Source organism: Rhipicephalus sanguineus, chromosome 11 (assembly GCF_013339695.2).
Source record: "Rhipicephalus sanguineus isolate Rsan-2018 chromosome 11, BIME_Rsan_1.4, whole genome shotgun sequence".
NCBI classification, from domain to species: Eukaryota; Metazoa; Arthropoda; class Arachnida; order Ixodida; family Ixodidae; genus Rhipicephalus; species Rhipicephalus sanguineus.
The window spans coordinates 89,531,687-89,603,775 of NC_051186.1; the positions used below are offsets into that span (position 1 = coordinate 89,531,687).

Here is a 72,089-nt window from a genome sequence, read left to right on the forward strand (position 1 = left end):
CTTGCGATTGACCGGCCTTCGTCAACGATTGTAACCGGAACTCCCTTCCTTAGTGTGTTCTTTTTTTCATCCTGAGTGTGTCTATGTGCGTTTTTGTTGCTCTCCTTTTCTTTACACGAACGCGTTTTATGCTGGGGTCCACCAAGACTTTCATGACGCATTTTCGTCACGGATATACGTCAGCTAAATGAACGCCATCATATGGCAAAGAACAAAAGAAGTATAGGAAGAAGTTTCGTATAAGAAAAACCCATGACCTCTCGGTCCGCGACGATGGCAGGCGGATGATTAGCCCTCTGAGCTGCCACCGATCACCGAACGTGATCGCGCGTTTTATCCTTCACACTTTCCTCTCAAGTTGCTCTTGGATGGTTGGATGGATGCTATAAGCGTCACCTTATAACAGGGCGGTGACATGTGTCCAACCAGACTCGAAAATAAAGAAAAGGTAAGCTTATAGTCTTTGTTATCGTCGTATTTTTCGACATTTGGCAATTCCATCCCATATCCACAAGAATGATTGCGGGTGCTTGTTTGACAAAAATCCGGTATGTCGCACGCACTGTGGGAATCGATGTAATGCACATCATTCAGCAAAGAGCTGCATACATTGCCTTGTTTGTCTTTGAGGCAAATGAAGTCATTCATGTCATTGCATCTAGTCCACTATTGGGGGCGTGGAGTTACGGAGTCGCCCTCTATCGGACGCGCCTCGACTGCATGCTAGGTAGGATAGGTTTTACTGTCGGCGCTCTACAAAAACACCTCGCGGAAACCCCCCGGGACATTTCTGTAAGTACTTTCGAGACAAATTGTGTTGTTTACTGTCAAAGTAACAATTTTCAACGAACCGAAAGCACAAGATTACAGACGGCGTCTCTTTGTAGAACACCAGTCACCCGCTTCTCGCGGTCACCGCCTTGGGGATCCCTGAACTGGCTTGCGTGATAGTCAGTCGCTGAGTACAAAATATGTGAAATATCTCGTTAAAGTAGAGTGCCTGTATAACAAAACGGAGCATAACAAAAACAAGCCTGAAGCCAGCGATTGCACGGGTCTGCGGCGACTGACGGTGCTTCTGCATGTATGAGCGTCTGTATGTATGCTTGTGCTCATGGTTTCGCTTTTGGTACGAGCGCGTCTTGGCACCGTGCTGTGAACTTTGGGCCCCAATGTGTGAGCATTTGTGAGTACACAAACAACTACTGTTGCGCGGACGCAATCAGAGCACTTGAAAAACAGTTTCCTTACAACTACGACGTTGTGCGCCCATGGCAACTTTGTGATGTGCCGTCGCGACGATTCAATGTTTTGAATGCGAAGCATTTCTTAGCGAACCTTCGCACTTTGAGCGTATCTATCTATCTATCTATCTATCTATCTATCTATCTATCTATCTATCTATCTATCTATCTATCTATCTATCTATCTATCTATCTATCTATCTATCTATCTATCTATCTATCTATCTATCTATCTATCTATCTATATCCGCCTACGTCTGAGTGCTCTCACGATCGCTTCCTTATATTGGTGTAGACCGAAATTGGCATGGGAGGGTAAGAAGATTTGACGAATATGACTGTCGGGTCATGACATGAATAACGCGAAAATCCTGTAGCGTACGTCGTCAAACTCTTTCTCTAGACACGTTTGGCACATACCCGTTTACCATGGGCCGCAGTGTATGGGTATGCACCACAGGTGATTGACAGTTTATATCAACCCATATATAATAACAATAATAATAATATCTGGGGTTTAGCGTCCCAAAACCACGATATGAGTATGAGAGACGCCGTAGTGGAGGACTCCGGAAATTTCGACCACCCAGGAACCCAGGAACGGCGAGAACAGACATTGGTAACTTAAACGGGGGAGTGTTAAAAAAACCGACATGGGCAGCGTTGACCAGACGATTGGAAAGAATGAAAATTAGGATCCCAGCATTAATCGAACCCAAGCATTCTGCGTGGCAATCAGGTATTTACCACAGAGCCACGCCAGGTATATAAACTGTTTCGGAAAAACAGCCTATGGAGGCGTAATGTAGGTCCAACGTCAATTGTGGTTATGGTGCTGGCTATCTAATTTTGCAAGAAAGCAATAAACGCTACATGATTCTCCTACGATACAGGCGTCATATCAGATTAGCGTCTGTTGTCCTGGTGTTGGCTTCGCTTTTATAGCAGTCTAATAAACATTACATTTGTATTCCTATGATTCAGCAAGCTATATCGAAGCATTGCTCGACCCCGGAGGAATACGTTAGGGGGAAGTTACGTATGACATTCACATCATCGAACCGTAAAGTGCACTTAGTCCGCCAGAACGGCACAGTGTCCTCTTCATTTCTTACGAGGCTGGGCGATGGCCTCATGCTGACCGAGGATGATCCCGTATTGACTGACAGTCGCTTTTTAGACTAGGCTACGTAGGCCACATACGACCAGGTAGTCAACGAATACGACAAGCGTCATCCACTGATGTTGAACTACGTAGCACTATCCAGGCCTACCAGCCTCAACGGCCTATATCTCACCATCGCGAAGGGTGACTTCAGGTTCCGACATGTCGCCAACTCTATCGACAGATCATTTGTCGACGAAATGACCGAGGCATCCTCGATTTCCAACAGCTGCACTATACCTCATACTTCACTACAATTGGACCCCTCGTCACCGCGATCACGACCTGATCCAACAAGTCATGACCAGCTGCTGGTGCTCACTGACGACGGTGATCATGACCTTGTTCAAGAAATCTCAGCAATCTCTTCCAAACATGCACACGGGTTCGTGAAACGTGCGTACGTTCTCCATCATAAGGACAAGCACTACATAACAGGTTACTGCTTCTGCTGTTGGTAATAGCCACATTGCTGTTGGCAGCGTTACCCAACTGTAAACAACGGGTTATGTAACACACATGCGGCTCTTCAATGTATATGTGTGCGTGTAAAATTTATATTAATTTTAGCGTCACTTCGTAAAGTTTCGCTCAGTAAAAAATTTACCCCACAGTCACCTTCCCGCCGCATGCTTCGCATAAGATCGACTCTCACGGTACGTGGGATCTGCCGAATTTTTTTTCGGTCGGAAATCGTGCATGTTTGAATGTCATTTCACAAGTTGTCTCGCAATGCATATTGATCGGTCTTCTCAGCGGCCAAATACCGATGCTGTGTTTCTTTATTCAGTGCATTCGTTTCGTTTGGTGCTAACACAAAGCGCGAGGAAATGCGACGCCTTTTTAAATATGCTCTTTATTTATCGTTCACTTTACATTCCACTGAACTTGCCGCTTTGAGCCATCACCATATTCATAGACCACAGCTTCACTGCTTCGAGATTACTGGTGAATGGAGAAGCGGTCTACGAGGCCAAGCATGCAGTAGCATGCAATGCCAAGGAAAATAAAAAAGAATGTCGTAACGTTCGCCGGACTTGTTCTGAAAACGTTGGCTGTAAACTAGGACCCACATGAACTTCAAATAACGGTGAAAGGAAGAGAAGTTACAGCAGCAAGCAGCAGCCGCAAAACAGGGTAACAACAACGCGTAAAGAGTAAAATGCTAAAGTTATTGCGCAGAATTATTTTGCGAATACACCAGCAATTTTGGCAGCAGTGTCGTGTCTAACGCAAACAGCGCGTCAGCACATCAGCCGCAGCATTTGACTCGCTTGTTATGTAAATCCACCAGCAAATGTCGAGTAGCTTATTAATGCGAAACCTTAGATGGCTCATCAATCGGGAAGACTGACCGTCGGCGTCCCGCGCCGGCGGTGTCAGGACGAGTTATGGAAAAAATAATCGACACGTGTTGACGTCATCATGACGTCACAGATCACCAACATTTGTAACGTATTTATGACGTCACAAGCGTGGCGTCTGTCCTGACGAACCATATCCTGACCTATCACAGGACATGGTCGCTTTAAATAGCCTCCGTACATAAACCATGACTTATGTATATGCAGCCGATATTGTGGACGCTGGGCACGGGGCCGCCGATCAAGAATTGGCACGGGAATGTACTGAGATTGGTATCGCACCTGATAAAAGTTAGCGCCTTTTTCATCCTGTGGCAGATAAGCATCATAAGCCGGCGGCAAGCGCGCGCTAGCCATCGTCTGCCTGCTACTCACCGAACATCGGAGGCCCGGAGCAGTAGCGAAAGTCTTCGTCGCGGAAATGCTTGTTGAATACACGAATCGTAGCTGATGGCTGCTTGCCGGTTCTCAGCTTCACAGCCTAAGCTGTGTCCCGCGGGTACCGATGCAGGCTGACCCTGGGCTCCGTTGCGTAAGCCCAGCACTGTGGCACCGAGCGATAAAACACCATGTTCGTCGCCCTCAGAGGGACCCACTGTACTACAATGGCTTTAAATGAGTAGAAAATGCTAGAGAACTTCCGTATTTTAGGAGACCGTAGCATAGGCGGAACGTTCACGTTTTTAAAGGCCGCAGCAGCGCTCCACAAGCAGTCGACGCTGCCGCTGAGACCACACGATCCTGCCGAGCTCGTCACGCCGACGGTGGCGCCGTCGTTTCCAGTGTTGGGCCTCGGGCCCAATATATTGGATGTCGGGCATTTGCAATATGGTATATGCCATGGTAATGAAACGTATATTCTGGTACATACAATGCATAACCTGTCATTTATATTCGTCACGCATAGATATCATGCCACACCAATTTTAGTATGTATCCAGTTAAAAAAAAACAGCCGGAAGCGCACCAAGACACTGTCATGTAAATCGTGGATTACTTGACATGCATGTCATTTTTTTATGTCGCCACCAGTCATTTATATTCATCATACAGTCACGTCACGCAATACCAGCTTTGGTGTATATCAAGCTAATCAACCAGCCGTGAAGGCACAATGAGTGTGGCATGTAAATCATGCCCTACATAACATGCATGCCATGATTTTCATGTTACCACCTGTCATTTATGCTCGTCATACAGTCGCGTTACGCTATACCAGTTTTGGTGGATGTCAATCTAGCAAACCAGCCGCAAGCGCACCATGAGTGTGGCATGCAAATCGTGCCCTAGATGATATGCATATCGTGATCGTCACATAACCACCTGTCGTTTATGTTCGTCATACAGTCACGTTACGCTACACCAGATGTCAAGCTAGCGAACCGGCCGGGAGTACACCATGACTGTGGCAGGTTTTTCATGCCGAACATGGCATGCATGCCATGATTTTCATGTCACCACTCCTACTGTACGTTCGTCGTACAAAAATCTTTTGTCATACCAGTTTTCGTATATAGCCATTTCATTAAACAGCGGCGAACTCGCCGAGACGACGTGATGTAAATCATGCTCTCCATGGCGTACATATCATAATTTTCATGTTCTGACCAGTCATTTATGTCCGTCATACAGTGACGTTGTGACGTACCAATTTTGGTATACATTCCATTAACGAAACGGCCACAAGAGCACGAAGTCGTAGCCGGCTAGATAGATAGATAGATAGATAGATAGATAGATAGATAGATAGATAGATAGATAGATAGATAGATAGATAGATAGATAGATAGATAGATAGATAGATACGCTCAAAGTCGCGGAAGTTTGCCAAGAAATGCTTTGCATTTTTGATGAAGAAGAAGTGCACCCTGAAGAGCTAGCTACACAGTCGTATCGTCAGCGCTACACAGGAGCGGCTTGTGCTGAACGTTGTTACTGTTTGCGCTGGCTAGGCTTACGGTTTATACTCTGTCATATTACAGTTTCTCTTGCCCACGCCGTGTCTCAGCTCTTTATTATAATTGGTGGATGTTGCTAGGTCTTCTGACAATCCTCGTGTTGCGCAACCGGACTCTACCTACCGCCATGACCACCGAAACTCACACAAGCCCGCCGCTACCTGCTCCGCAGGCCACCGCATGCTCCGACACGGTCCGTCAGCGGGATCCTCCAATATTCAGCGGCACTGATGACCACGACGTCGACGACTGGCTCTCTACCTATGAACTCGTGAGTGTCCTCAACAAATAGGACGACGCCATGAAACTGGCCACTGTCGGTATTTACCTCGTCGGCATTGCTCACTTGTAGCTTCGGAACCATCAATCCCACGTTCCCACCTGGACCGCGTTCAAGGCTATGTTCAGCGAAGTCTTCGGCCGTCCTGCTGTCCGCAAGCTTTATTGAGGACGTCATCGACCTGTGCAAACGCGTCGATGCGACCATGGCCGAGGCGGACAGAATCAAGCACATCTTGAAGGGCATACACGAGGACGCATTCCAGATGCTGATTTCGAAGGGCCCGGGTGCTGTCGCCCAAGTCAATGAACTGTGCCAAAGCTATGACGAGCTCCGCCGGCAACGCCTCGTCACCCGCCGCCCTGTCCAACATCAGGAATCGTTCTCCGGCTTAACTCCCTCGCAAGGTCCCGTACTTCTCTCGCAGATTTAAGCTTTTGTGCGCGAAGAAGTTGCTCGCCAGCTCTCACTAATCCCCAACCTGCCGGAGCGAAGTACGCCGCTCAATCTCGCACTACAACGCCTCATACAAGACCAAGTGTCTCAGGTTCTTCCACCAGAGCTGCCGCCATCAGTCACCGCACCGTAGCCGAAGCAGCAGCACGACCACGACCACAGACGTTCCGCGTGCCGCCTCCGTTGTCTACTCGTGCTTATGCCACGATGCCGCCACGACCTCCGGTTCATCGGGTCGCCAATCCTTGGCGCACAGCCGACAACCGGCCAATCTGCTTTTCATGCGGTCTACCCGGACACGTTGCACGCCTGTGCCGCCGCCGACCACTACATTCACGTGACGATCCCCGCGCACCTGATTACAGCCACACGTTCTCCTACGCTTCAGACCGCGAGTTGCCCCTTCCACGACCAAGCCTTCGACCAGCTTCTGACCGTCGTTCTCCTTCTCCTCGTCGTCGCTCGCTCTCCCCGATGCGTCGACGTCCATCTGCAACCGACACGGAAAACTAAATGGCGCAGTTCCCGAGGCAAGAACTGCGTCATCGTCGCAAAGTACAAGCCCTCTTCTTTCGCCGCCGAATGTTATCAATGCCGTTCTCGAAGGTGTATCTGTTCTTGCTCTCATCGATACGGGTGCCGCAATATCTGTCATCGCCGAAAAATTGTGCCGCTCAATCCGAAAAGTGACGACCCTCTTCTACGGTGCGTCTCTTTGCACTGCCACAGCATAGCCCGTACAGCCTGTTGCGGCGTGTACTGCCAGACTCATCATTGAAGGAGTACCCTACACAGTCGAGTTTGTCGTACTTCCGCACTGTTCTCACGATATTATTTTAGGTTGGGATTTTGTGTCCCGTCACCAAGCCGTGATCGATTGCGCCCGTGCAGAAGTCGCCTTCTCATCTCTTGCCGATGCTCTACCTGCCGGCGGTCACCTTTCCTGCGCGAAGTTGGTCATCACCGACGACCCTCAGATCCCTCCGCACGCTACTGCCTTGGCACCTGTGTCATGTTCCGCTGCCTCCGAAGCTATCGCGCTCTTCACGCCTTCCGCTGCTTTCTTTCATCGCCACCTCTCACCGCTCGCTACCGCTCTGCTTACGCTTCAAGGTGGTGCGACCGACGTACCTGTGGGCAATCCATTCCCATTCTCGATTACATTGCTTCGAGGTGAATGTATCGACACAATCGAGCCTTGCGAAACCATCACGTACGTTCCTGATGGTTCATCAGAGGTCAACGCCCTCTTATGTAGACCCTTGACTGGCGCATCGGCCGGCGACGTTTTCAACCATGTCATCAACGACGATCTAAACCCGCAACAACGTCGTGACCTTCTATGCCTCCTTGACAAATTTCGCCCAGCTTTCGACAGCCACAGCACTTGTCTAGGCCGAACATCAACTGTATGCCACCGGATCGACACAGGTTCTCACCCACCACTACGGCAGCGACCGTACTGTGTGTCGTCGACTGAACGCCGCGTCATTGATGAACAAGTAGGTGACATGCTTAAGCGCGGCGTCGTTCAACCGTCAGGCAGTCCGTGGGCATCACCAGCTGTTTTAGTGAAAAAGAAAGATGGCACGATACGCTTTTGCGTGGATTATCGTCATCTAAACATGATAACACGAAAGGATGTTTATCCTTTGCCCCGGATAGACGACGCCCTAGACTGTTTACAAGGTGCAGAGTTCTTTTCCTCCCTCGATCTTCGCTCTGGTTATTGGCAAGTACCTATGGATACAGATGATCGGCCAAAAACCGCATTTATCAAACAGGATGGCTTATACGAATTTAATGTGACACCATTCGGCCTTTGCAATGCGGCTGCGGCATTTGAGCGCATGATGGACACTATTCTACGAGGCCTCAAATGGAACACATGCTTGTGCTACTTGGATGATGTGGTGGTATTTGCGCCTGACTTCCCCACGCACCTTCGTCGCTTGCAGCAGGTTTTACGATGTCTCGCTGAAGCTAGCATCCAACTCCGATGCCGACGCTCTTTCGCGTTCGCCTGTTTCCACTGATATTGCGAGTGTCTCCATTCTGGACAACTTGTGTTCGCCATTAGAATCCATCGACATGGCTTTGGAGCAACGCAAAGATTCGTGGATTGCGTCTTTGGTGGATTACCTATCTGAAGCGCTCGCACGCCGACCATCTCGAGCACTACGCCGACAAGCCTCTCAGTTCGCCATCCGTGATGGCATCCTTTATCGCCGCAACTACCAATCTGACGGCCGTAAATGCCTACGTGTCATACCCAGGCAACTCCGCGCCACCATATGTGCTGCTTTTCATGCTGATCCACAGTGCTCACACGCTGGTCTGTTAAAACCTATGCCAGACTACGTCTTTGGTTTTACTGGCGCGGTATGTGCACATTCGTACAAAAGTACATTCGATCTTGCACAGAGTGTACACGCCGCAAGCCCGATCCTTGCCGCTCTTCTGGACCAATGCAACCGTTGCCGTGCCCAATGCGACCATTTGACCGGGTTGGAATAGACCTTTACGGTCCTCTACCATACACATCCGCCGGAAATCGCTGGGTTATTGTGGCGATAGACCACCTCACGAGATATGCAGAAACAGCCGCTCTGCCAGCCGCAACGGCACGTGACGTTGCCATTTCCTGCTTCAAAGCTTTGTTCTACGTTATGACGCTCCTCGTGAACTCCTGATTGACCGAGGCCGCGTCTTTCTGGCGGATGTTATTCAAGAACTTCTCGCTGAATGCCATGTGATTAACCGCTGTACTACCGCATATCACCCGCAAACAAACGGCTTGACCGAGCGTTTCAACCGAACTCTTGGAGACATGCTTTCTGTGTATGTCGCCTCTAACCACACGAACTGGGACCTTATTCTTCCCTACGTAACGTACGCCTACAATACGGCACCCGAGGCGACGACCGGCTTTTCTCCCTTCTTTTTACTCTATGGCGGAGAACCATCGTCTCCGATCGACACCATTCTTCCCTACCGACCCGACTGATCAGAGGGCACACCAGTTTCCGAAGCTGCTCGATATGCAGAAGAATGTCGGCAACTAGCCCGCTCCCTTACAACTCAAGAACAGGGACTACAGAAATTTAGATACGACGACGGACGGCCCCACAATCAGTTTTCGCCCAACTTCCTTGTTTGGCTCTGGGTGCCTCCCACTCCTGCACCAGGTAACTCTTCGAAGTTTGCCAGCCAGTACCATGGACCCTACCGCCTGCTACAGCAAACTTCTCCCGTTAACTACATCATCGAACCCCTCACGCCCACTACGGACCGGCGTCGACGAGGCCGTGAAACTGTTCACGTGGATCGCCTCAAGCCATATCACGAACCCCTTGTTCTTACGGCACCTTAGAACGCCTACTGGGCTTCGTCTTCAGCGAGGGGGAAAATTTGATGAAGAAGAAGGGCACCCTGAGGAGCTATCTACACAGTCGTATCGTCAGCTTGTGTTCCATTGCTGCGGGGATCGTAATATTTAATCTTTGCATTCTTCGGGTCAACGCTGCCGATGATGGTTTTTCTTAACGCTCTCGAATTTCATTACCAATGTCTGTTTTCGCCGTTCCTAGGTAGATATAAACTGTGAATTACCTGTGGCGCATACCCTTACACAGCGGCCCGTGGTAAACGGTTTTGTGCCACACGTGTCTGGAGGAAATTGTTTGATGACGTACTCAACAGGATTTCCACGTTATTCATGTCATCAGCAGACAGCCATATTTTTCGAGTCCTCTTACACTCCCATGTCAATTTTGGACTACACTAAGTTAAGGAGGTGATCACAAGAGCACTTAGACGGAGGCGGCTAGCAACTAGCTAGCTAGCTAGCTTGCTAGATAGATAGATAGATAGATAGATAGATAGATAGATAGATAGATAGATAGATAGATAGATAGATAGATAGATAGATAGATAGATAGATAGATAGATAGATAGATAGATAGAAACGCTCACAGCGCCAAACGTTCACTAAGAAATGCTTTATATTTAAGAAACTTCGTTGTTTCCGTAATTAGGCCATGCAATGCGCCGTTGTTTCGATCGTCCCATTCGGCGCGTTTCCAAGAGAAGTGTAATTTCAGCAACGCTTTAACACACCTCCAGGTAGCGGCTTTATCCAACGCCTCGCTCATAGCATGAATCCATATCGAAAAATAGCTCTCCAACGCTCGCCTGGCTGTCGCACCACGTTGCCCGCTCGGCCTGTGAGAGCGGCTAGGCTAGAGAGAAGGCACGACGTTCTTCGCATTTCACGTCGCTTTTCACGACGCTCTCCTGGCTGTCGCGACGCGTTCTCCGCTAGCCCTGTGAGAATAAACGGCTGGCTAGAGGGAAGACACGACGTTCGTCGCGTTTCTTTTCGCGTTTCACGACATATTGAAGGAGTGCATATCGAGTATCGGAGGTCAATATGTGCTTGTCGATTCCATCTTTTCGCGGTATTCACCATATGCGGGCGAATACCCTCTGCGCGTCTACCCACACTCAAAGGTGCTCACTCAGTTATCATATCCACTCATCTTTACCAGCCTTAAAATTCATGCAAAATTTTGAAATCATATCCATTCCATACACACGCCTGCATACGTTCTTCTTCATGTGCATGTATGCCCTGTTACGCAGATACTCATACACGTGAACAATTAAAATAACTCGCACACCCAGGCACCTGCTCAACTGCACACGTCAACTCACGCTCTGTGAACACGTATGCTCGAAATCACTGGCCCTTGCTCGTTTACTACGAGTGCGATAGACATAATTCCACTCACGCTCATAAGGAGACACATTATTATTTCCATTGGCAAGCCTAGGCTATTTCGTTCAAATATTTCATAGGTACTCACGTTGGCACAATACTACTCACAATCACTGACCTTCACTAAAGCTAATACTCACTTCTACCCACACTTATACGTTTACTTCTGACCGCAGAAATTAGCCTTTACTCACTTTCCCAATTGTGCCTACTGGCATCCATAGGCACTAAATTAATATGCATACGTCTGCTCACACCCACAGTTCGTTCCCATACTCATACCTATACACAGGTGTTTGTACTTTTGCACTTTTAGCACCCGTCCTCTCTCTTTCGTTCTGGTGAATTGTCTTGCTCTAGCGCACAAAATTTCCCATCAGCTTCGCAGTATTTTTATTTGCGCATTTGTCCTGTGCTCCTTCCCGCAGAAGTGTCCCTGCCGCTGAGCTTCATTTATCGTAATAGGGCCGGGAAGTTGTCGAAGCTGCCGATGAATATATATCAACCCTCTGACGTCAGGTGCGCGGTAATGTACGTCATCAATGTTATCGAATATACCTAACTCCGTTGTGAATTCCGGTTTATGCAGGTCATAAGCAAGCTTTCTTTAGATGGTTGCACAAAGTAATCTTATTTGTGCTATATTTCACGATTGTGTCAACATCTATTGTATCAAGCCGTGACGGGGTAGGCTTTAGGAATTGCGCACACACAAAAAAAACACCCTGTATTTTGAATTCCTTAGTCATGTTTCCTAGAGAATCAGAATGCAATCTTACAAAATAAAATTAAGTGCGAGCGTGCTAGCAACACTTCTGTATTCTATTTTCTCATTCGTTCACGCTCTTCAGGAAAGCGTGTTGTTTTGGAACTTCGTAATAACGGTTCTTCAATGTCGATATACAGCACATCAATATAAAAAGCTGCGAGCCACACTTATTTCTCGACGGAGCTTACCTGGAATTTTGAAGCAGTTTGGAGGTTGCTACTATGTTTGCCTAGGTCTTCTTACTCGTAACGAGCACTCTCCACCTTCGCTCGTTTGGCGCTTCTTTTGCCGGCAATTTCAGGGATCTTCCGGCCAGTTCTTGGTTTCCTTGTTCGGCACAAGTCAGGAAAAAAAAATTCGGCAGATCCCACGTACCGTGGGAATCGATGGTATGCGAAGCATTCGCGGGATGGTGACTGTGGCGTAATTTTTCACATTGAGTGAAATGTTACGGAATGAGACTAGAAAAATGTGGAAGTTGTATATGCACACTCATACGTTGAATATTCGCATATGTATTATGTAACCAGTTGTTTACAGTTGCGTAACGATGCCAACTGCAACATGGGTGTTACGAACACCAGACGCTCTAATCTGACATGTAGTGCCACGGGTAGTGCTTATATTGAATACTGGATAGCGAGAATCCGAGCAGGACATAGAATTAACGCGGATGCACAGGACAGGCGTTACTCGCAACTAAGCTTCATTCAGGAAAGTTTCCCTAGATATATACACAGCCGAGTGGCACGCGCAGGTGCACTCCACGTAGGTTACAGTCACTATACTCGACAAGGGTGTCAATGCAGGCTAGTCGGTATTTCATTGCAGGTTTTGGGTGTAGCGCCGCGTACGAATTGGTAAGAAAGAAGATGACAAGAAATAGGCGCGCTCTCAACTGAACTTTATTTTGCGTCGATTGCAAATATAAAGCTATGAAAAGCACCACGTGTTACCAATAACACTGCCACATAGTAAAACCAGATAAAACCAGATAAGATTGCTCACTCCACTAATCTCCGAGATAGTCTATTTCACATGAAAATAGGTCAAGGGACGTCTTACTGATGCATGTGCTCCCCAACTTAGTCATTACATACGCTTCAAATAACTCACGCTCTCGTTTTCTTCTGTATCTTTTAAGTACACGCGTCCTCTCCAGGTCAGATGCGCAGTGGGCTGACTCGCACTGTTTTATGCAATGAAGTTCCAAGGTGCTTCCCGTGCCAATCTTTAACGTGCCCTTATGTTCCCTTAGATGTTCGTCAACTTGACACCGCACAGCAAGGTGCGCAGTGATATCGGAGACAGATTCAGCCGGCTGCCACCTCGCACGGACAGTCTACACAGGCGCACGTATACGGACACATCCCCTGGCCATAAACATGGCGAATTCTATCCCAGAATTTTTTGCATAATTGAAACCGACGAAAAGTCCACCGCCAAGTGGCGTATTTATGAAATGGGTCTATTCACCTGTAAAGAACCACACACATCATAATAAGTATCTTCAATTTAAATTACATGAAACTCCCGATAGGCATGCAGCAAATTTATATATTTGGCATTGTAAATTGGCTAACTGTACAGAATCCAAATGCTATTACAGAGCTCTGTAATCTTTTTCAGTAAGCTTCGGTGATTTTAAATTACTCATGACACTGTTTAATCTTTGATGATACATGGATACTCCGACGTGGTGGGTAATACAGTGCTTCTGCTCCCACGTCTCCGCCCCTCTCCTCCGAAGCATGCGGTGTCGAAGCAGGACCACGTTTTTCTTATAATCACCGCTGTCTCCAACTGATGTGATTATACATGTTTCTATTTGTCACTGCAGAGTTCATTATCTTGACTGATCATTTTTATTTGTTTGGTCAGTGCTGAAGAGAAATAATGTTTGCTCACATGATTAATAATACTGTGCTCCTGCTAATCGTTCTTCAGCTTTTGTACGAGTTGAAACGAAGCAATACGCAAAGCAATACGGGGCATACAATTTTGACGGATATTAGCATAGGTGTAGATGTTGTCTAGTTCATATCTCATTATTACAGAAAGCAATCTGTCCAGGTATTTGTCCTTGAATAGGCCGTTGATTTTTAGATTGTCCTTGTAGATACATATTCTGGCACATCTCTTTGTAAATAATGTGCACTCGAATCTTTTGCTTTGCTAATACTGGAAGACAGGCTCTTGCAGCCATGGGTACATTGGAGCTGTTCCAGACTCGCACTTCGTAATGGTTCATATGACCTAGTAGAGAAAGAAAGAAATAATAATAAACACAGCTTCACACGCTGATGACTTCCGCAGCTGTGAGCAAGCGAAATAAATTTAACGGACTGGGCGTGTGGATATTTGCTTGTGTGACGTGTCCTGTATAATGACCACGAGCTGTAGTTTTCGAAGAAGCATTGAGTCAAGGTGTATCACCAAGATCGTGCTCATGCATCACGTCACACGTCCGCACACCGTCGGTGTCGACGAATTTTATCAATAATTGAATAACAAACATTTTGTTAAAGCCACTTAATATCTTCTATATTTGTTGATCAATAAAGTACTAGTTAATGCTTTTAAGAAGGTGAATATTACTACAAGCCATATTTCATATAGAAAAATGAGCACTTTACCACGACAAAGATTTTTTCAAGTATTTTTCGCATTCCTTATACGACCGTATGAGGCAAGCGCTTGTCGGAGCATTTGTTGTCCTGAGGCAATAACGCAATAAGTTCGCAAAGTACCGTGAGTCACTTCATTTAACGCAGTTCGGTGACTCCATGTTGGCTGACAACCAAATCAAGGATATTCGCCTGCTGCAATATAGTGCATGTATAGGATTACTCACTTAGAGCATGCAATGAAATGCAGCCGTCTGCTCTGCTTCTGAAATGTGCTTTGCCCATTCGTATCAAGCGTAGAAGGATGGAAGTTTTAACGCATCCGTAATGCTTGCGGCTGTGTAGGATACGATAATATTGTCATTTTCTAACACGAAAGTGTTTTATGTCGGGGTCCACCGCAGCTCCACTGGCGTATTTCCGTCACAGATATGACGTTGTAAAATACACACTAACAGATGGCAAAGAAAAAAACTACAAGAAAAAGTGCCGTAGCCGGGAGTCGAACCTACGACCCCTGGCTCTGCAGCACGCGACGCGAAATAACTCGGCCACAGAGCGTACGGTTTCACCTCACTAACGCCAAAGTATTTATATACACCATTTACCGCTCGCGGTACTCAGAGCTCGGTAGTTTCAGCGTGTTATTGTTGTAACTAGCGATATGGCGCGAAGAGCGCGATTTAAAGGTCGTCAACCCGCGCGTCGCGATGCGAGCGCGCTTCTACAGGGGGTGCTTCACGTGCGCGCGTTTATCTCGTGATGGAGGCGGTTTCTACGTCTTGTTCTTTCACCGCAAGTTTCCGTTGACGTTACAGAGAGCACAAAGGTCACATCGCTAGCTGCAGCGGCCGCATTTCCGAAAGGGGCGCACTACTCAAACGCAAAGAAGTAACAATTGTGAAAGTCACGCTCGTCCAGCGTATGCGCTTTTCGTGCGTCCTGTCTGCTTTAGAGCACGCGTCAAGTTTCGAGCTGCTTGGCGTTCTCCGCGTGACATTACAGTTTGCTGCTATAGCATTCAATACTTCGCCCCTGTGGCAAAACGATGCACAATAACGCTCAACTACCCCTGTGAAGACATTTTTCACTTTCGCGTTATACCGATTCCTATAAAAGGGGGATCAGCCATGTTTTTTTGCACACAAATGTCCCATATGAAGTGATTTATTGCCCGTGAAGCAGCTTTTGTGCCTATGTAAATGTGCATAAGTAATAAGAAACTGCCGTGATGTACTTCAACATTATAAGCGCGTTTAAAAATTTCCAGCGTTGCTTGCATCAAAGACTCTGAAAGTTGAATACACAGAAAAAAATGAAAATAATAAATGAGACAAACGAATGTTAGCTGATAACCTGCCTAGCTGACTGTTATAATGAGGTAATATAGAATGGTGTCATATTCACTTACTACTCATGGTTCGGTGCGATTAAAAGGTGCGTATTTATTTTTTTGGTTGAGGCAGTTCCAGATAGTTCAGGAAAATATTAATCATATGAGCGGAATGCTTAAGTACGTTTTCTGCGCTTTACACTGCGATGTATATCCAAATCACCGTCAAGAAAAATTATGAGCGTGTTATGCGTTTATCGGTAATTACTATATATTTCATATTGATTCACAATTGGAAGAAAACACAATATTATTGAAGTGCAAAACCATCATAGCTTTTGTCAGCACAATGGGGAGCGAGCGAACGCGAGAAAAGCAATAAGGCGCGGCCGATGTCACCCTACGCGTGACCATATAGCCTGCTGTGCACTTGCTCTGAAGGTTCTAAATAAAGCGACTTAGACCTCACGATACCGGTGGCATAAGAACGCAACCCACCGAACTACCTGTCCATCGAAGACGATGCCTAAAGGCAAGGTACCAGAATTAGTACTCGGCACAGAGTGGTCATAATACCTAGATCATCTCCAATTACATTACGACGTCAACGTCATCGTTCGATCTCCCAGCAAGCGAAAATTTCTGCTTTTGCTGTGCAATGAGCAAAAATAAAGCTAGCCTATGAAAGAAACTTACGACCTCGTTTTGCTTCCTCAGTCAGCAGGGAGCCAATAGAGACACATTGAAAGCGGTCAGCGACAGCAGAAAGACTTCGAGGTCCCTCGTCGGAATCTTCGCGCGCGTCATACAACGAAGCTACCTCTCTGCTTAAACTTCTTACCATAATATAAACCTGACAAGCATTTCTTCAAAAATTGAAATTGACAGTTTCTTCAAGAAATGAAATTGACAGTTCAACAACTGTCAATTTTCATTTCTTGCACATGCAAATGTACGATAAACAAAGCCTAGCCCCATATCGGAAAAGAGCTCGTCGCTACTTCATATCAATTGTCGCAAATGTTTTTAACTGAAAATGTCTCTTGGGTTTGCTGTGACTCGGTGTAAGCGATCATCTGCCTACTTTTTGATTGATGTCATTACCTCGTATGTAAATAATGAATCACGGCACAAAACATTATCGCAAAATAAAGAATAGGCCGCTTTTGCGCTGAAGTGGGTCGACAAACCGGTATACAGTGTGCTCAGGGAGCAATGAAAACCGACCCCATAATATTTTGTAGCGTTAGGTGCACTTGCCTAGCCGGAGCCTATTTCACGTGGATCCTCATGAGCCGTGCTACACATGCGCGAGGATCAGTGATGTCACACAGATGGCTCACCGGAGCCGGCATCTCACGCGCTCTCCGCCACCGCCGCGTGCAGCTTGCCGCTGCTGGTTTGCGCGTTCGGGAGGAGTGGCGGCGTAGCCGCGCCAGACACGCTGGCGCCGGTGCGCTCACAAACTCCGCCACCACCGTGCGCGACTCGCCGCTGCTGGTCTGAGCATTCGAGAGGAGTGACGTCGTAGCTATTGCAGACATACTGGCGCCGACGCGCGCGCAGCTATTCACCCTGGCTGTGCAGTCGTCGTCTGACATTGCGCTGGAGCCGCTTGATAACGCCTCTGACTGGCGTTTGCAGGTGTGCACCGCCATAGAGAAGGAGAGCGCAAATGCTTCTCAACGGCGCAGAAGAGCCGAGAAGCTTATTTCATCGGATCCCGAAGTAGCTGCCTGACAATTAGCGGTTCAGCGTACGAAGAATGAACAGAGCGTCTCTCATAATCATATCGTGGTTTTGGGACGTTAAACACCAGATATTATTAAGAATGAACAGAAGAACGCTAATAATCTTAGACAATCTGGAAAGCTAAGAATATTCACCTGAATCTTTGCTAACGCTAGGTATATCCTGGAATAGCCGAGCTAAACCACTGCAAATTTTTTTCTTCAAATGCTCAAGATCATTTATGACGGCGCCTTTCACTTAACATACAAGTCTTCAGGACAGATAAAATACAGAAGCCATAGATGAACGACGTATTGCGTGGCAGAATACAAGAAAAAAATATGCCACGCCTTCAGTATTCGCGGGTAATATCACCATTTGCGGAATACAAAAGGTACCGCAACACGCTGAGCACTGACAACAAGGAATAGAATATTTCGTATTACCAGCACCCATGTCAAAGAATTCGCAATAACCCAAAGAAAGAAGGGAATGAGACGAATAATTTAATTGCACATAATAGGAAATGTCACATGGAGATTGCTGCTTTTGCAGACGATCAGACAGACGTAGGCGCTGGTGACCACATAGAGAAAAGCAGTGGTGGTACCCATCCGCCCGTTGCAGATAGAAAGTGTCTACCATACTCACTATCTTTCGCCTCTAGAACCCCTCATGAATTTAAAAGCTAATTGGTAAGATATGTGATGATCTTTCGGCAGGCACTGGTGCAATAAAAGCCATCCCTCTAAAATATGCAGTGCCCCTAATCTCGCATGCTGTTTCTTATATACTGATGCTTGAAATCGCATGAACTCTCTGTTAGAATGTGGTATCGTTCCTTGGGATCTCAATGTAGCCCCTGTGTCATGATCTTATGTATCATCACGTCATGAGTGGCTCAACCCTCTGGCAGCATTATGATGTGACAGATCGTTAAGCTCTGTGACATCAGCATGACGTGACATGATTAGTTATGGCATGATATTTCCCCTCGGTCAAAGGCGGGTCGATTCCGATGGTAGTGCAAAACCATGTTAGATACACAGAAACCTTTCAGGGGGGTGAGAGATCTGTGCAGTCACTGAGGAAAGCATGGTGACCTTCGCCTTCCAGCTGACTTTCACGAATGCGTAAGGGACCGTGCAATATTTAAGGCAGTTATTTCTTACGTGCTTGAGCCATCACATTGGTAGAAAAAGACAGCAATGAAAATAGGAATGAAAGTCGCGTTCTGCGCCCGCGGCAATCTTCGAACGTTTGCAGCAGAGTGAACGAATTAGGCTTGCACAGTCGTGTAGATTAAAAGAAACATGTGCGACGCTTTGAGAAGTGTGTGGGTGATGTAGTCGATACGGTACCCTATTTAAGTGGGCGTTTGTACATTGGGAACTAGACCGTTCTGTTAAGTTATGCCTGTGCTAAATCACTGCTATTGGATTAAATACAATGTGGTTAGGTAACATCGCATTACTAATATACGAATATTAAACGATCCCGTGAGCAAGAAGCAAAGACTGTTAAGTTTCTAAAACACACAAGCCAGGTCAATGATGTGTCAGTGCGCACAGTGTAATTATACATCACAGGAAAGTACGTCCTGCGGAGCTCAGAATTTTGTTTTATAAGGGTGCATAACTAGGCTAACTAACCTATAATAAAGACTTGGTTGACAGGGTATCCAATCTAATCGAGAGCAAGCCTTGAGTATGCAAATTAGGCCAATTACGGTAATATCCTCATTAAGCTAATAAACGGAATTAAGGTACTTGGTGCTGTGATTGCCTAGCTCTTCCTAATAGATCCCGATCGTTAGCTAGCCAATACTCGTGATTCACAATGTGATCACGTGAACACTTCGTGCATCAGCGTTTGAACGCCCTTGTGCCTAGTCAAGCAAAGACCAGCTGGGAGCCGACCAGCTCTGCTCTGCCCCAGCCTTGCACGACTCAGTGCAAACTGCGCAAATTTGTTGTCCGCGAAAATAAAACACATTTTGCATGCCACGAGAAAGTGCATCTACAAAATTGGGACATAAGATTGACACATAATCTTAAGAAATGTTTCAAATAAAAACAAATTTAAAGTGTACTAACCTTGAAATGACGACATTGATAAGATCTTTATAACACCGCACCCAAATGCTTTATCACTATATAGTAGTTCCTCCTTTATTTTGTATCTAGTACCTGCAATAAGGGGGAAAAATGTGGCAAATTGTTGTAACTCCGTTCGTACTTGGCGATTTCAAAAAAAAACGCAGCAATCGAATGGTGAGGCAGTAATCTCCGATACTACGGTCAAATGATAATTATTTGGCAAAGTTTGTCAGGGTCCATTTGAAAGAGCGGCGGCAATGCTGGGTCGTGTCGTGCAGTGTTGCAGTAGGACGGAATAAATGCCTTTTAAATATCAGCGTCGCCCTTCTTATACATTGTGCAAAAACACCAAACGTCCGTTGCATTCGACTTTGCTTGTCAATCACATGTTTCTTCTTTATTTTACTGAAGGAGGCGGCTGCCTCTCAGCCACTGAGCCGTTTGATGGTTAACCATGCTTCCCATGATCATGTCGCTATGGTTGGTCTCCATGTTAGCTCTACTTGACAGTCCCATCCTTTGGTGTGGTCGGCCATTCACATCTGTGTATCAGGTGGGCACCTCATTTTAGAGTCTTTCTCCAGTCTCTCCCCATGGCCAATTTCAAAGCTCTTATGCGAATCTTGTTATATGTGGCATCCCCAAGTGCAGTTGCTTATGGTATTTTGCCGAATTATCCATGCCATTATCCACTGCGCGTATCTCTTTAATCTAAAAAGATGCGCACAACAACGCATATTTTCAGAATAAAAAATTAAACTCACGTTTAATTTGGGTTCTCTTTACGATTGGATAAGGGCTGAACACGTTTAAACGAATGCTCATAACTTCGGGCTCTTTTCGTGTTATTCGAATAATATTGATGGCTAATTTCTAAGCATAAATATTCTGCAATAACGCTGGCGTTTAATTGCAAATACACTTTGTGAACGCGGAGTTTTCATACCTCGGTATGTCGCTTTCGTAGAAAGTGCGCATTCAGTGAGCTTTTCTGTGTATGTGTAAGTTTGTAAGAGCACCCCTCAAGATCCTACACTTTTCACAGAAAGGCGTCTGACTACCAGGTTCACCCTGATGAAGGCCTGTCCAGCGGAGCCAACCTTATTGGTTTGCTTCCTGCGTTTTTCGTCTGAGTTTTCAACTGCATTTTCCACCGGATCCATTGAGCTTCATCCTTGCATATACAGGGTTCTTCAAGAAATGTGGCCGAATACCGGCCACGGTGCTCTTTTGGTTATGGTGCTCGACTGCTTCCCGCAGGTCGCGGGATTGAATCCCGGCCGCGGCTGCCGCATTTTCGATAGAGGCGAAAATGCTTGAGGCCCTTGGACTGAGATTGAGGTGCACGTTAAAGAACCCCAGGTAGTCCAAATTTTCACCGCCCTTCATTACGGCGTCTCCCATAATCATATCGCGGTTTTGGGATGTTAAAACCCAGCAGTTATTATTATAATAGCTCCTGCCTCGTCCAATGCGTTTTCAGCAGCCCCGACAGACCTTTCAGTGAACGTGTTGACCGTAAGACCGTGCAGACTGCTGCCTAGCATAACATCTCTAGAGCTGAATGAAAGAAGTGGAATGTTAAGTGCTTGCTTTTCTTCGTATGCACGAGCGATGCTGATTAACACTCCGAGGCTTAAATGCACAGATATACCCGATAAATTGGGCGGGAAGATGACCGCCGCCGTAGTTCAATCGCCAGAGCATGGGGCGCGTTATTCGAAGGTTGCAGGTTCGGTCATTGCTGGCAGCAAGATATATTTTTCTTCCACTTCAATCTCTTCACATTGATGTCAAAATTACTACAAAATAACATCCCCTGTATATTCCGTGGCTTCATTGTCTGTAAGTTCATATTTATGTTGGATCTCGAAAACTAGGAGCTTTCTTGTCTAAGCCAATACTGCTTGGATGCCTATTTCAGAGACAATACACCTCAGAGAAGGGAGATGGAATAAGAATGCGTTCGTCGCGACACACTGTTATGACAGTCGTGTGAGCCCAGGTGCTATAGTATATTGCCAGCATTTCTTCAACGAAATTCCCGTAGGTGCTCAGCGGTGGCATAGATGGCAAGCCACCATATTTGATGTTGAATAAATGAACGGTGTCACGTGTTTGCATTCTACCGAATACTGAAAACCGGCAGCTGCGGTATCCATCCTTTTCTACCATTTTCTTCTGCATCTGTCGCTCTAAAGACCATAAACAAACTACCAGCCATATTCATTGCGACTGTAAAATACCTTCTAAGTTCGACACTGATGCATATGCTTTTTTGAAGAAGCAATTTACCAAGCTTCAAGAAACACTATATATACATTTGTGCCCCTCGTACAGGCGAACGTTTAAAATTTTCAACAAACTTTCTTTGACGAAAACACTATCACTGCTCCAGATAAGTAGTGACGTGATAGTGAACTAATATACTCTAAAGATTGAGGAGGCTTACGTTACCGTAAGGGTGAACATATATTGTATCCTTCTTGTCGAACATTCCCACCATTACGATGTAGTGCCTGTAAATAAAAAATAGATTTTAACACACGGCCTTAGCTTTTTGTTTACCTGGGAATACCTGTGAAACCTTTTGTCCAGATAGTAATGCTTGTACTCAATTATTCTTTCTTCTTCCTGTTTCATTTTATCTAGTTGACACAAACAATGACCATTTCCTGACGTTGCGTATGTCCATATAGGTGTTTTCGTCCACAAAAACTGTAAGGCAATTGAAGGCATGTTTATAAGTTGTGCATTTCTTTACTGAATTGTTTTAAAAGCTACACATACATGTGACTGTATTGCGCGCAGGGTTTAAATTTTAAGGCGTACCAGACATTATCAAAAACGGTGTTGTTACTGCTTGTTATATAGTTACAGCTAATATGTTCACTTGAAGGTCCGTTCAGAATCAGACCGCAAGTTTCGGTACAAGCAATTATTTTTGCAGTGCAAATATATCCGCAATAAAAACTTGGAGGACGTTTTAGCCTCACCTTCAAGAGTGGACAGCAATAGCGTAATCGGGCCCTGTTCGAAACGCCTTCTGAATCACTAGGCTGGCTTGGCTCTTCGGTCGGCACCTCAACCGTGACGTAAGGATAGGAACGTCTGTGCCCGTTACAGTGATCGTTTGAAAGTATCCTAGAATTGCTACTACAAGTAGAATTCCGATGTGCCCACTACGCCCTAATTATTCCTTTCGCGAATTGCCGAAGTAACCACTACGTGTCCGTAAGGCTACACGCGCGTCTGTGCAGCTGCACACTTAATTGTTGCTGTTGCTGCAGCTGCTGATGATGATATGTGAAAGCTTTGTAATGGGTGGCCCTTTAAACCACCCACTCATTGGGTATTTGACTTTGTGCGGCCCCTGCTGCGATTCTGCCCTTCTGCCTCGTACTAAATGCCATCAGTATATGCCTTTTAGGGGCGAAGCTCCTCAGGGTGTGGGCCTGTCCCTCCTTTGTAGTATGTAGTATGTAGCCACGCATAGTGGGATGTATCCACTCCATGTGATAAAGATGATGACCACTGATGACCATGAAAAATAAGCCAGTCTCCTTAAGGCAAACAAACAAACAAGAATAAGCGCGTTCCAGTGTAGTGAAATGTACCCACTACACGTGATAACGATGACGATGACGCTGATGACCATGAAGTATAAGCGCGTTCCATGACGATGACGACTGATGACCATGAAGAATAAGCGCGTTCCAGTATAGTGGAATGTACCCACTACACCTGATAACGATGACGCTGATGACCATGAAGTATAAGCGTGTTGCAGACCACACATTCTCTTTCTGTCATGGATAAAAACAATCGTGAAGACGCTCTCGCCCTCGAAAGGCAAAACGGCTACGTCGACAATAAACGTTCCCCTGAGCTTAACGTCATATATGAGGACCCCCGCGTTTGTGTGTCAGGTCATTGTATGATGATCGAGTGGGCAAAATTTACGGGGATTGGCGCTTTAACAGATTACCTCCGGAGCTTCGCCCACTCATCATCACTCACTTCGTGGATATGACGTGATTTTTTTGTTATTGTTTTTTTTTACTGAAAGCTATTGATACAATGGCGTGGCTCTATGGTAGAGCACATGCTAGTCACGCACAAGGCCTTGCTTCTGTTTCGTCTCGGACACACGATTTTATTACTTGCATCGATCTCGATTTCACGTTCAGGAACAGGACCGATATTTCGCTCACAACCAGCGACGCCGACAACAGAATTTCTGCGTCTAGGGCTGTCTAACGCTGTCACGTTAAAAGCAGCTTTGATCTGCCAGGCCTGACATACAGAATGAAGTTCGCCCGGTATCTCTCTTCTGTGAGATTTATTTCACTACACCAGAAATGTTAAAAAAACAATTACCTTCAGGCAATACCTTCAGGCAATCGCCGTGAATAAACCACAAATTGAAAGTGAAAGTACCATGTTGCTAGAGAAAGCTTCTCTGCTATTCGCGCTGCCCAAGAGAACTTCTGAATGAAACCACATACCCGCCTCCATCGCCAGCAATTCTGACTCTTCAACTTTTCAAGCAGCCTTATATAAAATTGTGAAATGCATGTGTCAAATACTGCTGTCTGTAACACCATTAGGCATTCAGCGTACTTGAAATAAATAAATAAATTATTATTTATTTGAATATGCGGTTAAACCACATCTCACATCTGTGGGTCATTAGGGGGAGGGAATACATGAAATAACACTTGATATGTAAAGAATACTCCAGCAACACCACATGCCAACAAAAACATGCAAAAAGATCACAAATCATTAACAAGTGGCGTTACAAGAAATGTAGAGCAATAAAAACCATCGAATGAATTTTGAGGAACAAAGGTATCAAGAAAATTATGCAACGCTTTTACATGAGTGCCCTCAGAAGTATGTACTAGTGCTCAGGAAAAGACGAATAGCGAAAGACGTTCCTGCGGGAGCTTGATTGCTGCGCTAGGAGTCTGATTTATCCTATTTAGTCTACCAGGTGTTCGTATGTATGCACTTTTATCAATCTTTAAACCTTGACAATTTCAACAATAATTTTACTCTGTTCCTCTGTCACCTGATCTCAAGGAATATCGCATTCTAAATTATTTGTAATTCCAAATAAATAAATAAATAAATATGAGTCAGTGTTGGTATGTTTTTCGTATGCCATGTGAATATTGAAGCAGCTTCATTGGCAGTCGCGAAGACTAGTTAAACAACGAAGTCGGTGGCGTCATATTGCTATTTCATTAGTCGACTTTGCTCTATATTGGTTTTGTCACCATCTGCCTTACTATCGGTCTCAAACACGCGGCCCGCGGACGTCTCGCTAGCGGCCCGGCTCACACAAGATTATATTCCTCCCACATTTTTTCTTGTATTTACAGAGTAAGTATGTTCATGAGTAACACAAACGCGACTGGTCTCAACATTCTTTTCGTGAGGCACACAATGCGTTCACCATGTGTTCAAACATAACCGTGGAACAAAAACTCTATATTCGGCCTCCAGATTTGAGTCACTCGTGAGATCAGTGTTCATATGTCTCTCGAATCCTGACGTCCATTATCCTTCAGAAATGGCCCATATAACGGCCTTCTGTGAAATGGCAATGTTAGATGACTTTTTCTTCGCATGTAACGTACAGCTGCTCAATATTGTGAATTAGGCGCCCGAAATTTAAGAAGAGGCCATTGCACATATTGCGCAAGTGACATTTTGGGAAAGACTTGGAATACCTTGAATGAAACAGCGCGCGTTTACACTTCCATCTATCCATCCATCTATTCATCCATTCATCCGTCCGTCCTTCCATCCATCCATCCATCCATCCATCCATCCATCCATCCATCCATCCATCCATCTAGCTAGCTAGCTATCTGCCGGGGAGCGCAGGACTTTAGCCGTCGCCGAACGTTCTAGTCAAAGAGAATTTCTTCATTTTGGGGGGACCAGCGATGAGTAGTGGCGATTGCCTAATTTCTGCAGCAGATACGCGCTAGTATTTCCTAAAGACAACAACGACAACAAGGCAGGTTTAACCTTGGTCTTAAACAGCTCCGCTGGTAAAATATTGTTCCAGAAGCGTATGGTAATTCTTCGGTGTGGTTTCTGGCGATTTCGTACAGCGAAGTTCTTCTTGAGGACCCTGCACTGGTGTTGTCGGGCGTTCGATAAAACAGAATAAAGAAATAAGTAATACAAAAAAGTTGGGTGACGCTTGAGCTTCGCTTTCAAGTGTGAAGCGCGGTAACGTATTCCGGCCCCGTTTGCATCGCCTGCTCATTCGCTAGCCATGCTTGGCTTCTCGGTAGATACCAGAAAAGGAACTTTTAGCCGTTTTGAACTATCCTGAATTGATTACTGCAAGTACAGTTCCGATATGCCCACTGCACTATATTTGGTCGAAATGTATATTAGTGAAGTGCCTACTATGTCTCCCAATGGCATAGCCTGCACTGACCCATCTGCACACTTTGTTTAGGCTGTTGCTGGTGATTAGTTATGCCTGACCGCTTTTTAATGGGTGGGCCTTTAAACCACTAATTCGTTGTACAATTCGTATGGTGCGATGCCCGGAGCAATGTTAGGCTTCTGCCATGCCATTTGATATGTGCTAATGCGACTCTTCGCACTACAAGACATCTAGGACTTTTTTTTCTGTCTTTCGAAGCAGTTTCACGCGCTGCCCTCTCTGGGTGCCACAAAGCATCACTGACACAGAAGCACGTCACTGCTTAAAACTGTTGCTGGCTAAAGCTAGCCCGACGAACCTGTTTCGCCGTGTGTCAAAGTTTCTCGCATTATTTACTAGGTCAGCTCGTAAAGCGCTTATTGTATCTTCATGATGTTCAGCACTCTTTCTTGTGCATGGTTTGTCAAGCGCGCTTGGTCATTGCTTGGACCGAGTTTACCGTGTCTTCTGTCAGATTGGAAGGTCGAACACATGGCTACTTTAAAGAGACCACCGAGTCATTTCGCTTTCTGAAGGCTCGATTCTCCATTGAATATTTAGGTACTGTTTCTTGCAAAACGTCTTATTAGTATTTATGTGACGTTCTCCCGAATCCACTCTACTGCTCTCACTACTGCGGTGGCACATGACGCAAAGTGCGCAACCGCGTAAAAAGCATGCCTGTGCGTCCAGGGGGAGGGGGAGGAGGAGGGAGGGACATCCTTCTTTAATTAACTGCACGTTGGTTTCTTGCCAGTTAAGGTGTGGTTTCCGGAAAACGTGTTGTTTGTTCCGTAGGGTGAACACTTCTTTTTATGCCGGAATGTGGAAACTATTGGCATGTTTTTCTGGGACTCGGGGAAGGGCGTTATTCCGGGACGTCCTGCAACGGACATTAAAGAAATAGTTCCCGTTAGACGCACAGGGAATAAGTTATGTCATGATGGAAAATGAAAATGGATTTCGGTATGATATTACCATGCTATTGTCGCTGCACAGTATCTGTTGGCCCCGAATGGTTGTGCGTCATGCTGATGTTGATGGTCGACTATCTATCGAGTACTTTCGCGAGTCACGGACGGGCGGCTGCGGCGCCGGACAACTACGCCAGCGAAATTGGCTCTATTCTTCACTCACATCCAATCACGCTATCGCTGAAGCTTACGCCGACGCTGGAGTTTCTGTGAAACTAGCAATTGAAGGCTCTCGCGTTAAAGAAAATTGTCATGAGGAGGCAGGCTTTCAACCAGCTTAAGCTGATACCCCGACTCTCACGGTCCAAAGGGAAGTGCCATAATCCTCATCTACGCAACCACGCTTGCAAACGATGAATTTATGAGAAGCATATGAACGCGTTGTACCGACGATTGCAGCACAATGGAAAAGCAGAATACTTCCTACGGACGCTTCACTTACATATCATCTCAGAATTAAAGGAATTATACAGAAAGGTATTGGCACCTTCGCTACAAAATACCGGTAAAGCAACTCACACTTTGTTTAGACTGATATAAATCGTAATAAACCAAGGCAAGGCTCTCGGGCGACTCAAGGCTCATGTAGAAAACAAGGATCACGCACTTGGCCGGGTTCCGGCTACATCAGCGGGAAATTGCGTGACGCGAAGCGTTTGATAAAAAGTCATTGCCCGAGCCGGCAGCGCATGTGGTCTCGCTTTGACCAATGAGTTGTAGGCGCATGCATTTCAGCTCTAGCGGCGGATATAGGACGCCAAGTGATTTCTGTAGCAAATCATGTGCACTCGTGGCCCTAGAGCTTCGCTGCTGGACGGCTCTCAAACGTGGAGCTGGCTGAATCCTTTTTATCAAATGCCTGCGGTCATTATCTAAATTACATCCGGTTATTGTAATGCAGCGTACCCTGATTGTAATGTAATGAGTTCACGGATTTGTAATAGCAAAAAAAAATATTCGCGGAAGCTCCAGTGGTGATGTAAATGAATGTATTAGCATAGGGCTGTTGATTATGAGGGCTTTGATTATGTTTACAGCACCACATACGATCTTCATCATATTATATAATGCTCGTGCTCTTTGTGGCCGTCACTGTCTTTGTTTTGCTTGTTAAAATGAAGTAATTTTGCAGAGATGAGGAAATAATTACGCAATGATGAGGTGTAATGGCTGCGCATACTCATCTGTGCCTGAGTGTGCCGTTTATACCTTAATTGGTTGTGCCGCTACCATTCATGTTTATGCCGCCACCGTCATCATTACAAACGGCCTAAATATATTAACGTTAATGACAACCAACAGATGATCAAGCCAAGGCACGTATAAGGGATGCTATTCGGATCAATTACGATATAAGTGTACAGACAATAAAGTGGCCGAGAACACAACTTGCCGCCTGCAGGTACCGAACGTGCAACCTTCGAACGCGTCCGATGCTCTACCAATGGAGCTAAGGAGGTGGTCGTCCTTCCGTACACGTCATTTCGTATATATATATGCAGGTAAACGTGGGAGTGTTGGCCAGCGCCACTCGTAGCCGCGAAAGCGAGTGTGGAACACTTTTTTTTGCCTGCTGACATCTTGTAACATGTGATCTTTTTATAAGCTGGCTCCTCACCAATATTCCCTCACATACTACCTGAAGGCATGAAGTCTTCAATTCATTCTAACACTGCCTTGACTACACTACGCAAATCAAAGACTCCAGATCAACAGTATGAATACAATGCTCCGCGAAAGGAACGAATATGTCTTGCTGAAAATGGTCGAGGGACCATTCAAGGTCTACCACAGCGACCACAAAGCGATCATCACGATTATCAGGTGGGGTGTACATTCGACCACAATGCGATTATACACCCCCCACCCCCCCAATCAGCATGTGTGGCGTTTCACAGAGCTTCGCTGGACGTTCACGTTCGCAGGGTGGGATGGCGGTCATATTTTTTCTCTCCACATTTAACAATGGCCTATTTGCCAAAGAATGCTGCTACATTACATAGAATAACAAACCACACACCTTTCCCCTAGTAATGATTCTGGGACTACATGACTTATTATAAAAAGCACGAATTCATATTCACAACCTTGATGAGCATGTCGAAAATGCGGGAATGCATCATAGATATTGTTGCGCGAGTTAGGGATCTCCTTAGAGCCCAGCATAATCAACCACACTGAGTCCATCTCCGTGATTGGTTGGTGGACATGAAGTTCTATACATGTTCAGGCGAGAGTACCACTGAGAAATAGATATACGATTTATACGCTTCGTCGCACAAGCTAACAAAAATGTAGCTCTTGTTACATACGATAACGAAAGCGACATAAATTGCGATGCGCACTGATGCTTTCATCCAGCAAGCCGGATGAGCATCCTCGAAGTCCTTATGGGCCCGCTCGATATGTATCACAACAACTTTAAGCCTTACAAGGGTACAGTTGCGTGTGCTTGAGAAGAACGCGTAAACTCGATGAAAGAAACGCGCAATCTTGATAAACTTCGCTAGTCCTCACAATAAGGCTTATATCTGAGCCAGCACTGGGATTTCACGCTTTAGAGACTACATTTGAGCTTCATAGTTTAAACTAATACTTCAAATACTCAATTCACTAAAACGCAAAATTGTCAACTTACAGGAGCTCTATCTTTTCAAAAATACTTCACCGCTATTAGGTTAATATTATTCTCTCGTAGCACACAGCCTGTCTCTTTCTAGTAGTGCACAAGTTGGACAGTGGAGGAAACAAGCCTACTGCACCAACGACGGCGTATGACTAAGCAAATGCTCGCTGACCACAAGCAAAACCACCTTTATAGCTACCGAAGTGAAATAACAACAAACGCTGTTGTAAAACTGCGGTCCTACACGTGGAGTAACATGACGTGTTCTGTTGTTTGCAGATATAGTGGCTCGTTATGTGTATGTGGCGGTGTTCTATGGTTAGATTAAGCATAAAATGGAAGCAACTACTTAAATACGGGGCAAATATATAGGCTTGGAATCGCAGAATGTGGCAAAGTAGTTTTTAAATTTTTTTAGATATCATCAGATGGGGCGTAACAAGAAAAGAAAAAAGCAGTCCATGTATGCAATGACAGCATTTAGCGTAAAACTGAGGTAGCCATTGCTGACGGCACTTTATCATCAATATGAAAGCAAATGTTCAGATTCTGCTTTATCTTTCAGCGTCAGATCCGAAAATGCGGTGTTGTGATGTATTGTAAATGCTGTTTCGCAGTTCAGCACACGCTGTCCAATAGTTTCAGATTTATACATGGTAATGTCATGGGACAGCGAAAGTAGGTGCTTGTTTCCTACGCACAAATACATCTGCATTTTTGCTAATAAATAAATTATTTTGTTTACCTGAACGGTGCTCTACTTTGGAACTCTTTGCATTGACAGTTTTTCTTGCAGTTTATAAATGAGAAATACACTGGGCCACTTATGAATATATAGAATGTTCCAAAGATGGAGAGATTGATATCGTATAAATGCGAGAAATATAGCAATAAACTTAATGCAGGAACGAGTCTGCAATTTTGCATACTCGATCGCTCGATGTCTCCTGCGGCTATAAGGCTACCATGTTTTCTTTGTATGCTATGATGAGCAATATCTCTATGGCAGGCCTGAAGACGCATACGCCACTCATATGGCAAATGCATAATTGTGGAATTATTCACTTATGTTTGCTTATGCACGCAAGTACATCTCGCGAGGTGGTTTATGAAACAATGACATGACAGTGTTTGTTAATCCCTCCCACTGTACTTACAGGTAATCAGTGGCACATTGAGAACACCGCACCTTTTCCACAACTTGTAATAGTAAATATAAGCATATTGCGGTAATGCTAAAATAAGGACATGCTGGAAGAGCAAGGAACTGTAATGCAAGTAGGTTTAGACGAGCAGGAACCATGATTTCATAGAAAACCACTATGCAAATATCGTTATTTTCATGATATCGTCCCTCATATTTTTTTTAGAAAAGTATGTTTGTTAGAGTGATTGAAATCTGTCTGAGAAATTGCAGCGTGTAAATCAAGCTTCAGATAATTGTTCAGTGGCCACCGTACCGGTGCTCACGACAAAGATAGCAGGGATAACACAGTCCGCATAACACAACACGACTAATGGACAACAAAATACTTCCGTTCTAAAATACGCACTACCTTCTTGATATTGTAAACCTTGCTGACAAGTGGCACTTTGCACTCCACCATCGCGAAGTACGCGGGAAGCAGAAGTAGGGCAAACGGTGTTATTTGCATCATGACTTAACCCTAAACAAGCTTAATAAAAAGGTGGATCTAAAACTGCGAGTTCTCTTTTATAGCTAGCGGAAAAGGAAAATATGTGTCAGAACTTACTTTCTTCTTTTCTCAGTAGGAAGCGACAACATTGTAATTGAACTTGAAGCTAACATGCTCCGAAGGAGTGTTTAACAATAGAGTTAAAGAAAAATCAGGCTTCTCATACGATCCTTCCTTTGAAAATAATAATGGCATTTTCGCACAGCAAGGTCTCGTGATTTTCTTCGTTTTCTCTGACCGTTCCTGAACACTCCGCTCGCGAAAACAAAACAGTAGAGTGATGAGAATAGAAACAAGTCAGCACAACTGCTATTTTACCCTATAATACTTTCTTGGCTCGGATAGGTGCGCATACAGGCTTGTAAAAGCAGGTTGCGATGATGAATATGGTTCTACCGAACGATCAGAATAAGTAAAATGCCTTGGGTATGGGCATTGTTTGCAGGACCATTTCGGAATTCAGAGTGAATTGTCCCAGGAAATTATACACTGATTTTGATTTGGTGATTGGCTTGAAAGAGCCAAAAATGTTGTTCTTGCTTCTTCATGGCCACTGTTAATCAGGGGTATGTGCACATGCTCCGTAAAACGTCTGGTAATGCCTTGGTGTATGGTTAAACCGAATCGTAACGCTGATTGGTGGGGACGAAGAGTGTGCGCTGAAGGCCTCGGTGCGTGGTAGAACCTAATCAGGTCGCCTGTCGGCCACTGGGCACCTGAAAGTATGCCGGCCCGACGATAAACGCTTGTTGAAGCTCATGCAGTCGAAAGATGTCAGCATCTTGCAGTAAATGCGAGCAACGTCTTGCAGTAAGGAGCAAGGTTAAGTTATTCTTATTTATTACTTGTTATATGTGTCATGTAGCAGACCAATGCGATCAATTATCTATGATTCGCGATATTTAGCAGTCTTGCATACATGGGCAAATCTTGCAGAAAAAAACAATTCGGGCTAATTTCTATGCGAGAAAGTGCTTTTATTTGCGTGTTCTTATATCATACTAGCCTAGATGCTACATATTCCTTTAACACAAATAAAATGACAAACATTATAGCTCCAATCAGAAAAGTATCGTAACTTATTCAAACAACTCTTCAGGATCTGAAAGCACAGAACGGTTTCGCTGTCATCTGTGCTGTCCTGCCTATATTTTCGCGTGTCTCGTTTAGCTTGTTTTGGAATAAGTGTGTAGCTCCCTACGATAGCTGTTCCGTTTCGAGGTCACTGGGACATCTTGTCGAGTCAAATGCGCTTTCTTAAGGGTCAGGAAAATTCTGTTATTTAGCTGTATCAGCGGACAGCACACATACATCCACGAGTATAGCAAAGAAAATTTCTTCCTGCGCAGATTGTGCTAGTTGTGCTCCTGCGATACTTTTCCTGAAATCTGCCCTCATTCTTGGCCATGATCCAATGATCACGAACTCCAATGAGAAGGCTAAAAGTTCTATGCGCGCACATTAGTTAAATATGGTGTTTATGAAAGGCAGCTGCACTCATAAGCGTAATGATTATAATATGCAGCTTTGCGGCATTGTTTACTCTTCTCAAAAAGGTGAAAACTGAAAGAAGTGTTTTCAGTTGTTTACGATAGTAATGTTGTCTATACAGGGTATCATTTTTTTACAAATGCACATTTTTCATTAACGTCCTATGACAATACGCCTCCTGTCGGCTGCTCTGCCGAACTAGACGTCGAGGCGGAATGACTTTGTTCCAGATGAGATGACACTGTTGCGACTAAATGACAAGAACTCGTTACTTACCTCCTTAACTTATGACTTCAGAGTAGTTGTTTAATTTAGGGCGTAGCCGCTTTATGTACAAAATCCCGTAATTTGGACATGGTCAAAATATTCATCACCGAACTGTTAGGGCGATATCGAAACCTACCCGTGAGAAGTGACAGAATTTGAATGAAAGCGCGTCATGGCCGTATTTCTGCGTGAAAGGCGGCAAGTCATGTTTGTTGCGACAGCGGATAACTTGACCTTTGGGTGTGGTGTTTATCTGTTTCTTTCGAGCTGTGCACAAGAATCCACAATACAGCTTTTTATTTCTTTGTTAAGCATAAAACTTGGGGGCAGCCGTTTGGGCGATTCTTCTTACAGGCAGGCGGAAGATTTTAAATTTAAGAAAGAAACAGAAAAGCATCACACATCTCAGCTAACGAATAAACTATCTGCTTGTGCATTTCGCGATCCTTGCCGGTTTTCCTGACCAGATTCTGATTGGGCCCGTTTTGATTCAAATTTCACCATTTCCTTGTCACGTGTAGTTCCGGTCATAAGGAGCATATATGCCGCGTTTCCTGCGCGTCTGACGGCGTCAGTTTTGATGTCACCCTTAAACTCCGATGATGAATTACTCGAACTACGTGCAAATATTGTGATTTCTAAAAATATAGTATGCCACAAATTTCTTATAAGTATGGCTGTCCTTAGGTGAGTGTCCTTAAATAGTTAATAGCGATAGGAAAGTGCTGAATTGGGCTCGTAGGTTATGCATGATTAAAATACTGCGCTACAGTTACAGGGACAAAACAAGTTACGGAAGACACGCGTTATGACGTGGACACGACAAGCGCAATTTATCAACTGAATTTGTTGAAACAAAATTACATGACGGAAGAAAGAGCACCTCCAGGAAAGAGAATAACCAGTTTACGATGGGGGAGAGGACAACAACATTGCCGAACTTGCTTCTGATGTTACACGCGGGGTGATTAAAAGATCCTGGGATTACTCATGCAGTTCTTTGCCGAGTTGGCTGGCTTGTTTGGTACATGTTGCTTCTGATAAATTCGATTTCTGGTGGGGTTAGCAGAATGAGAGTTGAACTGACGCGCGCAATTTACTGGTTCGATATGTGGAATGCATCCCACATATCGCGCGAGGTCTTTTCCTTTAATTTTGCCAGAACTGACGTTTTTTTAGAACATTGGGCTACACCCAGACACCCTGTAGGCCATGAAAAGATTGCCTGAATTTGCCGTTTATTGGCATCCATAGCGATGCTCTATGAGCCGTTCGTTGAGGCATTTTCCCAACTGCCCCAGTTAAACACGTCATGCGAATGAATATTGTGACGTGGTCGTGACATTGAAGGCAGCAGTCGGCGAACGTAAGATGAAACTTTTTATTTCGGCGAACCTGCGCCCGGGAAACGCAAAGCCAAATTAGAAGCAATAGACGCTGTACACTGATAGCGGCAAACAGTGCGTCGGTCGTCGATAATATGATCAGCAGTAAGGTGCATCGGCATTTATACATGCGACATCGAAGATTCCAGGCTTGTTGTTGTTGACTGCGTTAGTTCCAAAATAATCTCTGCTGTTTACATGGCGCGATCAAGCTTATCAGAACAATCTAATACAATAGGGAATGTTCAACATTCCGGCGCGGTTCGCGGAAGACAGTCGTTACACGTGCAGTGCGTTGGTTACATGAAAGCGCGCGTGGCAGTATGTTGAATGTGAAGTACGCATTGTACATACCATGCCCCGCCACGGTGGTCTAGTGGTTATGGCGCCCGACTGCTGACCCGAAGGTCGCGGGATCGAATCCCGGCCGCAGCGGCTGCAATTACGATGGAGGCGAAAATGTTTGAGGCCCATGTACTTAGATTTAAGTGCACGTTAAAGAACCCCCGGTGGTCTAAATTTGCGGAGCCCTCCACTACGGCGTCTCTCACAATCATATCGTGGTTTTGGGACTTAAACCTCAGACATTATTACTATTATTATTGTATACACCAGCCCACTGACTTGTGGTACGGCATATGTGGGTAAGGCAACGAATGCCTCAAAGGGCATCGCTATGCATCAGAGCAAATGGCAATTTAAGGCAATATTTCCATGCACTGTAGGGAGTGTGGGTGTAGCCCCATGTGTGGGTGTAGCCCAACAGCATGTCCACGGGGTGAATGATGATGACTGGGGCGACGCTCCGGTGGGAATCATCGGTAAACCGTGAAACTCTTCCGTGAAATTCGCCCAGTACATCATATAAAGAGTGTGAAACACCGTGTATATATTAAACATCAAACTTCTATTGCACTGTTGGTTTACGTGGTCCCTTCACTATCACCGCTTTGTGATCGGTGAAATGCAGGGAAAGTGTCCGCTCCCGAGCGAAAGAGAAAGCGCGCCACGAGCGAGCGCCTTTTACGATCGCAGGCATCCAATGACATGCGCCATTCGTATTATACAAGCGCCATCTCTCATCTTTAAACAGCAACTCTAAGAAATACATGAAACGCCATCTAGTGAAAAATTCATTAAACTAGAGCTCTGGATGGATGGATGGATGCTATGAGCGTCCCCTTTATAACGGGGCGGTGACATGTCTGCCACGAGGCTCGAAGAAAAAAAAAGATTTCTTGTTTCAAGTTGGCTTAATACCTTATCTACACTGATTCAATCTATGTTATTATACCAAAAAAATAAATTCACGGTCCATCTCTCTGCCTCTTAAGGCAGAATGACCTTATTTTTCCCCATTATTTATTTTTGTACTTTATCTCTACTTTTCTGCCACCAATACTCTAACCGTCTCTTACTTATTTCTATCGCGGACGTGTTCAGCTTTCCATTGTTGTCCCTAAAGCCCAAGGCTTCATGTAGACTCGTGCCCACACGTATACCTGGGTGAATATCGCCACATTCAATCAGTATATGTTCCATCGTTTCCTTATTTCCCCCGCAGCATGTACATTGTTCTTCTTCGTTACTGAATCTCGCTTTATAACTACGCGTTCTAAGACAGCCCAACCTTGCTTCAAACAGCAAAGCGCCTCCCCTTGAATTATCATAAGACCTTTCCCTCCTTATTTCGTTTTTTCCCTTTTGGTAGTTACTCAGAGCCGGCTTCTTTACCATCGCTGCCATCCAATAAGTCCTCTCCGCCTCTCTGACCTTCCGCTTAATGCTCCTTGTTGCCATATAGCCCGCACTGCTAGCCGTATATTTACTGGTGAGCCTCCTACTTCTTTTTCTCCACTGCGTGTCAACGCTTTTTCTATACAAATACTTGAAAACCTTCTCTGCCCATCTAGTCTTCTTCATTTTCCTCAGCCTCTCTTCGAATCTGATTTTGCTCTGAGCTTCCCTCACTTCAAAGCCTGTCCATCCCATATCACCCTTTACAGCCTCATTTGTCGTCTTCCCGTGAGCGCCCAACGCGAGGCGGCCCACCGTCCTTTGAATTACATCCATTCCTGATTGTACCTCTGACTTCATGCACACCACTGAGTTCCCAAATGTAAGCCCCTGGACCATCACACCCTTCCACAGCCCTCGAAGCACCTCGTGCCTATTGTATCCCCATAAAGCTCTGTGCTTCATAATTGCAGCATTCCTCTTTCCCTTTGCTACCGATGCTTTCTCTTGTACCTCCATATATCTATCCCCCTCATTTACCCATACTCTGAGGTACTTGTACTCGCTTACCCTCGGTATTTTTTGGCCCTGTATTATGACCGCATGCTCTTTGTGATCATTGAATACCATCAATCCTCATTTTGTTGCGCTAAATCATAGTCCTAGAGCCTCACATTCCCTTTCGCATATATCTGCCAGTCGCTGTATATCATCTTGACTGTCCGCAAATAAGACAATATCATCAGCATAAAATAGACCTGGAAGCTTCTTCTCAACCATCGTGCCGACCTGTTTGTGTGACAAATTAAATCGAATGTTGCTACCTTCTAGCGCTTTTTCCATCCTCACCATGTACAGCATGAATAACAGCGGGAACAAATGACATCCCTGTCTCAGCCCCTTGCTAATTTCAACGCTGTCCTTGCTACTTATTCCTTCCCATTCTATACAAACTGTATACAGACTGTATACATTCTATACAAACTCTAGGAAATACATGAAACGCCATCTAGTGAGCAATTCATTAAACTAGACCTGGCTACATACTACAATTACAGGGGAGGGAACGACCCACACCCTAAGGAGCTTCGCCCCTAAAAGCGCCCGTTTCGGCAAAATTAAAGAATAAGACTACACGCGAAATATGGGAAGCCTTCCACATATTCAACCAGCAAAGCGCATGCGTCAGTTCAAGCCCCATTCTGCTAACCCCGCCAGAAATCGAATTTATCAGAAGCAACATGAAGCATTGAAGCCACCCCACTCGTAAAAGAACTCTATAAGTGATCGCCAGATCCTGTAATCATCCCACGTGTAGCATCAGAAGAAAGTTCAACAAGATTGTCGCCCATCCCCCATCGTAAACTGTTCATTCCCTTTCCCCGAGTTCTTTTTTTTCCGTCGTTTTCTTTCAGTAAATTCAGTTGATACTTTTTGCTTGTGGTGTCCACTTCGTAAGTTTCGTGGTCTATTAGCTGTTCGCCAGTGCCGGCTATGTTTCCTGGAGGAACGAAGCTCGCACAGCTTGATGATGCAACGGAACGTTCTACTTCTTCCGTCAACGACCAAAAAGTGAGAAACTCTTGACGATTTTCAAACGCAGTTACTCCTACGAGTCACGAATTTTGAGCATCGTTAGCAAGACGCTATGGTCACATGAGCATCACAGGTTGGTTCAGCTATTATAACAACACTCGTCCGATTTTTGCGACGCCCCAATCAGCGATGTAAATGTCTCACACTTATTGTGCACATGCACGTGTCTACAATTAAGCCGTCGTCGTCACCTACGTGCAACAGGCCTCAGGCCTGGCCGACCACCCGACCTTGGCCGCTGGATTAGTGGACCTCACCACCGCTCGTTACTGGACTTCATACACGAAGCAAATTTGTATGTGTATTTCTGAATCAATAATTATTATGCCTAAGGGCAGACTTTCGAAAAAAAAGGAGGAGCGACTGTCACTACCATGTTCTCGAACCCTACGCAGGACTGATACAGGCTCTGCTCATCCGGTTGGGCGAAAAAATTACCGAGTGTCGTCATCGGATCAGAATGCTATTACTGACCATGTTTAGGATATGATACACAAAGGCGTTATTGAACAGTCGTGCTGCCCACGGGCTGCACGACTTTTCAATGCCTACTTGCTGCCCACGGGCTCCAGGTGCAGCGCGCGGGCAACACCTGCCATTTTAGTTAAGAGGAAGGACGGATCTAGGAGGATCTGCGTTGATTATAGACGATTGAATGCCCTGACCAAAATGATGTGTATCCGCTGCCTCGGATTGACGAAGACATTGACTGCCTGCACTCAGCTTCTTACTTTTCGTTACTTGGTCTACAATTAGGCTATTGACAGGTTGCTATGCACCCTTCTTACAAGAAAAAGACCGAATTTGGGACGCCTGACGGACTATATTATTTTAAAGTTCTACTGTTTGCGCTTTGCAACGCTCCCGCATCTTTTGAAAAATTTATTGATTCGATATGAAAGATTTCATGGATATGAAAAATTTATTGGATTAGCCTCAACTGAAACGTAATAATATCAATGCGCTGTGCATATTTCCGGCAAACGATCTTCGCAAATGATACTGGCGACGCAGTAACATATTATGACAACATGATCTCCCACATAGGCAGATGCCACGCAAAGGTTTAGCCGCCTAGTACATTCGAGTGTAGTTAACTTGAATACGAAATAATGTGTGGCAATTGTAAAAACGCAGCTCATTTCCCGACCAAAGCGTCCTGAAAATGATACGATAATTGCGTTATATTATATCTCGCGCACAATATTGCGCCCTTTGTGTTTATGTTAAGAGATATTTGTGCAAGATCTGTTGTGATATATCACCTGCACATGACCTTACACGCTGATCACGTTTTGAAACAAAATCGTTAGATTAGATGTCCCTTTGTCACAGTGCATTTGGCAGTATAGCGGAACCTCGTTTCATCATACCGTTTCATTGCTAATGAAAAAAAAAGTGGAAACATGCAGAACAATACATACACTACCTTTCTGATATTGTAAGTCTTCTTCAGAGACGGCAGCTTGCATTCCGTGATCGTAAGGTAGTGTACAAGGAGAAGTACCGAAAATGGCTCTCTGAATCTCATATCCAGTCTACAAGTGCAGCAGGGGAAGACGGACGCCTTGAATAGCAAGAGAATCCAGATACTATATTTATAGGCAGCAGATGATGAGAACAACAATGTGTGGCCGCTTTATAGCTTCAGTGTCGTACAATTACATTGTAACGTAACATAACGATGATAATGTGCTCCGAAACTCGGAATTAATAATGTAGCGTTAAAAGGAATTTTTACCTGAGCGTTCACGATCCGCTTCGGTCAGACCTGCGTATGCTACCTAGTTTTAAACAAACGCAAAGAAGGAACTGTAGTGCGCGTGTCAGAACAATCGTGCCAGCAGCGGAACCTAGAACACATCTGTCGCTCCTCTGCGAAGTCGATTTAGCGGAGCGTGAAGATGCGGCCACCTGTTTACGCCGTCATTTTGGAGCCAAGCGGATCACGTTTCGGCAAAGCGCGCTTGTCAAAAACGCGAAATCTATGCAGTACTTAGCAATGCCTCGGGACGCTATATCTGCGCGGGAGTGAGCGTAAACGACGCTCAGCTAAGAGTGAGCAAATAAACAAAGCTCATTTTCCTATTCATTTGAAACAACATAGTGAAAGTTTTATAAATCGCACTCAGTTCGTTCTTATCGCACTTTATCGTTATCGCAGCAAGCGTCGGGGCACGCCGTCAAAGGCGAACTGTACTGCGGAAGCTCTTTGAACACAAATGACTACATGTACGAGTAAAGTTGACTTTTCGGTGGTCCTGCTTAGCCTAAATTAAATAATGGTTTTTGATTTATTTTTATGTAGAGGTGTACTGTTACGTGGAAGTGTACTAGCCCCATGCATGAAATTTGCGAGCATATGTTTAAAGTCACAGAAAAACTTCCTTCATACCCACTACAGGGGATTTGCCAAGGCACAGGCACTTTTACAATCCCACATGTAAGCCCTGCAGGGATCTGTTGACGTCCAACACAGATGCCTAACTTACACTGGGATCTTTTAACCTTTTACGCGTAAGCGTAGACGCCCTCTCTGTGAAGTCGCTGAGATTTTGTTGGAGACCGCAAGGAAAGCGAGGACCCGATATTAAAGCGATAGCGCTGAAGAGATCGGTTCGCGGAAATTGCGGCGTCGGTGTCGCTGGTTGTCAGAGAAAAATCAGCGTTTCCTGTTAGTGAAAATCCGAGCTAGATGCAAATAAACGAGTAAAGAAAATCTTCGGTGGGAGCTGAAGCCGAATCAAGGCCATCTGCATGGCAAGCAGGTGTTCTATCATAAAGCTACTGCAGTGCTGGAAGCTGTTTTTTTCGTCGCCGGGCATGATCTGCACAGGATCGGTTAAAAGCCCCTGGTAACTCACCCCGCGGAATGTCGAAGAACGTTCTAGGTCAAATGACAAATCATGCATACACACAATGCAAGCGTTTCTAAATCATTGTACGCGCCATCGAAAATTGAAATAGCACTCGAAGCTTTTGCGTAGGTCGTGTTTACAAAGTGAAACGTCACTATAGTCATAAGTGTGTCCTTGGTGGAGAGGGGAGGGAGCACTTCTCCCCTTAACATCTAAGGGGCCGTCAAGCAATTGCTATATTTTGGCAGAGTCGAACCTGTAAGTAATTGTCTGAGGTTCAAAGTATGTCACAAACGTGGCCACAGCAGCGACAGATGTTTTAACAAAAATTCGACATAGACCAGATAATGTATGCTGTCAGAGAAACCGGAAACCACGACTCCAGAACAGCATAAGAGCGGCTACGTTTTCTCCAAGACGGCGAAAAAAAAAACACCCATCGTCAACGTAGCATTAAGTCGGCCATCTATGGCCATTGCAGTTGTGGATATGCCGGTCGTGCAGATATTTCTGGAGAATAGTCCCGTACATGTACTTCGAGGCACTGGCTTCAACATAATTATGAGCGGCAATCCTTGCTTCGGAAGCAGTTCACTAGAACAGCAAGCCCAGCGTGCTTGTTAGTGTTCGCTGTGGGATACCTCCCAGAGGCAAATGTATTTTGGCAATGTACATTGTTCACTGGAGACGTAGTCGTTAAAAGCAAGGCGGACCCATTACACGACGTCATTTTGGGAGATTTCTTGGGCGCGTTATTGCCGCATGCGTTACTTCCAAATGAGTCAGCACCACAGTATAACCATGCCCTCTTGAAAGAAACGCAAGCACAGTGCACGGGCTATAGCAACGGGAATGATGTGAATGATACGCAGAAAGTATCTGGTGATTCACCCGTGTCCCACGCGAAATAGAATCCCGCGATCCAATATCAAATCTTATACGAAGTCTACCCAGCACGCCTAGTTTTTTCCAATGTACCACCAGTGTTCCCAGTGCGCGGGCAGACGATCTACAGTCGCAATCTTTTGGAGAGTGAGCACAGGAGCGCGTGGCTTTGTGTACTGCTAGTGCCGTTAGACGTCACATCAATGTATGTGTGCGCATGCGCGAGGATGGTAGCGTCCTTTCGCGCGCATCACGTCATCGGAGTGCTCGTTTTTCGTCTGCTAGCCTAGGTGGTGACCGCATCATGACGGCTACTAAAACGTTGTGCTTCTTATGCTTGGCGTCTCAACTGGCTTTCGTCCTTGTCTTTGTGCTGTCTTCTTGTAGTCGTACAAAAAACAGGCAAAGAAACACGAACATTCGAACGGTTATTTGGTGCACGTTTCACAAAAATTCAGGCGTTTATGGAAGGAGTATCAGTAAACTGGCATAATTTTGTTTCATGTTGTATTAGTATTTTTCCGTGTCCCCCTTTGCAGAAACACTCCTGCCATTCTAGAGGGTAGTGACGACTACAGCATTGGCACAATGTCATGGTTGCGCTCGAAGATTCCCCCACTCCTTGCGAACGGCTACCTAGAGCTCTTCCGCAGTCGCCGCGTTAACATGGTGTTGCACTATCGCTCCTTTTAGGTATATTCCTGTGTAAAATTCCACAAAATATTTGCGCAGGCCAGAAGAGCACAGCGATCCTGCTATTTTCTAAGTGATATTTCACTACTTTTGCAGTGTGTACCGGCATCAGGTCATGCTGGAACACAAAATGCGCGTCGGGGAAATTGCTAGTTTAGATAAACGATGATCTTCAGAACGCCAGCAAAAGATAATGCATTTTCAAGTTCATTTGTGCATCGCGTGGAACGTAACCGCATGTCCAACATTGTTACCACTTTGAAAAACACGGCTTTCTTACTGCAGTATATGCGTGCAGCAGACGACACACCCTTGCTCACCTGACGCAATGCGCGACGGCAGAATTCTCGCACGCCGCATGGACTGCGCATGAGCAATGCTTCTCACTGCGGCCGCTTAACTGCGCTGCGAGCTCGGAAAGCCACGCGCTCCCGTGTTCATTCTCAAAAAGATTGCGCCTATACAGCGTGGCCATGCCTGCCAGTGTACCGCGAGACACTGGGCCACACTGTACATCATTCTCAGTGTCTTTTAGCGCACTAGGCGGCAATGGCCACGCTGCACAGTCTGGCAGTCTGTCCCAGTGCATCCAGCGCGCTGTACTACACTGTTACACGCATTACAGCGTTTCCAGTGCCACCTAGTGCGCTGATAGGTACTGGGATGCACTGGAAGCGCTGTTTTTTTCCATAGGGTTCCTTGTTTCTTTTCATTATTATCTTTCATTCTTCATCTTTCTCGATAATTTTCAATATCTTTTTCTCTGTTTCTCTTTCTGCTTCCTCTCTCTCTCTCTCGATTTGTCGCTTGCTCTTCCTTTTAATCGTTTTCTCTTGCTTTATTTATTTCCCTGCCTTTCTTCCTTTCTCTCTATATCTTTCTTGATATTTTTTTTCTCTCTTTCTTTCTCTGTCTCTGTGCTAGTTATCTCGTCCACCCGAGTAATTCCATCTGACGCCGGACAAATCGGCGTAGCGGGAGAGCGCGCGCCCTGCACACGTGCTCCGAGAGCGAAGCAGACGATGAAGAGGGAGAAGAGAGCGCGCGAGGGTTGAGCTATTGCGTTGCACGGACTAAGCACAGCTGTGCTAGGTGGTTCCTACGGATAACGCTCAGTGACTTCTTAGCTAGGCGCAGTTTTGCGAACACCACCGGACAAAGCTTAAGCTTAACGAGCTCCGCTGATAAAAAAATCGCAGCATATCCACGGAGTGAATGATGATGAGTGCGCGAAGCTGCGGAGGTTCATCGCTAAACCGTGAATCATCCGTGAATTCTGCCTAGTACATCATCACCGACGTGAGATCGGCGCGTTTATACTAAAGGTTCGATGAGAGTTATGACGACTTGCAGCTCACTTTAATTTTACATGTACGCTGTGAATTTTCATTGTTTAATCACGCACAAGAGAAATCGCACACACGCACTACCTTGGAGGTCAAAATCCAGTGCCTATATATACGGTGTGGTCAGTGAACGGTTGTGCAGCGCGAGCGGTCGGTTTGTTCAATCAAGACGCTGCCGCGACGCTGCCTGCGTCGGCGCAGAGGCAAGATAGGGGGGGGGGGGGGCGTAGGAGAGGAGAGGGCGATACATATCACGTACTGTACGGGAGATCCGTTTACGCCGGACAACGGAGACGTGACAAGATTAGACTAAGAGGAGCTACGAGCCTAAAGAACGGGTCTGGCGGCAACATTCATATGGCACGGATAACCAGCGAAGCTGCACTCGCTTTTCTGTTGCAGCCGCCTGTGCAATTTTTTCACCGGAGTGAGCGACTGCAGACGCTGACGTTCTACCTCTGACTCATGGTCTTTTGAAGCAAGCTCCTCTTCAACGCAGTCCTGATTTCGCTGTGTGTAGTGGCATTGCTGCTCTCCACGCCTTCCAATTTTTTACCACTGCAGTTGTTCTTAGTCGACCCTTCGCCGGCGCTGGTAGTATAACGCTGGTCACGTGGCCTTGCGGTGTAGTGACAATGAGGCATGGTAGGAAGGGCGGTGGGCTAAGCCGTGCTAAGATGTCACCGGCCGTTATAAAGGGGACGCTCATAGCACCCATCCATCTGTGGCATACTTTTCTTCTTCTTCTGGCACGACGCACTTGGGACATAAACTAGTAGTGGGTAGTCTGCTGTGGAGAAAGAAGAAGTAGTTGGAGAATGGCGGAGATACATTAATAAACCGCGCTGTGTTTTCGGAACCGCGTTTCAGAGTGCTATATTTATTGGTGACCCGGACTACGAACGCGACCTTCCATGGAGCAGCGTGAGCATCTCGACGGCCTCAGCCCTGGTACCGCTGCCACTGCACCTGGCCATGTACCCTCTTCGGGTGTTGTTGGAGGTACTACTACCATAACGCTACCACAGCTGTGGCTTGCCGATCCCTCCTTATGGTTCATTCAAGTCGAGAACAAGTTCCGCATTCATCGCATCACGTCAGAAGTTCGCAAGCATGAGATCCTCGTTGAAGCGTTGCCGCCACAGGCAATGGCCGAAATACGCGACATCCTCGTGGGCCCGCCTGGTGACACTCCATATACGACAGTCAAACAGGCTCTTCTTCACCGACTCGTTCCGCCTAAGCATCGGCGCATTCAGCAACTTCTGTGCAACGAAGAGCTCGGGGACCGCCGTCCTACACAGTTTCTACGTCACCTGCAGCATCTGCTTGGGGACCAGCCGGACGGCTTGGAAACACCCATACTACGTGAGTTGTTTCTACAGCGTCTTCCACCTACCGTGCGAATGTCTCTTGTCCCAGCTCAGGATAAGACGCTGTCGGAGCTGGCAGAAATGGCCGATGACATGATGGACGTTGCTCCGGCAGTCATAAACGCTGCCCACACCTCTCCGATTTCCGAAGCAGATTCCCTTCGAGAAACGGTAAAAGATCTCGCAGCTGAAGTCGCCAACTTGCGTCTGCAATTGCTGAGCATTCGCAACTTAAATGACCAGCCTCGTCCACACCGACCATCTCTCACGTCGCCTGCTCCGCACCGGCGTTTTCGTGCCGCGGCTCGCAGATGTGTGCCACCCTGCTCATGGCGCATGGGAAACGCTCCGGCCGATCGTCAATAACAGCGGCGGGCGATCAAGGCCAAGCATCAAGCCGCCTCTTCCACATCACCGACAGAACCACAGGTCTTCGCTTGCTGGTGGACACTGGAGCAGAAGTCAGCATAATTCCAGCGTCCAAAACTGACCGGCGTCTCCGCGAGAAGTCAACTCCTTTACAAGCGATCAATTCTTCGGTCATCGCAACTTACGGACAGAAGTCTCTGACCCTTGATTTCGGTCTCAAGAGGAAACTGCAGTGGTTATTTTGGATAGCAGACGTACGCTACGCAATCTTAGGCGCCGATTTCTTAACGCATTTTCATCTGCTCGTGGATATGAACCGCTGTCGCCTGGTGGATAGCTATACCGGCTTATCGGTCAATGGTTTTCTGTCACGCGCTACGGCCCTAAACCCCACTTTCGTGAAACCGCCTACGTCACCATATACAGCTCTGCTCAACGAGTTTCCGGAGATTACAACGCAGTCTCCAATGGATAAGACCCCCAAGCACACTGTGACCCACTGCATTGTAACCACAGGCCCACCGGTTCACTGCCGCCCTCGCCGACTTGGCCCTGATAAACTTCGCATTGCTCGCAACGAGTTTGAGCATATGTTACAGCTGCAGATCATTCGTCCGTCATCAAGCTCGTGGTCGTCGGCGCTACACATGGTTCCCAAGAAGAACAATGACTGGCGGCCCTGTGGTGATTATCGGGCTCTCAATGCAGTCACCGTTCCAGATCGATACCCGTTACCCAATATTCAGGACTGTACTGCCTTTTTAACCGGCACAACAGTATACTCGAAGATTGATCTCGTGAAAGCTTATCACCAGATCCCCGTTGAGCCTTCTGACATTCCCAAAACTGCAATAATTACCCCATTTGGACTCTATGAGTATTTACGAATGCCCTTCGGTTTGAGAAACGCAGCTCAGACATTTCAGCGTTTTATAGACGAAGTCACAAGAGGCTTGCCGTTTTGTTTCGCCTATATCGACGATCTTCTCGTTGCCAGCAAGGACGCTGAAACGCACAAGGCACATCTACGTGAGCTTTTCACTCGACTGCGTGATTACGACCTTGTCATCAATGTAGAAAAGTGTCAGTTTGGAGTCTCGGAGATAGCATTCCTCGGACATCAGATCACTAAAGATGGCATCACTCCTCTACCTGACAAGGTTCAAGCTATCCTCGAGTACCCGCCTCCCACGTCCATACGTAGTCTGCGACGTTTTCTCGGACTCGTCAAATTTTATCGCCGCTTCATCCCTTCATGCTCTACACTGCTGCAGCCTCTGGAAGCACTACTCTCGACTTCGCAAGCCGAGTCAGCCGCACTTCCCTGGGACACGGTCGCGGATCAAGCTTTTTCCGCCGTCAAGACCAAACTCGCCCAGGCCACCCTCCTGCATCACCCTTCACCAACTGCTCCCACTAGCCTCATGGTGGACGCTTCTTCAGAAGCAGTTGGAGCCGCTCTTCATCGATGGATCAATGGTGCATGGGCTCCAATTTCCTTCTTCTCCCGCAAGTTACGCGACACTGAGCGCCGATACAGTACTTTCGGACGGGAGCTCCTCGCAGCCTACCTTGCGGTGAAGCATTTCAGGTACTTCCTTGAAGGGCGACAATTTGCCATTCTTACCGACCACAAGCCACTTGTTTCGGCTTTACGTTCCTGCAGTGCCACGCACACTCCTAGAGAACTTTGGCACCTTGCTTTCATTGCCGAATTCACCACAGACATACGTTATGTAAAAGGCAGTTTTAACAGTGCAGCGGACGCTCTCAGTCGTATTACCATCAATGCCACGACAGGCACCACCGACCTTTCATTGTCTTCGCTCGCGGAGGCACAGGCATTAGACGATGAGCTTCTACGACTCCGATACTCTACTTCCCTCCGACTGGAACAAGTCAACTTTCCCGACGACGACGTTACGCTCTGGTGCGATGTTTCACACAACTGCACTCGTATCTATGTTCCTTCACAGCTGCGTCGTGCTGTTTTTGACACCCTCCACTCCATCTGCCATCCAGGCGTAAGAGCTACGCAACACCTGGTCACTGAACGCTATGTCTGGCCGCGCATACGCGCTAACATTCGTGACTGGGTTCGCACTTGCACAGCGTGTCAGCGTATCAAGGTACAACGGCACACCAAGCCTCCATGGGGAAAATTCCCTCTCCCTGATGCACGTTTCGACACCATTCATTTGGACATTGTCGGGCCTTTACCTCCATGTCGGGGAAATACGTATTTGCTTACGTGTATTGACAGGTACACTAGGTGGCCTGAAGCAGCTCCAATGCCTGACATCACGGCAGAAACAGTTGCTCGTACCTTTCTTGCTACCTGGATTAGCCGTTTCGGTGTACCATCAACGGTGACTACCGATCGAGGCAGACAGTTTGAGTCAGCGCTTTTCACCTCTGTCACATCTCTACTGGGTTGTGCGCGTATTCGCACAACTGCGTATCATCCAGCATCAAATGGCTTAGTGGAGAGACTCCACCGTCATCTAAAAGCAGCACTCGCCTCGCAGCCTCACGCCGAAGATTGGGTATCACACCTCCCTATCGTGCTTCTCGGCCTGCGTTCAACACTTCGGCCAGAACTTGCCTGCTCTGTAGCCGAGATGGTTTATGGCTGCACACTCCGTTTGCCTGGTGACCTCGTCAGCCCCGTTACTACGCAGAGTGTTTCGGATCCATCTTCTTTCGTCCAGCGTCTGCGGGTCTTCATGCAAAACTTGCGCCCATCACCAACTTCAGCTCATACTAAGAACGACGTTTTTCTGCCGGCAAACCTACAGACATCTTCACACGTTTTTGTTCGTGTCGATGCGTCTCGCCGTGCTCTTCAGCCTCGCTATGACGGTCCTTTCCCAGTCATCAAGCGTTCTGAACATCATTTTACAATCCTGCGTAATGGGCATGAAGACACAGTCAGCATTGAAAGGATCAAGCCGGCACCCATTCTGACAAGCTCAGTCTGACCATTTTTTTTTCTTCAAGTGCCCACGGCCACTTGTCTGCAGGGGGGGGCCTATCTGTGGCATACTTTTCTTCTTCTTCTGGCACGACGCACTTGGGACATAAACTAGTAGTGGGTAGTCTGCTGTGGAGAAAGAAGAAGTAGTTGGAGAATGGCGGAGATACATTAATAAACCGCGCTGTGTTTTCGGAACCGCGTTTCAGAGTGCTATACATCCATCCGGATGTCTGGCGGCAGGGGGCAGCTCCCTGCCGAGAGGGGCGATACTGAAGCTTAGTGGAAAGGAGGAACCAATGGGAGGTGCGCAAAGAGGGGAGAGGGTGAGACTCGGCGGAAAGGGCGCCAGACGCATGGTATAAGATATATACTCTTTAGTGAGAACACTCGCGAGACGCGATCGACCACATAAAGTAACAACGCCGAGCGCCCGTCCGTCCTTCGGCGGCAGCCATATGTATCGGCGAGACGACGAAACTTCAAGACAGAAAGGCGTCGCCGTAGCAATCTGCGTCTCGCGAGATATCTGAGTTTCTTAATCAGAGAACGCAGTTATGGTACGCTGGCAACTAATGGTGGAAACCTATTCCACATTTGAGTAGTGATGCCACATAGAAATACTTACGAAATACTCGAAAAACAAGTACTTAGAAAATACTTGCGAAACGTAGAAAGACAATAGCCCAACGACGGGGGCATCAGATTCGCTGTTTCGGCGGCCTGCGCGCAGTGGATCTTTGGTGCGCTTTGGAAAACCTCTATTATTAAAGGTCCGGAGGCGTGTGCGGTAGCATACGGCGGGCCGCTCCCACGTCGGGGTAGTCAGGCCGAGACCCACCACCGCAACGTGGGCCCTCTGCACAGCCCAAAGCTGTGACTGTATGTCTACACTCTTCATAGTGGAGCCTCAATTGCTGAGCAATGCTGTATCACTGCCACGTACAGAAGGACAGTCCGAAAGTATGTGGTGTAAGGTGGCTGAACCACCACAATTGCCACAGGTGTTAGTTGAATAAACGTCAGGATAACGCTTATAGAGAACGGCCGCGATAGGATACGTTTCGGTTTGAATCAATCTTAACGTTTGTTCCTGCGCGCTGTTTAACTTACAATCTAGAGGAGGAAAAGCTTTCCGCATGCAGCAAAATGTTGGGTAATTTCATTGTAGGTCGTCGATTCCTATTTACCGATCCTCCAGGTTGATCCAGAGGTCCTCGATGCTCGCGGACAGCCAACCCTCACGCCCTGCAGTGGGCCAACTCATTGAGATTTTCCCACGAATACCATGTGAGCAGGGAACCATGCAAAGGTATGAGCTGTAAGCGACTTCTTACCGAGTATGTATTTGGCCTCCTGGCGCACAGCGCCAAAACTGAAAACCCGAATGACTGCCATAGAATGAATAAATATGTTTGCATGAGTTTCATCTAAAAGAGCCACGGCAATGGCAATCTGCTGCGCGCGCACACAGCCGCAATATTGGCAACCCCCTTGTGGCTAAATGACACTACCGTAAACCTGCCCCTATTGTTGTCATATTGTACCGCATCTACGAAACAGGCACCCCCTTGGAGACCCGCAACCTGGCAGAGAAAGGCCTCAGGTAGCACACTTCTTCTTCCTACAGTTTACTGGAGATGCAAGTACCGTGGTGCAAGCGAGACGATGATATTCTCCTTCTGATATCTCGTCAACCCTTGGTACAGAGCATCAACTTGAGCCGGTGCAGCACCCATACCCGCGAGAATCCTCCTTTCCGCTTTTAAACAGAGAGCCTAATTACCTGTGCTCTTTCATATGCTTCTGCGATTTCGTCTAATGTGTTATGAATTTTCAACTGCAGGAGACGATTCGTGTGGGTTAACTGGGGAGCCCCAGGGCACTCTTGAACCCCTCCTCATCATCACATTAGGATCGTCCCTTTCTGCTTTTTAGAAACCACTATTTCTGCGACATATGTAAAGTGGCACATATAAGAATGGCATATATAAGCCTGTCCAAGTTATCCTCTGATAAACCTGCCCTTCAATTAGCCACCCTTCTAATTAGCCTATTAACACTACCTCCCTCTTTCGCTAAGCATTCAATCGTGATGTTATTGGTACCCGTCGCTGCTAGCGCCATAACTAGAATCTGATTGGAAGCGACGTTGGGTATTACCTCTCCAGTCTTGGTACGTAGGTGGATGTGAGTTTCTAGTGGCGGCACCCAGCCTCTTGTTCGGGGGCCTTTCCTGATCGGGTAATACATGAGAAGCTCAGACTTTTCCGGGAACCAGGAAAGACGTGTGCCCTCCAAAACGCCATCGGTAGTGTCTATCGCCTCCAGCTGGACAAGCTCTACAGCGTCGTTACTATCTCCTGTGCACCAAATGGTGATAACACCTGCATAACGTGTGTGACCAACCACCGGCATTTCACTATGTGGCCTCAAGAGGCCAGCCATGGCAGCGTTGAAAAGTAAGGGCGAGATAACAGAGACTTGCGGGGTGCCCTTATCGCCCAAGATTTTCAGATCCAATTTCAGATAGTTAACTTCAGGGATGGCCTTTGACTGCTCAGGAATGATCTGACAAACGCATGAAACGAGGAATCTAAGGTGAGACTGGAGATTGCATTTAAAATAAAATCACGATGGTCATTATCAGATACTTTCATCAGATCCAAGCCCAGAATCGGCCTGGTATTCCTAGTAGGATTATCTAAAATTTCAGGCTTAAATATTTTTATAGCATTCTGTGTAGCATCCTGGGTAGGCGAATTAAGTAATGAGGAAAGAGATCATTGTGTCTATGTAATCCACAATTTTGTTCTGGATAACATGCACCGCCGCCTTTCCCACGCATAACATGATATAGACGGGGCGAAGAATATCCAAACTTGGCGCTTTAACGGGTTTGGGTCTTACCTTGGCCAGCTTCAATTTCTCCGGGATATTACCTTCCTGACAAATCCAATTTATCTCATCAGTAAGAAAGTCAACACAGTCATCTTACGAGTTCCTAAGCGGTTTGTTGGTAATCCTATATGGACCCGGTGCCGATCCGCCATTGAGTTCGTGCAGAGCTCAACGCACATCACTTACTCCGAAGGGTTCATGGAAATAGAGAGACGGTGTCCCCACATACCCCGGATAGGCTTCCATGTTGGAATCGGGTGCTAGCGGTAGATGCTTCTTAACCAGCTGCCCTAATACCTGCTCTCGCGAGGAGGACTCTTGCGCAAGTTGAATTATTTGCTAGCGGTAGATGCTTCTTAACCAGCTGCCCCAATACCTGCTCTCGCGAGGAGGACTCTTGCGCAAGTTGAATTATTTGCTAGCGGTAGATGCTTCTTAACCAGCTGCCCCAATACCTGCTCTCGCGAGGAGGACTCTTGCGCAAGTTGAATTATTTGCTAGCGGTAGATGCTTCTTAACCAGCTGCCCCAATACCTGCTCTCGCGAGGAGGACTCTTGCGCAAGTTGAATTATTTGCTAGCGGTAGATGCTTCTTAACCAGCTGCCCCAATACCTGCTCTCGCGAGGAGGACTCTTGCGCAAGTTGAATTATTTGCTAGCGGTAGATGCTTCTTAACCAGCTGCCCCAATACCTGCTCTCGCGAGGAGGACTCTTGCGCAAGTTGAATTATTTGCTAGCGGTAGATGCTTCTTAACCAGCTGCCCCAATACCTGCTCTCGCGAGGAGGACTCTTGCGCAAGTTGAATTATTTGCTAGCGGTAGATGCTTCTTAACCAGCTGCCCCAATACCTGCTCTCGCGAGGAGGACTCTTGCGCAAGTTGAATTATTTGCTAGCGGTAGATGCTTCTTAACCAGCTGCCCCAATACCTGCTCTCGCGAGGAGGACTCTTGCGCAAGTTGAATTATTTTAGCAAGTACCGCCCTGTGATTAGAATTTCTGCCCAACGCATCCACCAGATGTTTTAGAAGATTTTATTTACCCCTTGTTGGCATTTCTCCCTCAACTGAGTATACAAAGTTCATCCCACTGCTGCCTCGATAAGGTTTGGCAATGTTCTTCAATTTTCACGATCCATTTTCTAAGCTTACGATTAAGGCGCTGGTCCTTCCATCTTTTCAATAGCGACTACTTTGTCTCCAATAAAAGCACAAGTCTACTATTCGTTTTTCTGTCTGTACCTCTGTCTCAACGGTCTTGGTAACCATCCTAACATCCAAGCAGCAGCATATCTGTCCGCTTATGTAGAGACGCCGGTTTTTCCCCCGTTCAGCGCCTGCCCTGGGTGACTCTCGAAACTTATCCCAGTACAGGTAAGTGAAGAGAGAGAGAGAAATTTTATTTGTTCATGCCTCAAGGATCATCCTTGTTGGGCAAAGCCCTTAGTTCAGGGCCCCATTGGCTCGCGCCACACCACGTGCCCGTTGGATCAGCCGGTGCTGCTCCTGCGGCTCTCAGATGGTCAGCACAGTCTCGCAGGAGGATTGTGAGGGTGAAGGAATTGGGCGGCAGCCCGGTGGCTGTGGACATTGCCAGGTGCAGTGATAAACCTTGGGGTTCGCTCCACAATAGGGGCAGTATGAGGGATATTGTGTGGGGTGGAAGACATGGAGCATGTAAAGGCAGGAGAATCAATTATTCTGAAGCTGCCGCCATGCAACAGTGTCCTCTATGTTCAGTGTTTTGTGTATTGGTGGGAAGTACAGACGGCTTTGTCAGTAATGTTGTAGCGTTTCAGTGTAGTTGAGTGGTTCTGTTGGTGCATCGTCTGCGTTGGACAGTTCTTCCGATGGTACCCGGATTGTAATCCGGGTACCATCGATGAGTGAGCTACCTCATTAGCGCTAATGAGCTACCTCATTAGCGCGTTCATTGCCATGGAGAGAAGCGTGTCCAGGTGTCCAGACGATACGCACTCTATGTAACAAAGTGGGGTGTATTTATGTCAGGATACGGTGCGTGTAGGGTGTGACCATTTCTTTCGCTATGTTCCGACAGGCAGTTTGTGAATCAGTAACCACGGTGACTAGTTCGTCCGGTGCTGGTATTTGTGAAGCGTGTATGATAGCAAGGGTGATAGCAGCCTTCTCTGCTCTGCCGTGCCGCTGTCCAGGGTGTTAAGTGTAGCTGATACTGCTACGAAATCGGTATTGTCCACTACGACTAGACACATGGCCCGTTTCTGTAGATATCGGGCCGCACCAGTGTAAAGGAGTGGTGCGTTGATGTGCCGTCACCTACGACTCCCATTAGAGCTTGAACTCTTGTCCGTCTCCGGCCTTTATGTCGATGAAGGAGCATATTGCGGGGTATGGGGCTACTTGAATTTTCCTCCTAATTTAAAGTGAAAAATGTTTCGGTTCTTGTTGCGGTTTGTTTGACATGCTGTATCCCAACCGAGAGAGAATGAGACAGCTCTGTCTTGTCCGCTGAAGACGTTCAATTTGGCTGTTACGATGTGCTTCAATTGAACGCATGATGGGGCAGTCCCAGAGCAGCATTTAGTGCCGTGCGGAGAAGGGCGTCCATCCGGTTTGTCTCGGTTTGTGTAAGGTTGTGATAGGGGAGGTGGTAGGTCAATCTGCTTATGATGAGGGCTCGTACGAATTGGAGAGGATCATTTTCGACAAGTCCGTGTAGGTGGTCGGCAATGCGCTTAAGCATATGAGTCACTTGGGCGATTTGTTTGCGCAGAAGTTGGAGGGTATATGTCGCCTTGCCGTTGTGTTCTATATGAAGTCCTAATATGCGGAGTCTATCTACCTTGGAATAATGATTTCATTCCGATGCACGGTTAGGTCTGGTGATAGGTCGCTTCTTTTTCGGCGTTTAAACGCCAGCAGGAGTTCCGATTTCTCAGCTGCGCAAGTAAGTCCTCTGGATAAGGCATACCCTTGAACCACATTGACAGCGTCCTGTAGTGCGTCTTCAATGGCGCCGACTGCCCCTTTGCTTACCGAGATTGAGACGTCATCGGCATAGAGCGCGTACTGCACATTTGGAATTTTGTCTAGGAGTGGTGGTAGCTTTGCCAATGCCACGTTGAACAGGGTAGGTGATAAAACTGAACCTTGCGGAGTGGCTCTGCTGGAAAGCCTTATAGGGCCTGACCGAAGTTTCCCAAGGCCAATGGTTGTCGTGCGGTCAGATAAAAACACTCGTACGTAATCGTAAGTGCGTTTGCCAGATCAGGAGGAGGCAAGGTTGTTTAAAATGAGGTCAGGTGAGACATTATCAAATGCCCCCTTACGATCCGAGGCCAAAATTGCTCTAGTTTGAGCCGCTCTTGGGCCATCCACGACATCTTCATTAAGATGTAGCAGTGCGTCAGGTTTCGACAAATTAGCGCGGTAACCAAAGAGAGTGGTAGGAAAGAAGTTGGTCGCCTGGAGGTAATCTTGCAGGCGCAGTAGAACAACGTGTTCGAAGAGCATTCCGACACACGATGTTAGGAATATGGGTCTCAGATTTTGAAGGATCAAAGGTTTGCCAGGTTTTGGAATTAATGTGATATCGGCGTGCCGCCATTCCTGAGGAAGTGTTCCGGCTTTCCAATGTTTATTGTAGAAGTCAGTGAGTTGAAGGATGGCCTTATCATCGAGGTTGCGTAGTAGTGCATAATGGATGCTGTCTGCTCCCGGTGTCGTGTTTCGTCTTATGCCTATCAGGTCTGCCCTCACCTATGGCCCGAATACAAAGATAAGGGAACCTTCTGTATTTTGCCTCCATCTGTAATTTAGTGACCGTAATATAGTGATCGCTACGTATGTCCGTCAGAAGGTTTTCCTACCCGACCGAGCCCGCATTTTTCACCGTGGTAGAGTCCCTGGGGCTTTGCTGCGGCTGGTAGCAAACACCGGGTCCATCACTAATGAGAGACCCGCATCCCCCGTCTCCTGCCACAAGCTCCTACCTTTAACAGAATCATATGTGTAGTTCCGCGCTCAGAAATGGGCATTAAAATCTCCCGCTACAACCACAGGGGCGAGCCCAGCCAGTCTGGCGTTCCTAGCTATGATAGTCTTAAAACGAAGCCGGTGTTTCCTAGCGCTACTATATATATTCAATATCAAAATACTGGAAAGGTTAGGATCACTCGGAATGACATCAACCAAGGGGATGGCCGTTTTTTAGGCCTGACACCCACATTATGTGTCACAAAAGTGAATATCTTGCTTACCAACGTGGCAATACCCCTAGGTTTTCCTTTAAATGGAAATGTCTTGTACCCCGGGAAGGTTACTCTATCGGACAGCGTCTCCTGCAGGAGGATCATTTGGGCTGTTGCGAAATGCCGCGGAACGGAGCAGCCAGGAGCGTGCGGAACTATCGTGAAGACGAGAAGGTTGAAGAAGGGGGCACGAGCTGGAAGGCCAGTTTTTGGGTCGCCATGATCAATAAACGGGTAGTCTCCATCTAACGTCTGCCGAAGCAGTTCTTTGTTACATTTGGTGCGCGAAACCCGGAATCCGCCCCTTTGGAGTCTTCCCTTCACGTCATAACCATGGCAAACCCGGACCAGCTGCGCAAGGAGCGTGGTGCCCTAAGGGCTGGCGTCGCGAGAGCGCTCACGCTTTTAACGGATCTGCTGCAGCAACCGGATCCTGACGCCTCTCAGATTAGCGGCCACATGGATTACCTCAAGGACAAGGAGACAGCACTGTCGCAGCTCGACGACGTCATCCTTGCGACCACGGACGAAGAGAACCTCGACCAGGAAGTAGGTACAGCGCAGGAATACAACGAGAAGATTATGTACGCAGTATCACGCGCCAAGTTGTGGCTTCAAGAGCGTGAGAGGAATGCCGGAACGCAGGCTCGAGCAACTGAACCCGGGCCTAGCTACCTCGGATCTCCGAGCTCCGGCGACGCAGCAGGCCAGGTGAGAGAGCACCTTCAGGGTTCAGTTCAACTACCGAAGCTACAGATACCGACTTTCGATGGTAGTCCGCGTGGATGGCAGTCTTTTTGGGACCATTTCGACGCCACCATCCACAAGAACGCTGAGCTTCCGCGGATTGAAAAGTTCAAGTACCTCCTCATCTACTTAACCGGCAGCGCGAAGCGGGCTATCGAAGGCATCCGCTTAGCCGAACAAAACAATGACCTTGCGATCAAGACGCTCACGGACCGCTTCGGACGCCGGGATCTGCTCGTGAACGAACATATCGATCATCCTCTCGCGCTAAGCCCAGTGAAATTTTCATCCGACGTCCAGAAGCTTCGTCTGCTGCACGACAACGTCCAATTTCACGTCAGCGCCTTAGAAGGGCTTGGAGTTTCGCCAGACCAGTACACCGTGGTGTTAAACCGTGTCCTGATGCGACGTCTGCCAGAGGATCTCGCCATCATATACAGGCAGAAAACCAAGGAAACAAATTGCGCGCCCAGTATCGCCGAAACTCCTGAAGACAGAACGCGGCTAGCCAAGGAGATGCTAACCTTCCTCCGCATCCAAGTGGAAGTCCGGGAGGAAGGCCGGTAGCTGTCGCGTCGTACGCTGCAAGACAAACCCAGGACCCACATGCCTGAAGAAATTTATGGCGCGGAACCTATACCATCAGAGTCAGCTCTAACCGGGTCCAACTTGCCTGTCAGGCCAGCGTGTCCGCTATGCCAAATCAAGGATCATATGATCGCTTTCTGTAACGCTAACTTATCGGCTGAGGAAAAGCGCGCAAGGCTGCAGTACGCTAATTGCTGCTTCCGCTGCGGAACACGCAATCACAACGCCAGATTGTGCAGAAAATCCATCAACCTCAGGTGTGGTAGCTGCCAGCGACGCCACCTGACAATTCTCTGTGAATTATCGAGGCCAACCGAAGACCTTCCATCAAGCGATGGATCCCCGGAATTTCATGAACCACCGCCCCAACCAATGCGAAACGTCACAACCGCCCTGAGTGGTCACGCCGAATCTACGCCTGTATTGTTGCAGACAGGCCGAGTTTGGGCAGAGTCTGGAGACCGACGACTACTCGTGCGGATACTGCTGGACAGCGGCAGTCAGCGCACATACATTCGTGCAGACGTGGCAAATATACTTAAGTGCTCGGTCGCGGGTAATGAAGAGCTCTCCCTCGTCACATTTGGTGGCAACAAGTCACGAAGACGAATTTCTGCAGAGCGTGTCAATGTGCGACTCTGCAGCCAGTTCGGCGCCTCAGCAGTAACTCTGGAAGCCTTAACGATTCCGGAAATTTGTTCTCTAACAAGCCCACCGCTCGACCCCAACATTTTGTACCTGCTCGGCGAACGGAAGTACAACGTAGCCGACAGCTCTCAACCAACCACATGGCGACCAGAAGAAATAAGTGTCCTCATCGGCTCCGACACCTATTGGCAAGTTACCACAGGGAAAATTGATCGCATCAGCTCGACTATAACATCAATCAACACTACCTTTCGGTGGATGGTTCAAGGCCCTATGACGTCCGACTTTCGGTCCCCAACAAGTGCATTATTTGTCGCGCTTGAGAAGTCTGACTCGGAGAACATCGACGTGTCATCAATGTGGCGTCTGGATGCCATCGGGATCGACGAAGCATCTTCACGGACCCTAGAGAGCGACCCTCACAGGTCTGCATTTAAGCAAGGAATTTCGAAGCAAGATGCCCGTTATCAAGTGCCGCTGATAGTCAAACCACCAGGGTTACCATCCCTGGTGGTTTGACTGCGAATGCAGATCGTCGACTGCGAATGCAGATCAACCGGTTCCGAGAGCAGTCGTCACTGCTAGAAAAATACGACCAAGCAATTTAGGCTTATTTCAACGATGGACATGCGGAGAAGGTACAAGACGAGCAGCCGCTCAAGGACAACGTCTACTAAATGCCCCATCACGCCGTGGTTCGTCGCGATGCTGTTACGACGAAGCTTCGTGTCGTATTTGATGCGTAATCACACGAAGCCGGTCATGTTTGCCTTAACGACGTACTCTCGAAAGGCGTGAAACTTGGTTCTGACGTCATCCAGCTTCTACTGAATTTTCGCTGCCACCCTGTGGTTCTCGCCGTCGACATAAAGAAGGCATACCTGCAGCTTCTTATTCGGCCTCAAGACCGATACCTTCTGCGGTTTTTGTGGCTGGAAAGGTTGCCAACTAAAGAAGAGCCTATGCCACCCATTACGACGTGGAGAATGACGAGAGTTCCCTTTGGAGCCGCGTCAAGCCCATTTCTTTTGGCCGCTACGCATCGACACCACTTATCGTCATGTAAGCAGAATTATCCAACCACAGTATCCCTGTTAGAACAGGCTTTCTATGTGGATGACCTTGTTGGACTACCCACCGCCCAGGAGGCATTAAAGGTGTATGAAGAAACACGGCAGATATTCAGGGAGGCCAGCATGGAACTTCGCAAGTGGGTTTCTAACTGTGACAGCATGAAAGAGAGATTCCTCCACGATAAATGTGCCATTGAAGATGAAGCGGGGGACAGTCATACTACGAAGGTTTTGGGAGTGCCGTGGGAACGTTCTGGTGACTGTTTCCTGCTCACGACTCAACATGCGGCCATTTTCACAGCCGGGCAGCCGGCTACTAAGCGCATAGCATTGCAAACGTTAGCCAGAATTTATGACTCCTTGGGATATCTCACACCATTTACCGTAAAGGCCAAGATTGTATTCCAAGATCTTTGGAAGAAGAACATCGCATGGGACCCTAGCATGCGAAATGAAGAACAAACCGCCTGGAACAGCTGGTGCTCTGAGCTGAATGGCGCCACTTGTGTCCGTATCCCACGATACATATTTTTAAGCGACGACCTGAAGCCACATACATTTGAGTTGCATACGTTCGCGGATGCCAGTCCTAGGGCGTACGGCACGTGCATCTACGTCCGAGTCAGCTCAGAACCTGACGCATGCTTCGCACGACTGTTGATCAGCAAGAGCAGACTTGCTCCGCTCAAGATGGTATCTCTTCCTCGTCTGTAGCTCCTGGCATGCGTCATCGCAGCGCGGTTAAGCTGCTACGTGAAAAGGGTGCAGTTCCTTCAGCACGCTCCTGTTTTCTTCTGGACAGATTCGCTGGTGGCTCTACATTGGATAAAGGGTTCGTCAACCAAACTGGACACCTTTGTAGCACATCGGGTTGCCGAGATTCAACAATGTACCAATGCATCTCAATGGTTCCACTGTAGCAGCAAGGACAATCCTGCCGACGTCATCACTCGCGGAGCATCATATGCTAATCTCATCGAATCTACCATGTGGCGGCACGGCCCAACTTGGCTCTCTGACAAGAGGAACAGTTTGAAGGAGTGAGCGCGCAGAACGTCGCCGCAATGACAGAGATTGCCCCATTCGAGGGACCACGCAATGATCAAGACTCGTCCGCGCTAAATACGTGTCCATGTCCATCGGGATTTTCCGGAAACCAATGCGTCCAGCAAGGCGAAGGCTACAGCTCCATTACGAGGCTGCTTAGACTCACGGCATGGATCAAGCGTTTCATCTCTAACGCTTCGCGTCGCCTCCCATCACTATCCGGACCCCTCACGGCGGAAGAGTTACTACAGGCTGAGCGTTATTGGCTACAGACTGTTCAAGAACACTCCTTTTTGAGCGAAGTTCTTGCGCTACGTAAAGGTCAGCCGTTACCCTCAACATCTGGCGTTCTTCGCCTTTGTCCGTTTATGGATGAGGACGGCTTACTTCGCGTCGGTGGACGACTGCACCAGCTTGATGCTGATCACGACATACGCCATCCCATTCTCCTAACAGACGATCATAAGCTCACAAGCCTTCTTGTATAAGCGGCAGACGTGCGCACTGTCCATGGAGGTGTTGAAGCAACATTAACAGAGCTTCGAGAGCGTTTTTGGTTGCTGAGGGGACGGCAGACTGTAAAGAAGATAGTTTCGAAGTGCAGAATATGTAAACGATGGAAAGCGGCGACAGCATCTGCACCAATGGCCTCTCTACCACGCGAGAGAATTAGTGAAGCAAGCCCATTCACCGTTGTCGGGCTTGATTACTGCGGGCCCTTATACGCAAAACTCGCAAGTGGTACAACAAGGGCCTACGTCCTTCTCTTTTCGTGTGCCGTCACACGCGCAATACATCTAGAGCTCACCTCAGACATGACCGCCGCCACAACATTACTCGCCTTCCGCCGTTTCATTGCACGCCACGGAGTTCCTTCCACGGTCTACTCCGACAACGCTCAAACTTTCCGTCGCTGCGCTAAAACCTTTGCAACCGCACTACCAGCGCTTCAGGAGTACGCCGCAGAGCTACGGATTCATTGAAAGTTCATCGTAGAAAGAGCTCCGTGGTGGGGCGGATGGTGGGAGCGCCTTATTCGCTCAACGAAAAACTCCTTGAAACGGTCACTGGGACGCAGCTGCCTCGACGTGGAGGCCTCACAACTGTTCTGTGCGCGATAGAGGCAGCGATCAACAGCAGACCATTAACGTAACTTGAGAGCGAGCCCGATGAGCTCCAGCCATTGACTCCATCGCATTTCCTGTTAGGAAAGCGTAGCCTTTCCCTGCCGCAACACATTTGCATCTCGGAGCTTCCGACTGCGGTTGAATTGAACCGCAAGGTTCGTCATCGCCAGCATCTAATAGACGAACTTTGGAGACGATGGAAACGAGCCTACCTGCTACTACTGCGGTCAGCGCGTAACAGCTCGAATCACTCATCAACAAAGCTACAGATTGGTGATGTAGTGCTGGTGTTAGAGGACAACACACCCGCAACATACTGGAAGTTAGGCCGAGTGACCACCTTACTCCCAGGAAGAGACGGCATAGTGCGTGCTTGCTCAGTGCGTCTCGCTAATGGTTCAACGGTAAATCGCCCGGTGCAGAAACTCTGCCCCCTCGAAGCATCCGATTAATCTTGGCCCGCCCCGGAGGATGTTGCGAAATGCCGCGGAACGGAGCAGCCAGGAGCGTGCGGAACTATCGCGAAGACGAGAAGGGTGAAGAAGGGGGCACGAGCTGGAAGGGCAGATTTGGGTCGCCATGATCAATAAACGGGTAGTCTCCATCTAACGTCTGCGGAACCAGTTCTTTGTTACATGGGCCTTATCGCTGTGACGGTGGGCAAATTCTTGCAGGGTGCCCCTTTTACTAAGGATTCCCCTGCAGTTCCATCGCCACATACGAAATTCAGCGTTCGAGGCCACTTTGATCATTGGAGCTGCTCCCTGACCCCACCGACAGGTTCTCTACAGAAGTAGCACTACTATTCAATTTTCTGATACCCATGGGAGATCGCAACGCTAATGTCGTCCTCTCTTGAAAGAAATCCGGGCGGACCCTAGATGCTACCTGATATCGGAGCTCTGCATCGTAGGCCCAGTGTTCTGTAATTGATCCTCCTCACATTTAACCCTGACATGTTGAACATCTTTCTTCTGACTTATGAACGTCAGACGCTGATCCACCGCTCAGAAACGCTCATTAGGTCTCTGAATCTCGAAGCGAATTGAATTTAGACTCTCTAATTTTAGATTTAGTCTTACCCTTCACAATCTCGGCTGAGCTGGTAACAGCACTTCGCACGCCTTCACTGCCCGAGGGTCCTGCTTCCACGACCACGGGATCTTCCTGCGTTGGAGAAAGGGAGAACTTACCGATTAAAAAACGCCAGGCCTGCGTTGAAACCGCAGCACAGTCACAGCGACAGCTGGAAGAGCGGCGTTTCTAAAGCACCGTTGTAAGCTCTCTTGGGGCTACTAATACAAGTACACTAGCTAGGTACCCACTACGCCATAAATCACAATTTTTGTGAAGTTCGAAAGCACCTACCAAGCCATTATCCATCATTCTGTGGAGAAGCGAGGCACCAGCTACAAGTCTGTAAGCATTATGTGCACTTTGTTGACGCGACGACCGATGACGATGAAGAATTATGGCTGAACACTTTGTAATGGGTTGGAAGCATTAAACGGCCCACCAGTTATATAATTTGCATTAGGTGACGCCTGGTCGCTATGTCTTTCTCCCGCCATGCTGTATAACATACTTTGACGTGGGAGGGAGATGTGGGGGGGGGGGCGGAGAACTTTACTGAGACCCCGAGGAAATGGATCATGCGCTTCTATTCCTTGGCAACTAATACAAGTGCACTTGCGAGGAACCCACTATGCTATAAATCATCATAATTTTTGAGAACTAGGAAAGCAGGCATTATGCCATTTTTCGTCATTCTACGGAGAGCCGTGGTACCTGCTAAACGCATGTAAGGCATTATGCGCACTTTGTTGATGCTGTGCCCGATGACGATGAAGAATTATGGCGGAGCCCTTTGTAATGGGTTGGAAGCATTCAACAACCTTCTCGTTGCGCAATTCGCATGGTGTGACGCCTGATTACAGAATTCGCGTTGTGCGACGCTTGGTGTTTATTTTACCCTTCTACCACGCTACATTTCATATGGTAATGTGGTTGCTTCCCGACATGAAGCCTGTATAGGACCTTTTTGCAAAGCAGTTTCAAGCACCGGAATGGCTCAGAGGTTGAATACTGGGCTCCCACGCAGAGGGCCCAGGTTCGAACCTCGTTCCATCCTGGAATTTTTTTCTTATTTCGAGCGATAGTGGTTACGGACACCGGCGGCGGCGGCGGCGGACAACTACGGCGCCAAAAACGGCCGGTGAAATGATCTCATAACAGCTTTCGCTGTAAAAGAAGATGCCGGAGGAACTTGAGATATACTGGCACGTCTAAACTCAGCCATTTTGTCTCTGAGTGACTCCATAATGCTGCCTATTTCAACATTCTCCCTCCAAAGTTGATTTAGCTTCTAGACTATGCACTGGCTCAGTGCCCCCGTTACCTTTCCGCAGGGTGTTCCTCCGCTGCGCACCCTGTCAGCCCAGGTGCCACCCTACAACGCCAGTTCAGTTGGGCTCTGGAAACAGAGCACTCCCTGCGGGTGCCTGGACCAACTGCTCGAGTATGATCGGCCCTTGAATTCGGACCGACGACCCCTTGGTAGGGGTTGTCATCGAAGCCCTGAGACGAGGCATTATTCGAAGCTATCATTCGGCCCGATGTCCAACAACGGTGACCGACAGTCGTGTCCGACTCCTCCGGCGCGGACAACCGGTGCCTGGATGCGTCCGATAGTGCCACGCCCTTTCTCTGGCAAATCCGGCGAGGACGTGGAGGAATGGCTCATCCACTAGAAGCGTGTAAGCAAGTGTAACGGATGTAACCCCATGGCTCAGCTGGAGCATGTCGTTCTCTTCCTGACAGACACTGCGCTGGTGTAGTTTGAGAACCACGCACAATGATTAACAACCTGGGACCGCTTCGCTACTGAAATCACAGAGTGCTTCGGAGATTCTACCACGAAGAGGAAGCGGGCGGAGCAGACATTGCTTCAGCGTGCACAAGTGCCACGTGAGATCTGTACTACGCACATAGAGGCGATCCTGAAGTTGTGTAAGACAGTGATTCCTCGAATGTCTGAACAGGACAAAGTTCGACACCTTCTCAAATGTATTGCCGAGGATGTATACAACAACTTGATTGCCAAGGAGAGTCTCACCTCGGTCGCTGATGTCATCAAGCATTGCCACACATTTGAGACCTTTAAGCTACGCCGCATCACGCCTAAGTTCGGCAGGTTAGGAAATGTTGCGACTGTAGCAAGCGTTAGGACAGCTACAGTGTTCAATTTCACTTTGCGCCAATTGTAAGACAAATTGTTCGCGAAGAACTCGAACGGCACATCTAATCGGCGGATGTCGAACGACATGGTTGTGCTTTTAACCAACCCCACGAACCTGCATCGGCTGTATTCACAATGTCGGCCATGTCAGGCAGCTCATACTTTCGGGTCGACAGCCGCGACAACACCCAAGTTCCGTTCCCAATGACATGACGCACGACCAACGCACTCGTAGGGATACGACCACGAACCTGCACCCAGAATACCGTGTTTTCTACAAGCAGCGTCCCAGAGCTTATCCCGAAGCCTACAACGTCGGTCACCCGTCGCCTGTCTGCTACAGCTGTGGTGCCGTAGGTCACATCTCCCGTTTTTTCGCCGGCGCCGCCATACAAGATACGGCCCATCGCCGACTTGGCCTAACCTTGAACGAAGAATTTATGACAATCATTGGCCGACAGAACCGACAGGAGTACTCACGTTCATATTCACATCTACTGACACTCATGAATACTCACTCACCTTCATACTTACTTCTACTCACAGTCATGAGCACTCACTCACGTCCATGTTCCTTTCTACTCACACTCCTGAGTACTCACTCACGTTCATATTCACTTTTTCTGACACTCATGAGTACTCACTCACGTTCGTACTCACCTATACTCACACCTCCGTCACTCACTCATACTCACATAGAAAGGTTGAATTGACTGTGAGTGAGTGTGAATGAGAGTTCTCATGAGTCAGTATGCCGAGAAATGGGTGAACGTGATATGAGCGATCACATGCACACAATCCGAGCTATGCACTTTTTTGTCGTCGAAACACTGAATGCACTGACGCACTTCAGGACCCTGTGTGCGCCGTTCAGTAACCAACCAATCTCACAGCTGGTCGTGTAGGAAGCTGTTGCTACGGAATAATCGCCGCACAAGGAACTGCTGGTAAATCGACGCACGTGGGAATCTTTGCTACAGTGTCCGCTACTTGAGGACGCTCTGCGTCCTCAAGTAGAATAATGAGAACGCTCTGCGTTCTCATTATTCTACTCTTGAAGTGCCCTTTAAATGCACGAAATAAACGTTTGGAAGCAACGTGAGAAAACATTTATATGTTGGAAGTGGTTGCTGCTAGACAGCGCCGCGCATTTGTTCTTGACTCTGTTTCACCTGTTGCTTAAGAAATATAGGGCGATGTCTTTTTCGCGAGATGTCTTTTGAGAAAATTTATGGCCTAGACATCTGAGTTTGTGCAAGTACTTAAAATATTTCGATCGAATAATGATTAAAGACTACGACGTTGACCAGTTGCCCACGCGCGCTTTTTCTTCACAAACGGTCCGGGGGCAATTTTCACCTACGCAGTGCCATAACGCACAACGAGAAACAGCCACAACATTTCAGCGACAATATTCTCTGTGCCGTTCGTCACTCCACTTGTTTATCCCTCTATTCTAGGAATCAGTGCTGCGCAGAATGAGGGGGCACCTGCCTGTTGTGTTATTGTGACATCGGAGGTGCGCTGGATTTCTTCGCCTATACGTGCGAGAGAGCCTCTCGCACAGCGCATGACGTAATTTCCGGCGCGATGTAAGGTTCAGCGTGTGACAGGGCAGGGTCGTAGCCAGGGGGGGGTGTTGGGGGGGTGCAAACCCCCTCTCGTAATTTTTCAGTTTTGCTTGCGTATATATAAGCGCGCACATACAAACTCACGCACGAACATATGTAAAGTATGGTTGAACCCCCCCGAAAAACATTTCTGGCTACGACCCTGTTAGAGGGATACTGACAACTTTTATCTATCTATCTATCTATCTATCTATCTATCTATCTATCTATCTATCTATCTATCTATCTATCTATCTATCTATCTATCTATCTATCTATCTATCTATCTATCTATCTATCTATCTATCTATCTATCTATCTATCTATCTAGCCGCGTACTTCTGGGTGCTCTCGTGATCGCCTCCTTGATTTGGTGTAGACCAAAATTGGCATGGCAAGGTAAGAGGATTTCACGAATATGACTGTCGTGTCATGAAATGGTTAACGCGAAAGTCATGTAGCGTACTTCGTCAAACCTTTTCTCCAGACACGTGTGGCACGTACCCGTTTACTACGGGCGGTGGTGTACGGGTATGCTCCACAGGTGATTGACAGTTTATTTTTACGCAAGAACAGCGAGAACAGACAATGTTAATTTAAATGAGAGAGCGTTAAGAAAAACCGACATCGGCAGCGTTGAACCGACGAATTGTAAGAATAAGGATCCCAGGAGAAATCTAACGCAATCAATTCTGCTTGGAGATCAGGTCTTCTACCACACAGCCACGCCAGGTCTATAAACTGGTTTATAAAGCAGCGTACGCAGGTGTAATCTCGGTGCAATGTTGTTGTGTGTGTGGTGCTGGCTATTTAATTTTACAAGAAAGCAATGAGCACTGCATATATGCTCCTACGATACAGCCGTTATATCATATTAACGTCTGGGCTTCCAGTGTTTGACCCGGTTTTAGAGCAGTGTAATAAACATTGCATTTTTATTCCTATGATTCAGCAAGTTATATTGAAGCATTGCTCGACCTCGGTGGAATACATTAACGAACGTTACGTGTGATATTCTCATGATTGCACCACGCAGTGCACTTAGTTCAATAATACTGGCGTATGTATACTCTAACGTCAGGGCTAACGTTACGTCAGGCCATAAGTTACCCTTGAAACTCCAATGTTGTCGACTTGCCTGGTAAGCCTACTATGTGCGCACAACTACTACGCTTACAAAAACACGTCGATCCACCTAGTAACTCATGGCTCAATGCCATAAACTACTTCATAGGTGCACTCGCTGACTGCTTCGCATAAAACTGATTCCCACAGCGCTTGTGATCTTTCGAATATTTTCTTTCGAAGGCGAATTTACTCTGCCATACAAATCCCCTGTATTCAGAGACGGCTCTGAGAAAATGTGAAGCTCAGTAATGCTGAGAAGATGTTGGAGGGGAATTGCGCTACAGTTAACAGAGACTTAACAAAGCTAGGGGACGGACGAACGTAATGTACACGATAAGCGCTTGTCGTTTTAATGACGTTCGTCCGTCCTCTAGTTTTGTTAATGTTAAGTCTCATTTAACTGTAGCGCAATTCGCCTCCAACATGTACTACCAACTAGTCCAATTTCTAAGTTTGCTAAGAAGATATTTTACTTTGATATAAAGTAATATTTTCCGTGACGCAATTACCGACATCGACACTAGCTTGACGTCAGGCTACGGTACGAATTATGGTGACTTCACGCAGCAGTCTGGTTAGTTGTGATGACGTCAGGCATCAAAAATTTCAAGATGGCCGCTTGTGCGTCACCAACGGAGCCACGCTCCAGAGCGGCCGTGGAAACGTCACTATATATTGTGCGAGCACGTGACGAGAAGCTGCTACCATGCTGTGACGTCGGGGTATAAAAGGAACCGAAACTATGTTTTAAAGACATACCATAAATATTTTTTCATGGTGCACTCGCGCTTAGCGCTACCTTTTCTAGGCTCTTGAGGGCTTGGCCTTTTATCTGACGAAAAAGAAACTACAACCGAAAGTTTTCGTGCCAGTACCCCTTTAAGATCTGCAGTTTCATTGAACACCGCATAATATAGTCATACCGCGTTCATTGTGTTGCAAGTTTGCGACACGTTGACGAAGTAACGTAAGAAGTTAGAAAACTTTCGCAGCGAATTTTCCTTAGGAGACTTGTGGTAGTGTGCAAAGCATTTATTTGAAATGAGCGGCAAATAAATAACTAGAACCGTATACCTGTATTACTTGATCAGATTATTACGACAGCCGACTTCCAACATTAGCCCGCATTAGCAAGAGATAGGCAGCATAAACAAACAGCAGCACAATGCGAATCACTGTGCAAAATGCTAACTAAATCTTTCTCGCACAATGACAACTATGCGATGATACTTTATTTATTTATATATCTACCAAATCACGTATTTTGTTGAATTTTCGCCACAAGAATACATTGCGTTTTGCCAGTTGATTTTACGAATGATCAAGGCGTGGTATACTACATATTATATGGAAACGCCAAGTTAACGCACACTTCCTTGGATTACACCATTGTAGAGAAACCCAACAGCGATCTATTGAAGACCTAGAGTAAACACGTTTGCGTCGCCTTGACGTCGCAATGCTCTGTTCATGGAAATGCAGATGTTCTAAAAGACGAAGCGGTTATATCATATGCTGGACATATATTCCTATATTGTTCAACATGGCCTTCCGATCTTCTCCGATGGTAGGCGGTTCGGAAAATCAGTGTTGTTTTTCAACGTCTAGAAATTTCGGCATGCTTTGTAAAGGATTGACACATATGGCTGGAAACAATAGACTTTCTGAGCACAACTGTCTTATAAGGCAGAACAAACACACAAAGACAGACGAGAGCGCACACATCACAGCTCGTGTGTCCGCTATTCCTGCTTCGTTAGAGAAAGTACCTCATATGTAGGAATATGCATCACATTTATCAGCGTTCATATTCAACACCTATGTGCTTAGCTCACGATGTATTTTTTATTGACATGAAGTAAAAGGAGATTTTGGCGCACAAATAAGGCGCCAGTTACTCCTTCGCTGTTGAGCGGGTCGAGCATAAAACACAAGGAATAAATATACAAAGCGTTTTATCTGGAAGATAAACATACAAGCACCACATGCAAACACGCGCACACACATATCAAGGAGCACCATCGTAACATAAAATAGTATGTCCGAAAGTTAATTAATAATGTGTGTGATAACGTCTCATGTGATCACTGAATCGAATCCGCACATACGGGAAACATAACAGTCAACACGTCTGGACATTATGGGGATGAATCCGCACATGTGGCCAACATAACAGTCAACACATAATAGACTTCAGCACATATAATACATACCATGTATTAATGCACATGATACGTAGAACATACATAAGACAAATGACATAATAGAAGCTTTAAGCTAAGCGTCGCTTACGCTCAGCCCCGTGCACGTGTGGCGTCATGAGAGAGTGCAGGGAACTGCACAGATTTTGCGATTTTCACGAGCGCGTCTTGCCGAGGCGCGGTCAGCTGTGCAAAGCGACGGCGAAAACGAGTGGACGCACTTTCACGCTCCACGCAGTTGACTTCATAAGCGGAGTGAGAGATTCGTTCTATGTACTGCTGCTAGAGTGTAACACTGCTCGTACGATCGTTCTGCGCACGCGCAGTACAGCTCTTTCTACGCGCTTGTGTGTAACTCGCTAGCATACGAAGGTCTGACCGAGGTGGATCGCAAACTCTCAGCTAAAAGTGCCTAATGTAATATGAATATAATTTCCTTATTATATGCTAACAATGCAGCCCTCTCCAAGAAATCGTTTTAACGCCTTTAAAGCGTACGTCTCTAAAGATCCGGTTAGCAATGGGCCCAGAAGTTTCTTCACATTGAACGGTCTGCAGTCTAATGCGATTAGTTCCGATTTAATTCAGCGTCTCGGGGTGCTATTACGTGGACAGTCCAGAAGAAGGTGAAATACATCTTCATCTGCAAATTCATAAAGGGCTGTACACCCGCCAAGGCCAGCGCCCCCCGAAAGACGGAGAGGAAGCGACTGCGCGAGTGAGCCGGATTACTATACACGTTGAGGAGAAATACACTGCACTTGCTGTTGGGAAGGAGCTCTACGAGCATGTGTTCCGCATGTGTGCCGCGTACGGAGTGTTCTTGAACTACAATCCCTTTCCGCGTTAAAATTGCAAGTCCACGATCAACGGGAATCGGCCAGGCGTATGTAGTGACACGTGGAAGCTTTTCTATGGGGCCTACTGTTTCCTGTATCATTAAAACGTCAGGCTTGAGTTGCGCGTGTCGGACGTATTGTTGCAGCAGTGGTTGCTTCTTAGTGAAGCCCCGACAGTTCCACTGCCACACCACGAGCTCGTTAGTGGGGCAGGCCATCGTAGTGCTCTGCGTGCGCGCTATCAGAGATAGGGCTATTGTGAATGACGGTAGGGCCCGCAGCAGTGATCATTGACGTATCTGGGCGAAGGCCTACGTGGGTCTCAATTCTGTTTATATGGTATTCAACCCTGTCTGTGCGGGCAGCGAGGTTGTTGACCGCAACGCCGATGTTGCGGATCGCACTTTGAATGTCAGCGAGCAGCTTCCTCATTTCTTCTTGTTCTTTCCGCCATTCTCATATTGTGACTTGTTCTTTGCGGCAATCTCTTACTGTGGCTTCGAGCTTGTCGTGCCGTTCAGGTTCGGAGCTGGCTGCCGCACATTTCTTTGCGGGCGGCGCATCTCTGTCGTTACCGTTCGCGACGGGAGTTTGGAGAGAAGTAGGCTTAGGTATAGATGACTGCGCCATCGACAGCTTAATCTCGCCGATTTCTTGTGTTAATTGTTGCACTACCGTGCGTAAGTGCGCGTTCTCGCGCTGTACTGCTTCTAATGCCACGTCTCTGGGGTCCCTCTTATTGCTAGGGTCCGATGCAGTAGCTCCCTTATCCTCACGTTTCGGCATGCCCTTAACCGCATCTGCGAAGCTCACCTTGTCAGGTAGGTCCGGGTCCTGGCGACCGGCTTGCTTCGGACGCCTCGAACGCGAACGGCCATGACTCGGTCCGGGAGTTCTGCTCCGGGACCGGCTCCGAGACTGGCTCTGTTGGCGGGGTCGAGACCCGGCTGACCGCGCCCGGCTTCAAGAGCGGGAGCTTGAACGGGAGGCAGCTGCGAGCTCTCCGTCGTAGTTCTGCTGCTGCAGCTCGAGGGCGGCCTCCGCTGCGGCGCTTCGTCGATCCCCGCGTCGTTTTTTGACGAGATAAGGGGTCTTGAACCGAGCCTTGCAGGCCTTGTCCGCAGTGGGATGTGCTCCCCCGCAGAGGCGACACGTGGGCGTGCATTCGTGATTGGGGTCTGGGTTCGAAGCTCCGCAACCTCTACACACACGGTCTTGGGGGTGCGGGCATACGCCCATGCGATGGCCGACACGTCCGCACTGGTGGCACACGTCGATCTGCTTTCTGTACAAGGTGCACCTGAGCATGGCGCCCCCGTAGTACACCCACGTTGGGACCCGGCCACGGTCGAAGGCGATGATAACCGACGTGGTACTACTGAGTCTCTTGGCCGCTAAGGCGGTCGGGTTCCTTTTGTTGACGATATTTAGGTGAATGACATTGGTGTCTTCCTCGAGGGGAATACCTCGGACGACTCCCTTGACTGTATAGTCTAGCGCAGTCTCGTAAGCCCGAACCTCAATCTGGTGGTTGTCGAGAGTAATGCTGGCGAATCGGCGTTACCGTTCAGCGTTGGAAGAGTGAGGTGTACTCGCAACGATGATGTTTTGCTGCATGTTTGGACATATAATGTCTTCCGTGGCGTCTTAGGGAGATACACTTGCTGCCCTGTATAGGGCCAAGGCGAGGCGGACGATCCCGACTGCAGCAACGTTCAAGCCGCCCCGTGGCCTGATAACAACTTCGTGGTGATCACGAGGAAGGGCGGGCATCTTGCCTGCCTTCAAAACTTGCTGCTTGTGTGCGCGCGGGTCACGCTGCGCCTTGTTCGTGCCTCCAACGCCGGCTTGGGAGGCTGCTGAAGTGTTAGGGTTAGCGTGCCTGCCCTGAGAAGAATGTCGTTCCCGAGGGGCAATGGTGCACCATCCTGCTTCTTCGGAAATCTCGGTGGGTGAGATCTCAGTTTCTTCAACTTGCACTTCCATGGCAGCTTGAGGAAAGTCGACGCGCAGCCGTGACAGCGGCAAGCTAGGCGTCCGGAGCACACCTTAGCTCGGCGTCGCTGCAGCTCGGGAGAAAAAGTACAAGATTGTGGTGAAAAAAGCAGGTCCCACCTTGAAGAAGGATATCCACAGAGTCCGGGTAACTTGCTGGAGACGGTGCAAAAACGGAACGG

At 47.3% G+C, this 72,089-nt stretch overlaps 1 protein-coding gene and 1 long non-coding RNA gene across 6 annotated transcripts; one reads left to right on the plus strand and one right to left on the minus strand.

Moving 5' to 3' along the window:
- Window positions 1-12,882: 12,882 nt before the first annotated feature.
- Window positions 12,883-39,905, minus strand: LOC119374854 (uncharacterized). 5 transcript variants are annotated; one of them, XR_005180338.2, is made up of 7 exons: window positions 39,778-39,899; window positions 39,466-39,603; window positions 25,852-25,962; window positions 22,385-22,524; window positions 22,264-22,325; window positions 19,804-19,896; window positions 12,883-14,272 (listed from the first exon to the last, which is right to left on the minus strand). It is a non-coding gene; the product is annotated as an uncharacterized LOC119374854 (long non-coding RNA). The 5 variants fall into 5 exon arrangements; XR_005180335.2 differs by lacking the exon at window positions 25,852-25,962; XR_005180337.2 differs by lacking the exon at window positions 25,852-25,962 and having other exon boundaries at window positions 39,461-39,603.
- A 16,094-nt stretch (window positions 39,906-55,999) lies between these two features.
- Window positions 56,000-56,980, plus strand: LOC119375222 (uncharacterized). The gene has a single exon (XM_037645407.1). It carries the CDS (start codon window positions 56,000-56,002, stop codon window positions 56,978-56,980), a length of 981 nt encoding a protein of 326 aa, XP_037501335.1.
- The last annotated feature ends 15,109 nt before the right edge of the window (window positions 56,981-72,089 follow it).

What these genes read in the sequence shown, in the direction of transcription:
- LOC119375222 (XM_037645407.1), top strand. Translation starts at nt 56,000, where the DNA reads ATGGCAAACCCGGACCAGCTGCGCAAGGAGCGTGGTGCCCTAAGGGCT.